General features: G+C 38.5%; 2 protein-coding genes across 5 annotated transcripts; one reads left to right on the top strand and one right to left on the bottom strand.

The window, feature by feature from the left end:
- Positions 1 to 11,403: 11,403 nt before the first annotated feature.
- Positions 11,404 to 21,528, top strand: LOC139735901 (uncharacterized). Of its 2 annotated transcripts, none has more exons than XM_071646658.1 (6): positions 11,404 to 11,512; positions 13,290 to 13,642; positions 15,409 to 15,552; positions 16,674 to 16,784; positions 19,142 to 19,597; positions 21,031 to 21,528. In XM_071646658.1, the coding sequence occupies exons 1-6, from the start codon at positions 11,451 to 11,453 to the stop codon at positions 21,312 to 21,314; spliced, it is 1,410 nt and encodes a 469-aa protein (XP_071502759.1). In that variant the 5' UTR covers positions 11,404 to 11,450; the 3' UTR covers positions 21,315 to 21,528. The 2 variants fall into 2 exon arrangements, with proteins under 2 accessions (XP_071502759.1, XP_071502758.1); XM_071646657.1 differs by having other exon boundaries at positions 11,404 to 11,525.
- Positions 21,529 to 33,474: 11,946 nt separating this feature from the next.
- On the bottom strand, positions 33,475 to 70,706 carry LOC139735881 (uncharacterized). Of its 3 annotated transcripts, none has more exons than XM_071646631.1 (9): positions 70,317 to 70,706; positions 66,022 to 66,106; positions 57,937 to 58,002; positions 56,710 to 56,849; positions 55,428 to 55,798; positions 46,776 to 46,877; positions 38,162 to 39,247; positions 36,310 to 36,340; positions 34,213 to 34,347 (listed from the first exon to the last, which is right to left on the bottom strand). In XM_071646631.1, exons 2-8 carry the CDS (start codon positions 66,097 to 66,099, stop codon positions 36,327 to 36,329), a joined length of 1,857 nt encoding a protein of 618 aa, XP_071502732.1. In that variant the 5' UTR covers positions 66,100 to 66,106; positions 70,317 to 70,706; the 3' UTR covers positions 34,213 to 34,347; positions 36,310 to 36,326. The 3 variants fall into 3 exon arrangements, with proteins under 3 accessions (XP_071502731.1, XP_071502732.1, XP_071502734.1); XM_071646633.1 differs by having other exon boundaries at positions 36,310 to 36,331; XM_071646630.1 differs by lacking the exon at positions 36,310 to 36,340 and having other exon boundaries at positions 33,475 to 34,347.
- Between the last annotated feature and the right edge of the window lie 1,383 nt (positions 70,707 to 72,089).

Raw genomic sequence — 72,089 nt, 5'->3', positions numbered from 1 at the left:
ATTGCTGTTGAAGTACTTTACTGCTGTTGAATAAGGATTTGGATAAACAGGAACACTGGTTGTGGGACAAAATTACTGTGCTATTTTATATTTCCATGGCACATTATATCTTACTGCTGTGATAGGAGGAGGCATTGGTTACACATGTTATTGGGACACATTTAATTGAAAAAAAAAAGAGTATTCTCTTTATAGAATAGTGTAGAAAATTTAATAAAACATTGAATGAAAAAAAAAATGAAGCCATATTGATTACATATAGCCATAATGGAAGCCATTTTGTATGAAGGAGTATTCAAGACGTTAAAAAAAAAAAAAAATATTTTGATAAAATATACACCATTTATTCCACTAAGTACTGTAAAAGTGGATATTGTCACATGAGTAATTTTTCACGCTTAGTCTTGTAAGATGAGTTTTGCATGTTTTAAACAATCAGGACGACATTAACTACTTGAACAGATAGCGAGCAAAAATATTTGTGTGCTTTTATTTTCACGCTACATTCTGGTGGCACCAATTATGTGAAAATTTCAACACTGCAAAAATTTCCTCTTTTACAGTATTGCTACACAAATTGCCAAGGCTTGACTTGTGATCGTAAATGTTGCTATTCACATTTGTGCACATACATGTTACATGTTTATTGAACAAACTTTGACATCAGTACTACTATGCAAAAAATTATTGTTTACATGGAGGCAAGTTAATATCTCACTGCCATAGGACCAGTTAGTTTCCTTGGCAGGTGTACAAGGGCGAACTTGCTCAGAGGTAGCAAATCTGCCTTGCAATCAGGAGGTCTCGGGTTCAGAGCCTGACTGGCGCATAGTCCTGTGTTATTACATATTTTTAATGTCTTCCCTCTGATTAAAAGCTGAAACACTCTCTTGACATTTAAAGATACTGTATGTATGATGGTCCCCTTCATTGTGTGGGAAGTGTCACCAATCAAGTACAGAAAAGATCCCACTTCCCACTTTGCATAGAGAACAATGATTACTTATGGACTGTCCTACAAACTCTGTAGAGATCAGGTGAGGGTAGGCATCTACTGACACCATGTGATTTGCCTAAGCCCAAAGGTGACCAGTAAGAATTGGAGAAAAAAAAATGAATAAAATATTAAGAAACCACAAGGCTATATTTCAAAGTTAACATCAAGGGATTGTGTTAAAAGTGTCACATCACCATGTAAAGTGTGGTATGAAATTAGATAAATACATCAGTGACAAGTGTATTTAATCAAAGAGTTAATGCCAGTATAGTAACACATTATTTTTTTCAACATCGTTAAGAAATTACACATGTATCTTCATCCCTCAATTAAAAGTGCTTATTCACTTCACTTTGACCTGATGTTGAAGTCAGTGTCCAAAGCTATGTGTGTCTAAAATATGTGATGTGTATCATTTATGTTTGCATCCCATTTACAGGAAGGGGATTCCCTAGGAGGTAAAACTTTTTTGCTGATTCATGCACCAGAACCTACTTCTCTATTCTTTATATTTAAATACCACTAGACTGTTGAATCTTGGACTTTTGCATGCTATGTCTGTTGGGCCAAGTGTGGTTGGCTTTTTTGTTTTTTCTTGTGAACATTTTGAGGTGATATCCTCAGCAGCACTGACCACTGTTTATTTTGTTAAAGGGTGTGTACAGTTCTTGTTGAGGTGAGGATTTAGCTTTTAACATTTTGCGAGATATTCAGAAACCACTCTATGAGATGTCAAAGAGCATGCAATTCTAAGGGGTATCAAAAGTTTATTTGATGAAAATCGGTATTGAAGTGGCTGAGATATCCAAAAACAAGGTGAAACAAAGAGATCCATGAAAAGGCGTGGCCTTTTGCCTTTTATTATTATCACTTTTTGGGATATCTCAGCCATTTGAAAACCAATTATCATCAAATAACCAACATTGAATCCTTCTTAAAATTACATGCTCTTTCATATTTCATAAGAGGTTTCTCATAAATCTCAATTAGGAATGTTCAAAACATGAATCCCCACCTCAACCAGTACTGTACAGTCCCTTTAAATCTCATTCCATCTACCAGTATCATTATTTCACTTGCAAACTACTGATAGGCCCTGTACAGCATATTGTTGCAAGATTAATTTTGCACGAATCAAGACTTACCGACAGTGTCACGAGTGGTGAAATTTGTGATTTTGATGAAATTTGTAGAGTGCAGCAATGGACGGATAAATCAAGACATGAGCGCATGTATTCACATATTAGATGCACAGAGACTTACACTTTGTAGGCCAGCTAAACTTAATAGTCATGCATGTTGTTCATGTACCATATACTCCGAGTCCGCACCGGAACATTTACACATAATGCATGTCACATTCATGTCGGGATAAGAGTCAAACATTGAAATGCACATGCAAAAAAAACCAAAAAAAAAAAAAACCAACCCTGCCAAATATATGCTGTATACCCTAAATATTAGGGGTCAAGGTGGTCACAAATTGAGGATAAAAGTGGTCACACATTGAGTATAAAATACTTATTTCATTTATGCGTTTATGGATAATGTAACATTTATTTAATGGGCCTTCACAATCTTTCACCACACTCGATCGTTATCACATACCACTTCATTCTGTTGATATGATTTATTTTCTTAACTTTGGTTTGTTAGACCGTATGCACAGCTGTTTCAAGTTTTTTTTTTTTCCTTCAGTTTGCATGAAAAATATGAAGATTGCCTTAGTGCTACAGCACTTTAGATCCTTGGAATGCGCATTATTTGCTTTAGTTAGCACACTTAATTACAGGATTTGATGTTAGTGTTTTATATGAATTTTGTGAAGTGTGTTTTTCTTTACATTTGTTGTATGTCTGGTACTAGATTGTTTAATATAACATTGATAACTTTTAGATTTGATCACCAAGCATGCAAAATCACTTCTTCCTAGCTCATTAGTGATCAGTGTTGTTGTAGTGTGATGCTCAAGGGTAGATGCCTTTTACTGGAATGTTTTGTCATTGTGAAACTTTTCTTTTTGTGTACGTGTTGTGCCTGTGCTTAAAGAAGGCTTATGAAATATATTATTTTAGGGTTGTCTGACAGGAAGTCTGTCTGTTTGGAGTTCACTACTAAGGAAGTGTAGTATATATACAGTCAACCTCGCGCAAGTCGACGTAATTGGGACTGAGCCAAACACGTTGACTTACGCGAATGTCGACTTACGCGTAAGTCGACATTTTGTCGACTTATAAATGAAAATTAATTTCCCCTGTACAGAGTAAGATTTGGATCACGATGCGGATCACTACCCATATCTTACTCCTTTTGCCGCCAAAACATGCCTACTGACATGAGCAACAATAATGTTTTAGTTCATGCATAAATCTTGCGCGGGTTAGTAACGACAACGCACAATTCCCAAATTCCCAAATCTCGCGTCCCAAAGACGCGAGATATTTTGAGAGAGCGGGATCGGAAACCTAGGCCCGTTTCTAGACACTTAACGTTCTAAACTTGATTTGAAATATCAAAGGCAAATTCCCAAAAATTGCATTAAACTTTGCGATTTAAATTCAAGTGCGTTGCTGGGAAGATATGCGTGTGATTTCGCATGATTCTGTCGAGATTATTTTTCAGTGCCGACTGAGTTGAAATATTTGTGATTTTCCTTCCCTAAGTCGCCATATTTGTTCTGCTTAAATTTGTATTGCCATACTCTGAAAATGAATTGTTCTCGTGCTCCGATTCGCAACATTACCGCTCTGTACGGCGCGGTCCCGTCTGAAATAAAAAGAAGAAGAAAAGTTTGTTCATCCGAAAACGACATTTTTCGGACTACTATAACCTTCGTAAAAACAAACCTCGTACCATTGTCGGACTGATTTAACTTTGGACTGAGATTTAAAACTTCGGCATAGCGAACTTTAACAATAATTCGTTATCATTTTTTTCATTGACATTTTGTGAAGCAGCATGCATTTCAGTAGTTTGAAACATGTAAATGTTGCGATGTCTTTCCCCTGCAAGTGCAGACTAAGTTCGGTCACGACAAAAGTTCCGTTACGAAATAAAAAAATAATGCAAGCCTTTTCAACAATAGCGCACTTCCGTACATTTTTATGCGTTTAAATGCAGTTTCTAGCTTCGGACAAGAACCACAAGTCTTTTCTGCAATGCTCTTGCGTTTTGATACAGCGTTGCTTGTGATTTGACAGACTTGCATTTGATTTTTAGAGTTGCGTTTGAACGCAATTGAGTTTAAATTTCATACAATTTTCTAGTTTTGTGTTATTATCAAACGCAAGTCTTTTCAGCGTTCAGTGTGATTTGATGGACTTGTATTTGATTTTCAGAATTGCGTTTAATTTTTTATTTTGCTTACGATAAGTCTTTTAAACAATAACACACTTCCGTAGATGTTTAGAGATGCGTTTAAACACAGTTTCTTATAGTTTCGTACAAAAACCACAAGTCTTCTCTGCAACGCACTTGCGTTTAAATACAGCGTTACGTGTGATATGATGGATTTGCATTTGATTTTTAGAGTTGCGTTTAAACGCAATTGAGTTAAAAAAAAGTTCCCTATCCCTCAATTTTCTAGTTTCGTATGATTATCAAATGCAAGTCTTTCAGCGTTCCGTGCGATTTGATGGACTTGCATTTGATTTTTAGTGTTGCGTTTATACGCAATTGAGTTTAAATTTCCTACAATTTTCTAGTTTCGTGTGATTATCAAACGCAAGTCTTTCCAGCATTCCATGTGATTTGATGGACTTGCATTTGATTTTCAGAGTTGCGTTTAATTTCTAATTTTGCTTACGAAATGAAAAAAAGTAGTGCAAGTGTTTTCAACAATAACGCACTTCCGTAGATGTATAGAGATGTATTTAAACGCAGTTTCTAGTTTCGTACAAAAACCGCAAGTCTTCTCTGCAACGCTCTTGCGTTTAAATACATCGTTGCATGTGATTTGATGGACTTGCATTTGATTTTTAGAGTTGCGTTTAAACGCAATTGAGTTTCAGGTTCGTACAATTATTTTCTACTTTCATATGATTATTTAACGCAAGTCTTTTCAGCAACGCACTTGCGTTTAAATACAAAAGTTGCGTGTGATTTGATACACCTGCATTTGATTTTTTGAGTTACATTATTAGTTGCATTGTAATAAATCTTTTTAGAAAATGCCCTGGTTTTAATACAGCTTCGGAATAATCAAATTTAGAATATTCGGATTTACAAAAACACCTATTTCATGTTCGGATAATGAATACCTACTGGGACATATAAGTGTACAAAATTTGTGCGTTTTGAGAAAAACGAGAGGGAGAAAATGGGTAAAGTGAACTGTCTTGGGTACTACATGTAATGCTCCATAGTGTAAATGAGTGTATATCCTTTCTATATTCTGGCATATACAAGACAATGGACGCATGGCGCGAACGCTACCGCGCCGTACACTAGCGAATTACCGAGTAGAAACGCAGCGAATCGGAGCGGCCGGAAAACAATTCTTTTTCAGAGAATGGCGATAAGATTTTGAGCAAAAAATTATGTCGACTTAGACGAGGGAATTAACACGTATTTCAGCTCAATTGGCACTGAAAAATCAGGTTGACTTACGCGAGGTGTCGACTTATAAATGTCGACTAAGACGAGGAAATTTTCAAGGAATAACAAAGGCAAAAATCGGGACTTTTTTATTGTGTCAACTTAAGCAAGTTGTCGACTTATGCGATGTCGACTTAGGCGAAGTCTACTGTATATATATATATTTTTTTTTTTAAAGTTTAAGGGTGTGTACAGTTCTGGTCGAGGTGAGGATTTAGCTTTTAACGTTTTGCGAGATATTCAGAAACCACTCTATGAGATGTCAAGGAGCATGCAATTCTAAGAGGTATCAAAAGTTTATTTGATGAAAATCGGTTTGAAATGGCCGAGATATCCAAAAACAGGGTGAAACAAAGAGATCCTAATAAAAGGCATGGCCGGTCGCCTTTTATTATTATCACTTTTTTGGGGGGTATCTCAGCCATTTGAAAACCAATTTTCATCAAATAAAAGTTGATACATGATCTTTCATGTTTCATAAGAGGTTTCTCATTATCTCATTTAGGAATGTTCAAAACATGAATCCCCACCTCAACCAGTACTGTACAGTCCCTTCAAAGGTGACTAAACTTACCATAAGAAAAGAGCCCTTGTTAAGGTCAGGTTGATTGTCAATGTCAAAGTCCCAGATTGCAGCATGTACAGAACAGCACATTTCATTGTTGTTGCAAATAGTTTCTGTTCTTCCTGGTGAAGCTCAGTGCATGGTCAAAGATCTAGATTGAGGCTGCGTTTATCTAACTTGAGAGAGAGAATCACGTTTCTAAACGCGTTTGGAACGGCGTTTGCAAACGTGGTTTGAAACGCGATTCTCCGGGTGCCGCCGTTTATCTAACCATCCTACAATCGCAATTCAAGTGGTGTCACTGCGCAGCTGCTTTGTGCCATTTGACCCGGGAAGCAAAGGTCAACTGCATAGGTACCACCAAACAAGCCTCATCAGTCACACACAAATAATAGGCAGAGAACACAACCAGAAACATCTGGAATTTGACCTTGAGATATAAATGCGTTTCAAAACTGCATTGCGTTTATCTACTCACAGAACGGCGATCGTGGTCTCAAACGTGTTTCAAAACGCCCTTTGAAAGGCGTTTCAAAACGGCGTTTCTAAACGCGTTTCAGAACACGGTTGCGTTTATCTAACCCCTGGAAATGCCTCAAACGCGTTTAGGATCGTGATTCTGCCTCAGAAATCTTTTAGATAAACGCAGCCTAAGATCTAGAATGTTAGAGTTAACAAAGACATTTTTGTCTATTAGTAATTTAGCCTTGTACTTCAAGAATTTTCAAGGGTTTCAAGGATTAAATGTTCTCTGTTTTGTTTTGTCTTGTTTTGTTTTGTTTTTTTTGCAATAATTGGTGATGGTTATTGTTACTCAGATGTTGCATTACATAGTACAAATAATGCATTGTCACTTGTATGTAGATGTGCAGTAGTGGGTATTGTGATGTAACATGCAGGTAGTTTCTTTTTATGTGTATAACTCAAGTGCAAAAGAGTAGGACACTCTTTGCAATCATTACAACGTAAAATTTGTATGCTCAAGATTACTTTCCCATTAGAAGCTTAAACTTATTGAGTCGGGTAGCCCGGCTTTAAATGCTGGCACCAGATATATATTTGCAATGATAGCTACAGCATGTGCTATATGCGTGAAGTACCAGTGCCTGAAGTTGCAGATCTGTCTTGGTGATGAACCTTTGTATCATCATTATTGTTTTGAAAACCGTCATTGTTAATGTGCACGGTGTCATTAACCGGTATACCTTAGGGTATCAGATATGAATCCTAGCAGAGAGTACACATATTGTCTGAATTCAACACAATAGGGATGGGTAATTATAAAGAAACTAGCAGCACCCGTGGAAATCCACGGGTCTGAGGGGTTTTATTTTTTTTTCTCATAATACGATTTTGCACATTTTTATTGAAGAAATAAAAAGAAAAGTCTTCTCATTCTTTCGTTAATTGTGCTGTCTTCTAAATGACCACCCTTCCCAGAAATTTTATAATACATTTTTGTAGTATATGCCAGGCGATCCGGTCCATTGGTAGGGATCATTCCCGCCACTACTTGCTTTTATTATAGAACTTGAGGTTCGAGGGGTTATTTGCACCCGTTGAAGTCCAATAGTTGTCTTGTTGCCCCTCACCCCTCCCCCACCCTCACGCACACACACACTTCCACCTCCGCAGGGCAAAAAACAAAAACATTCAGGGAAAAATTACCAAAAACGCAAATGAGATTCCCCGAAAGTTCTGCCCACAGGTTGTTCCCGTCGAAACGGGAAGATATTAACACTATGACTTTGATTACCCACTGCTCTTGCATCCACGCGGGCACCCGCGGGAATCCACGGCTGGTCTCAAGGCCTCGGTTTGTTTTGTGTTTTTTTTTTTCATGTTTCTTTTCCCCACGTTATGAGAGAAAAATAAGATATTTTCGTCTTCATAATTTTGCTCCCTCCTTTTTGTTTTTAATCACCAAAACTTGGCTTGATATATCATATTAATATAGAACTACATCTGCTTCAGATTGGTACATTATCATAATTAATATTAGGCCTACAATTATTGCTCCTATTATTGTTATTATTATATCATTATTATCATTATCCTTATCATTATTATTATTATTATTATTATTATTATTATTATTATCATCATCATTGTTATTATTTGGGGAGGGGGAGATCATAGTCATCAGGTTTAATAGGCACCCGTGGGAGTAGGTTCTCACGACCTCGTATTTTTTTTCTTTAATATTTTTCCCATGTTATGGAAGAAAGAAGAATATATACATCACTGCATTCGTCCTCATTTGCTCCCTCTTTTTTTTTTGTCACCAAAACTTGGTTTGATAGACCATAGAACCACACATTCTATTTCCACTTGCAATTTTAAAAATAGGCGGTCGGCAAAGCGAGGTTTTCCTCTACGTCCGCTCATCTTATGAATATGTATGACTACAGCAGCTCTGCAGTAAACGAATGGACACAGCTGCGCGTGTAATCTGATATGTAAGGGTACGTCGGCAAATATATTTAGCCGCGTCCTAAACAGTCTGCGTACAATGACACCGGACTTGAGAGCAAACGGCGAGCAAACTAAATGACGTACCTGAGCTGCATAACAGTATTCTGCAGTTGTGCAAAATACAATTACATAACCAACGTTCGTTGTTTTCATTTGGGGACGCCAATAATGGCGAACTGTACGTAAATGCCCTTGTAGTCCATATCACGCACACACAGATTCGTGTAACCATCGTCAATACATTCAGTACACGTAACAGGCGGAGGCAAAGGTACATCACAGAACTATACACACAGTGTAGAGTGTGTATAGAGTTCTGCGAGGTACATTGTGTGTGTGCGTGCGCGTCCGCCGGAAGATGCCAGAGATTTCGCTGCACCATCATCTTTAGTATCCCCCAGTGTCTCTGCAAGCTAAAAGATGGAAGATCGAGAAAGCAGGAGGCCAGCGCAGGTTCGGTGAATATTGAAACGCTCGGCTCTTTCGTCACGCACAAAAATGCATTATGCATGTAGCTAATTAATTTTTCTTTTTCGTCCTCGACGTCGACACGGAGGCGGAGAGGGGACGAAACCCGCGCCATTCGATGTAGGATACTCTCCTGCGGCCGACGGCACCGGTCGCAACTGCCCGGAGCCGACGGCTCGGGAGGAGATAGAGAAACCAGCAACGCCGAAATAAAACAGGAAATACATAAGGCCGCGACAACAACAACAACTTCGAGTATTATAGTATAGGAAGATATTCCTGGTATTTACAAGCTTACATGTATAACCATGATAACAGAGTGTGCAAATACTGACTGTTATGTTTGTGCATCAGAGGTTGCACAAAATGAAAAGCATTTTTACACCAGGGCTGGGGCATGAACCTCAGCTCTGTATTATAGCTGCATGCATGTCCTGGCACAGTCATCTGTACCATCATTGCATGCAGTGTACACAGTTGTACCAACACATCACACAGTGTATCAACCTATGGAAATGTGAACATGAGAAGATGCATTATTTTCTTTTTTCAATCAGATTTCTCCCTGTTACACTCCACTGACATATTAAAGGACAAGTTTACCTTCACAGACATGTGGGTTGAGTGTATGCAGCAATATTAGTAGAACACATCAGTGTGAGTTTGAGGAAAATCGGACAATCCGTTCAAATGTTATGAATTTTTTAAGTTTCTGCTCAGTCACGGCTGGATGAGAAGACTACTATAGCTTGTGATGTCACATGAGTACAACGATATTAAGAAAGTATATAGAAAATTCAACATATTTTCACTTTTCTCGCATAACAAAAGGTCACTCGACTTCTGTCTTTTAGAAGGCAGGGGTAATAATATTACCCTTAATATACGTCAGCAACAAGTTGAAGAAATGTGCACTTTATTCTAAAAGTAAAATTTTGTGAAATTCTCCTTTTATTTTCCTTATATCGTTGTACGCATGTGACATCATACACTGTAGTAGTCTTCTCATCCAGCAGTGATTGTGCAAACGCTTTAAGAATTCATAACTTTTGAACAGATTGTCGGATTTTCCCCAAATTCTCACTGATGTGTTCTACTAATATTGCTGCATTCACTCAACCCACATGTCTATGAAGGTGAACTTGTCCTTTAAGTACTCATTTAACACTTAACCAGGGTGGTCCACGAGGGGTTTCAGTATGCCGCTGCAACATGCTCAGATTCTTATGCAACATCCTCAAAAGCCAGCAACATGCCTTGCAACATCCTCAAGAATTTGCAACAAGCTCAAAATTAAATGTATTCAAACATATGAAAAACATACCTATGTGCAAAAAATAAGAAATGTCAAATTACCTGGTACTTAGATATTTTGTGTATATGAGAGAGAACAATGTATGTAATTAAGCAGTTCAGAAAGAGATAAGCTGTGAAATATCGCATACTGTGAGCTAGTGATGTACGCTCTGTGCATATATACACTTACTGCAATATTCTCAGACTCTACGCTTGCAATGTGCTTAAATTTCAAGTTTTGGACCACCCTGCTTATCATTCCTTTTTCTCAAGTGATTAAATGGAATTGAATTGAATTGAATATTATTTTCCACTCTCAAAATCTCAGGTAACATGTAACACTGAACATGATTTACGTTGACATACAAATAAAGATATAAATACATTAATGTTTGATAAAAAAATGACAATAAGAATGGAAAATGGATGGATCTTCAGAAAGTACTGAAAGAACATATTATAGTCACAAAATACAAATTTTAAAAGAGCATGACAAAGATATTGGTACATTACACATACACACACACACACACATGTACACGTCTATGGTAGAAATCGAGGATATATTTTACCCACAAGAATTTTACCACGTAACCGAGGACCTGTGTGCCAGTAGGAATCTGGTAAACTGAGGACTCATTTGTATATTACAACCGAGGACTTATTACAGTAATGTTAAGCAGGGTGGTACACCTTCCCTGCATAAAGCATTATCATGACAGTGTGCATGAGTCAAGGACGTTAGGCCTACTTTCTTCAATCGTGTATCCGCTTACTTGAATGATGTGGGGCTATCTGCTCATAGTATGTTAGATCAATTAATTTATAGATACATTGCCTTAGATGTATATAATATTCATGATATTAACGGGCTCAGAGTACTCTTTTAGGTACTATAGGACTGTATTTATTTATTTATGCCATGGCCTGTTATTTGTGGCCGCAATTGTTTGTAATCAGTGACTGTGATTATAAAGTGTATTTTATCTTTATCTGTTACAGCATGGCTCTGACTGTGAATTTCCAGACACTTACTCTCATGAAGCATTGTGCATGGAAGGACAGAGGGTTATTTGTGATCCAGACCAACTGGAGAACTGCTCTGCATCTGAAGGGTACATTTTTGGGGTGAAAGAAAAGATTGTAACCATGCATTTGTATTTATTTTAACAAAATACCCAGTATATTTTTCTTGTTATCATAGTTATTGTTATTGTGTCATTGTCATGATTATCATGTGGCAAATCCATCAAAGCACTGTAGGCCTATACAAATGATTGGAATGATAAGTAACTGGTAATTTTTCATACAATCTTGATGTTTGATGCACAAAACAACTAGGTATATATTGCCACTTGTTAATCCTTTTTTTTTTTTTTCCATCCCACATGGACTAATCTTGTGTTGACCAAAATGGATTTTAAAAGCTGTACTGGTGTTTAATGATCTGGAAATTAGTCCAAATGGTATTTGATCAAGTGACTATAAACTAACAACTATGCCAGGGTTGAAAAGACTATTTAATGGTCTGCATGTCTTCCTTCCAAGACCCAGTGTCAGTATGGTGTGTGTTACACACACAATCAAAAAAAGTAACTCCCTTTAATCAAAATAGCATGCCGGTAAATTTTTGATGAATAGGTTTTTAGCAAAACGGTTTAAGAGGCATATTCTTACACTTATTGACTAATATTTGTGCGAAAATGAGAGTGGTCTGTTTAGTAATGCATGCGTGATCACACATTGAAGACAAAATTAAATAGTCATTTTCCAAAAGTCGATCACAGAAGTAATATTTTGGGGTTTGTGAAACATTCTGTATCTGATGTATGTTTGAGTGCTGGTGTTGTTTCATCTTACATTGTTTGACCCCCTTATGCCAAATTTAAAGTGCACTTACATTTTTATAATGTGCTCACCCCACCCATAGACCTACTGTATACTCCACCACAATATGACTCCCTCTTTATGTTCAGTAACATGTGCTGTTACATGTTGGTGACAATATCTGAAGTCATTTTCTTTAATAAATGAAATGGATTTTGCTGTTATAGGTGGGTTGAATGTAAGGCAATTGCCCTAAAATTGTGCTCACCTGACCATTAAAGTGTTGGGATAGGTGTGGTAGTCAAACGATGGATGCTAACATAACAACAGCACTTAAATATACAGATACACCAGAAATGATAAGATACACCAGAAGCAGAATGTTGATCACAGACCCCCCCCCCCCCATCTCCTTCAAAAGTGACTAATTTGTTTTTAATGTGTTCTCCCTCATGCATGACTGAACAGATCATTCTAATCTGTACACCAAAAATAATCAAATAAGTGTAGGAATACCAATACTAAATCATTTTGCTCTAAACATTTTCAGAAGAATCTAAGAACCAAATTCTGACACAGTAATGAATGGAGACATGAGAAAAGATTTGGAAACGACCTTTGGTTATTTTTTCTTTTTTTCCTGCTCCGAATGAATTGATAGTACTCACAGCAATCAACTTAGCAAATGAAACTGCACATTACTAGTATTTATCAGAAATATGAGCCATATATGTGAGCACAAATACTATGGTTTTATGTGTACGTTCACTGTTTGCTGTCAAAATCGCATAGTATTTGTCATTTAAACTTAACCTGCTGAGGAAGGGCTGATTCTGCTACAACATACATTTCCCGTAGACACCTGCCGGAGCTAGTATACTCAGGACTAGTCTCCAACAGGCCATCAGTACTCTTTTTTTTTTTTTCAGTAAACCATCTTCCTACAATAATTGTCATTATATGTCACAATAATAGTGAACCAGACTATTCAAAAATTGCAGGAATATTGACTTGAGATGTATCTAGATTCTCCTGAATCCAGCTGTCATATAATCCGATTCACAGGTGTAGTACCTGTCCACATGGAACATACCAACCATACAGAAACAATTGTAGACAATGCAGACGATGTACAGAGTGCACGGCAACTCAAGAGATTGTGCGAGAATGCGATCCAGAGCAGGACCGGCAATGTGCAGAGCGAGCAGACAGCCCTACGACCAGACAACCGATGTCTGATTCTACAGTCTCTTCCATGCCGTGGAGAGATTCATCCCAATCTACACCCCTTGCTGATTACACAATCAATGACACCATGGAAACTCACACACCCACAAAAGTACAGCAAGAGCCCAGTGATGCAAATGCAACGGACAGAGACAATGACAAGTCTCAGACTTGTAAATCTGATCGTGGAGGTATGTAGGAACAGTGGCCTCTTTAATTTTCTCCAAACCTATTTGGTAAATTCAGTAGATACATACTATAAAACCAAACATTTTAGCATGCGTGAAACTTTTGCAAAATGACCAAGGAGCTGAGATGCGTGAAGATACACTTTATTTGTAAAGGTAAAGTAAGTATATGCAAAAGGTTTTGTCTGCACAATGCATTGAATGCCAGTGGCAATTTGCAACAGAAGGTCAGGAGAAAAATGCCATCAGCCCCAATTTACAACAGTATCGTGCTGCAAATGTTTGCGGTTTTACAGTTTGAAGAAAGCATCTGTGGTGGATAAAAGAGGTACTGTTTGCATCATATATTTCACACCTGTAATGTTTTGTATATGAGGACTTGTAAGACAATTTTGCAAGTTATTGAATTTCATATTTGAGAACCACAATGATGAAATGTGAAATGAATATGACTGTGCAAATCAGCAAACAGTATCCCAATTTGGATACACTGTACAAAATATTTCTTACCGGAAGCAATATATATATATATATATTTTTTTTTTTTGGTGCAATTTGTTAAGTTTTCAGTTATCATATGATATGAGAAACAAAAACCTGACCAATATGCTGTGTATTCAAAATGGCATGTATGCCATATTCAGAATTCCACCTATCTGGAAAATTTTAGACAAGACGTGTAGTTTGCGATAGTAGATCTGTTCGCTTTGATAGATTTTATCTATACTACTTCCACTTTCTGATCATCTCCAACATTGATTGCTTAAAGTGAAAACAAAGTTCTGGTAAGGGCCTGAGAACCCGTCTGGCACCATTTCATATTTGCTTGCAATATATCGAAAGAGTCTACAAAGAAACTTACCTGGCTGACGCAGTTTGCTGGAATGATGAGTCGTTTTGGAGTATTTTGAGAAAAATAATGAAAGTCGGTAGACCGACTTTTATTCCAGAAGGCTCCAGACTAACTCGGTCTCAGGGAAAACTCGACCCTATTTCAGACAATTTACACACAGTTCATCAGTACTCTATACTACGGGTACCAAACGAGGCCTTGATGAGCAGACAGGAAAGTCCGTGCTAATCCTGTACAAAACAAATGGACAGCGCGCGGTCCTCAAGCCTATATAGTATACGCACATCACCTCAGTTGCTGAGACACGCGGTCTTTGAAGTTTTTGTTGTTGTTTATCAAGCGTCTTTGATTGTTTTTAGAGGTGCTTGAGAGGCGCACACTAATTTTGCATGCACGCCAAAGAGGTTTTTGATGCGCGCGTTGTAACAACTCGGACCATTACTGCGAGTAGCCAGAACGCTACAATGTAGTTTATACAGGCCGCTCCCATATGCATAGTACAACGCTGTACAATCCAGAGGGACAACCAATACAACTCATCCCGCCGTCAAGCAAAGCGAGGCCGAGTTATCCCCGAGTCCGAGTCTAGCCTGACCCCGTTCGGGTAAGTTCTGAGACTGAACGTTTTTGGTTAATATTTCCCATTTTCGTCGTTACCCATCGAATATCTTGTTATTACAGCGTTATTCCGCACATTTCCTAGGCATACGTTCACATTTTGGAGCAAAATTTGACAACTTTTGCAGGCGTACCAAAACTTTCTTTGGGCTTTAATCAGTCTCTATTGTCTTCTAAAATTATTGCATTGATTCTTAACCTTGAGATGTGTAGCCCTACATGCCTAAATTAGCATTTACCGAAGAAATTTGTGGTTGCTGATTATTTTTTTTTTTGACTTAATTTTGTTTGCATACAGGCGATAACACAGTAGTAGCTTTGTGTGTGGCAGTAGCTGTATTGCTGGTCATGGTAGCTGTCCTGTTGATTGCATTGGTTTTCACATGCGTAAAGTGTAGATTGCAGAAGAAATTGATTTGTCAGCTACAAGATCCAAATGCAGGTGAGTGTGTTGATACTCGGTACTTCTTTTTATCATGTTTGCCCATCGTTGTCAAACATATTTGGAGGAACATAGAAAACCTTGAACTCACTTTTACTTTAATCTCTTGTTTCAGTGTTTCATTGTAAAATGTGTTATTGATACTCAGTTGTTTGATTTAACAAACTGATCTTCTCATCCAGGGATGATGGCAGCGAAGCTTTAAAGATTCATAACTTTTGAATGGATTGTTCCTCAAACTTTACAGATTTGTTCAACTATACTATTGCCACATTTACCCAATCTATATGTACATATTCAAGGATTCAGTCCTCTTTGATATCAAACTCACTTAATTCAAATGATGAGGTACAATCTCTTGTACACTTTATAGCCTCTTAGTCTGCAATTATGCAGAAAATACTTTGTCACTTGATATTGCATGTGATATGTATACTGATTAAGGCAGATATTATTCAGTGCATAGCAATATTTATTTAATATTGAGTGCTCTTGGTGATAATTTTTGGATAACTCTAAATGATAAAGGTACAATAAATAACTCTTACCTGTGCTTCAGCTCTTACATTTCCCAAAGGGTGTCATTCTGAAAACCTATACATCCCATTGTGCAGCTGGGAATTGGCAGAAAATGTTGTTTTCTATTCCGACCATTTTGGGCACAGTTTGTTATCAATCATGCTTTAATTGTGAGATACAGAAAGAATGACAATGTAGGGTATGGAAATTGGAGACGTTACTACATTGCTGTGAGGATCATGACAAAGGTCTTTGGGGGGCATAGTGGCATAGTGGGTAAGACTCCCGACTCCTGATCGGAAGACCCAAGTTCGAGTCCCGCCCAGTGCTTATATCCTTAGACAAGATGTTTTTACCCACTGTGTCGCTCTCGACCCAGGTGTACAAATGGGTACCTGGCAACGCTAGGGTAATAATAATAGCAGGGCCCTCTGGTAGAGCAGTGGCAACACTGAAGAGGCTACCCTGGTTAAATGAGACCTTATTGTTATTGTATTGTTATTGTTTTTCAATGCTACTGTTGGATCACATCCATAGCAAAGGTGCAGTCACTGCTAAGATTATGTTATCATGAGAAGCACAACTTACAATTCACCTTGCAGAACTGCAGAGAGTGACAGTAATGCAAGATGAAAATGGCAATCCTGGAATCCATGGGCAGGGTGGTCAGGGGACCCAATTGCCTGGCGAGCCTCCTCCACTTGATGTACAGGGTAAGAACTGGATGTGATTACCGCGGTACTGTTGTTGTATCTAGAATTATAATCAGATGGGAATGGAAGTAATTCTTGTACTTCAAAAAATATGATGAAGATTACTTCAGGGAAACTGTACTCTGTTTTCCTGTTGACTTTAGTAAGTAGAATAATTAAGTCAAGCAGGTATATGAAAGTTTCAAAAAGTCAGATAAAAAAGAGAAAATTGTTACGTTATGTTAGTGTAATGTGCATTTACTAAAAGTGTTATTGTTCACGTATGTATGTAAATGGAATGGTTTCATTCCTGTTTGTTTGATTTCAAGAGAAATTTATTGTAGTTTTATGTGTAGGTCAATGGGATTGAAGCCAATAAGGTAATGACATCATGATATCTCAATTGCGTACATGTGCGTGTAACCAAAACCACTGTTTTGTGGAAACATGCACACTTTATGAGATTCCATATGGCTGATAGTTTGATTAAGCTTCTTCCATTCTATTTACTTTTTAAAGTTTAACCCTCTTAAAGGTATTTTGATTTTGGAGTAAATTTTTGCTTAATAATACGAGTTATGCAACAAAGAAAAAACTCTTTATGATGAAATAGTTGTGATGAAAGTAAGTTTTGTAAGCAATATTCTTCTTGTTGTAGGAATGTTTTGGTAATGGTGAAAATGATTTTCCTAATGATGGAACTTGAATGTTAAAAGTAGTCTATGTGATAATTGGAATCAGATTTGTAGAGCAACAAAAAGAAAAAAAAAGACAGAATTTTGTACTTTTGTTTGATTGCTGTGTTTTGTTAGCTCATCTGAGCCAAAGGCTCAAGTGAGCTATTGCGATCACTCTTTGTCCGGCGTACATCGTGCGTCTTGCGTCATGCATAAACTTTTTACATTTTCATCTTCTTCTTGAGAACCCCATGACCGATTTTCACCAAACTTTGCTGGCACCATCCCTAGGGGGATAGGATCTCAATTTGTTCAAATGGGCACCATGCCCAACCTGGGGGGGCCCCCAGAGGGGCCCATACCTTCCAAAATTAAGAATCTTAAAAAATCTTCTTCTCTAGAACCAGAAGTGATAGAGCTAAGTTTATACTATGAGTTGGTACATTGATGACTGTAGTTTCAAGTTTGTTCATGGCGGAATCAGGGGTGCCCCCTTGGAACCCAGGGGAAGGGGGTGGGGAGGGGTCCTAATAGGCTCAAATTGTACATTTTTATCTTTTTCTTGAAAATGCAATGATAAATTTTCACCAAACTTGGCAGGTATCATCCCTAGGGGGATAGAATCTCAATCCGATCATATGGGCACTATGCTCTACCTGGGGGCCCCGGAGGAGCCTAGATTGGGCCAAATTGTAAATTTTTATCTTTTTCTTGAAAATCCCATGATGAATTTTCATTAAACTTGGTAGGTAGCATCCCTAGGGGGAAAGAATCTCAATCTCGTCATATGGACACCATGCTCCACCTGGGGGCCCCAGGGGGCCCAGATTGGGGCCATATTGTAAATTTTCAGCTTTTTCTTGAAAATCCCATGATGAATTTTCACCAAACTTGGCAGGTAGCATCCCCAGGGGGATAAAATCTCAATTCCATCAAATTGGCACCATGCCCCACTTGGGGTCCCCCAGGGGGCCCAACCCACCCCCAGTAGGGAATCTTTGAAGACATTCTCTAGAACCAGAAGTGATTGAGCTGAGTTATTCCAATGAGTCAGTATATTGATGTTTCAAGTTTGTTCACAGCAGAATCAGGAGTGCCCCCCCCCCCCCCCCCCCCCGAACCCAGGGGAGTGGGTTGGATGGGTCCAAATGGGGACTTAAATTGTACATGTTCATATTCTTCTTGAAAACCCCTTGATGAATATTCACCAAACTTGGCAGGTATTGTAGCGTGCCAGGGGATTAAGATCTCAATTTGTTCAACAGGGCACCATGCTCCCCTTGGGGGCCCTTAGGGGGCTCAATATCCCCCCTAACTTTAACAAATATTTACAATTCTTCTTTTCTAGAACCAGAAGTGATAGAGCTTTAAGTCTTTTTTTTTTCAAACTGCATAGTCCAATATTTTATAAAGTACAGTGTACTTGACAGATATTTTTTACCAGTGTGATGGAATATGCAAATGGACACCATGCCCCAAGCTCTCAAAGCAACCCTACATGACAAGTTTCTAATGTTCTCAGGTAAGAGTCTACAAGAATACATGGAAGGTGAACTTGCGATACTCAGGTGAGCGCGAGGCCCCCAGGTCTCTTGTTTTGTTTTGTCTTTTTGTTGGAAAGTTCTGAGGCAATGACTTACTTTTTCAGTCTAAGTTGCGTTGTGGTTGTGATTAATGTTACTCTCTTGTAATCACATAAAGGGAACTCAAATTCAGAAGTCAGACCAACAGCTCATGTCAACCATGTAACAGGCACCGTACAGTATACAGCCCCACCTGTACATGACCTACTACAAGCAAATGCAGGAAGGAGTACTTCAGTCCAACCTTTGAATACCAGGCAGTGTGAGCCAAGTCTATCTGGAGAAAAGCATGGTCCCTTGCCAAAAGAGTCTGGCTCATCACTGGAAGTGTCTGGCCCATCACCGGAAGAGCCTAGTCCATCGCCAAAAGAGTCTGGACCAGATCAGCAAGATTCTGGCCAATCACCTGGCCCTTCCCAAAATGAGTCTGACCCACTGCCAGAATTGCCTTGCCCCTCACTGGGAGAGTCTGACCCATCCCAACAAGAGTTTGGCCCTTCACCCAAAGAATCTGAGCTATCATCACAAGAAAAGTTTGAGGATTCCAGTTGCAGTCAGTCTCTGGTGATTAAAGGTGAGATTAATACAATTCCTGCTTTTGCTCTGTGCTGCTACTGTCACAATCATCTGTAGATCTATATGAACACAAGTGGTTTGTTGCTTTGAAGGGCCCCTGAAATCCAAATGTATGTTGATTTGTTCCCCTCGACTCGGCATAACGTAAGGGGCATGTTCTCTCACCATGTCTTTTGTTAGTCACATTAATATCACAGAAACATGCAAGGTATGCTGAGTCGAGCTTATTACAGCATCCATTCCTAGTGATACAATACACATTTGCCTGTATGGCTACCACTGAAGTGGAACTTTTGCCAGTACAGTGGAAACTCGATATAACGAGATGGTCAGGACCGAGTCGTTTTCCTCGTTATAGCCGATATCTCGTTATATCAGTAGGCATAAAAGAAAGCATAACATAAAGACATTAATTTGCACATGTTGGACTACCCATCATCTTTCAATCAATACTGATAATTTGGTAATGTGTGTGAGGTAATTACTCACCTTTATGGGTAAGAAGATGTTTTTTCGCCAATGAAATCCGATATGTGTTTTTCTTATTAATTGTAGATGTTTGAATTTGTAAATCTATATAGCTTGCGATTGTGTGAAGATCGTCTGTGGAATGGTATGTGGTTATGGTATGGGTGTGTGTTGTGTGGAAAGCTTGAATATGATCTGCACAATGCTGTGTGTGACACATTCTGTATGTACATAATGACTGCGTGTGTGTGAAGATGGGGAATTCCCTACGTAGAAAGCCAATCACAGCATCAGATTGCCTCACACTTGCTAAACGTCATGATGATGTCATGTATACGGCCGTCCCACCACATTTTCTGCATGTATCAGTGTGCGCACACACACACACATGTATACACGTACAACATGCGGTGCTAGCTGTAGAGTGAACTGAAGAAAATATGTGTGTACAAGACAGTTTTTGGCGCATCGAGCTTTACAATCTCGGAACATGATAGCACAGGCGAAGTAAAGCTTTACCCGAAGACATTTTGCTTTACCTCGCTATAACAGGTTTGATTGGCTTTGTTTTTCTTTGTTTGGAAATCACAAAATTTATCTCGTTATAGCAGTTATTTCGTTATTGCCGATCTCGCTATAAGAGTAGCATTTTACATAGACTTGTGTGGAAGGAAATTTGGGACCGGGAAAATTTCCTCGTAATAACCGATATCTCGTTATAGCAGTGTTCGTTATACCGAGTTTCCCCTGTATATTTGAGAATTTGATTTAATTTGCCAGTTTTGAAAAACATAATTTACAAACATCACCACCATCACAAATCAAGTTTCTTTTGATTTCCATAATCATGCTAATAGTATTCTCATCCTCAAAAGCATTGTGTAATCTTAAATAACTTCATAACAATATGGACAATATTTTTTTTGATTATTACTGGTATAAATTTTTTTATGTACTGCACAGGATGTGATAAAGTGAAGGATGGTTTTCTGGATGCAGTTGCAGAGGAGATTTCACATGCAGATGTTGAGAAGGTGTGCAGAGCGCTGGGAATGAAGCAGAGCAAAATCAACAACATCAAAGACAGATATCGGGATCGTAGTGATCTTGGATTTCAGCTATTGTATGCTGTGTCAAAGAAAGAGGGAAAGAAACTGACATACCAAAGACTGATTACTACACTGAGAGAGACTAAGAATACGAATGCAGCTGACGAACTTACAAAAAAATTCAACATTCAATCATGACACACATTGACCGTAAGTCTTGAGTGTGTGTGCTGGGGATGTTTAGTTTTCATTTTTGCACTTGACAATCTCAAGGAAACAGTCTGATTTTGTGCAGATATGATTTCTTACCAATTCCACCAAACCTATGCTATGAAGTGCATTAAGTCAGAGGTGCTCATTAAATGAAGAGAAGATGACAATTTCTGTAGCAATATTCCCCTGGCCTTGATGGATCAAAACTGACCACAGAAGGGTTGTAAGGCTTCCTCTGGGCAAAGAATCATGTTATGATTAAGTCTGATGTCGTAAATGTCTCCTTTTCACAGACTTCATATTTTGGGCTCAGCCTTTCTTTAAATATTGTCCTATGGTGACATGAATGAGTCATGAACTGTTCAACTTTTTATTCTTATGGTAGAGATAGTGGAGGTAGTCTTTAGGCCAAAATAATCCAATTTAGATTACAAATGTATGTCGTGCCTTATTAGCTACAGTTCTCTCCATTGCATGCACTCCTTTTTTTCCCACTTGCCATTATTGGGAGATTATTATACAATGGAAAGGCCAGTGAAGACACACAGCCCTCACTCTGTTTCTTACTAAGCCAAGGCCCTTATAAGTGATCCCCTCTAACTTCTGCTACAGTTGACACCAGTCAATCAAGATGAATGAGTTCTTACCACCTTATCTGGAGCAGGGACTACCCCACCCCAAAAGTTGTTTCATGTAGATGCACTTAAATTTAAGTTTGACTTCAATTGCGCGTAGCCGTCACTGATATTGTAGTGGTGGAGGGGAAGTTTCAGCTCACAATTTTTTGTGAGATATTTAGAAACCACTAAAGGAAATGCTAAAGAGCGTACAATTCTAAGACAAATTCAAAATTCATTTGATGAAAATATGTTTGGAAATGGCTGAGATTTCCAAAAACAAAGTAAAACAATAGATCCTAGAAAAAGATGGGTCCCATCTTTTAATAGGATGGCTTTGTTTTGGATATCTCAGCCAATTTAGAGCCAATTTTCATCAAATAAAATTTGAATTTCTTTTTAAAATTTTTGTTTTTACATATTTCATAAGATGTTTGTTATTATCTCAAAAATCATACTTAAAAAAGAATAACAATCTTAGAACCTGCCACCCCATCTCAACCATAACTGTTCATCCCATTAATTAAAAAAACAAACAAACCTAAAATACATGACACTGTTTGCCACTCACAAGCCAAACAAAGGGACTTAAATGGCCACCCATAAAGCAAGTTAAACTTCAAACTTAGTTATGTGATACCCTCCCCCCCCCCCCCCAAAAAAAAAAAAAAAAATGTTTCATCTAAAAACTTCACAAAGTTCCACATGCTTTATCACAAATGAGCCCGACATAACAGGTTGGACTATGAATGTATCTGTTGGCATTCATTGAAGATACCCATAGGTTTTACACGTATGTCAGGTTAGCCACTTGGGAAATACTGTTTTTATCAACCTGTTAACAGTTAGTCAGAGATATTAGGGTACATCACATTCAACACTTTTAATCGACCTTTGAGTGAAAAGACCATGTGCATACTTCAAGCTTTGTGATTGCAGCATTTCTTCTCTCAGTTGCCAGTGTTAATAAGTTGCAATGTACGTGATGTATCAAAATCAATCTTTGGAAAGTACTGGTAGTAATTTTGCAAAATGCTCTTCAACCTCGGTGCTCTAATAATGAGTGGGAGCCTTGTCTGACAGTGCAGTATGACTTATAAAGCCTTAGAATGATGGATATTCTTTTGTGTCTGGAACATGAAACTATCAGCTAAATTTTCTTTTTCCATGTAATGAGTTCATTTTTACTCCTTTGTCAAGATTTATTTAATGTGAAGTTTCTGTAATGTACAAATACCTGATAAACATTTCCCCCTCCCGTGTTAAGCCGATGTCTCCATCCTAGTTAATATGCAGTATAAATCGTCACCTGCCTGTCAAAATGACCCTGGCATGAAATTTAAACCTTAAACCAAGTGTTGGTTTTTGACATAATGTGAGAGAGTTTTGAGAGCTCTTTCATATGTATGTACATTGTACATTGTAATCATCATTTTTCTGAACGCACAAGCCTTTTTAGGCCCTTCTGCCAGGCAGGTGACAAAATATGCCTTGGAGATGTTGCTGTGATATTATCGTCATCTTATTTAAAAGTGGTGCTCTTCTTTATCTGAGTCCTGGGTTAAACAGTGTCTCCTGCTTTCAGTTTACTTTGTTTTCTTTTCTTGAGAAGGGGATTTTGAGTTGAATACTTGAAACTGAAAAATGTTGAATCATTCAAGTAACCAGGAACATCCACATCTTGAAAACTTCAAGCGTGCATTCTTGTCATTTCTATGAAAATGTGGAAAAGTCACATTGGATTGTTATACAAGGCCCAGATGAGTCTGGCTTGTGGGAACTAAGCAAAATTGTGTATGAAAGCACATCAGAAGAAAGTAAGCAAGCATACTTTCCTGTTTTAGTAAAATCCATTTTTAAAGACTAGCTGTGAAATCTGTACTGAAAGAGCTGTGAAATCTGTACTGCTTTGAAAATCTGTAACCTTTTTTCCTATGCTGTACATGGCTTTAAAACTTGGCACACCAGTTTGTGGGTAGAAATGGTTGTGTATGTTGGGTGAGGCCATATGCCTCACTGTATCCAACATGACAAAATGCAACAACCGTGTAGTAAAATTTGCATGCAGTAAAATTTGCATGTAGCCACACAAGACTTGGTGCTGTATATGAAATGGCATGTACATTTTTTTTTTGCATGAAGGTGTGTGATTTTCAATACTTAGATGTGAATATATATTTCCTAATTCAGTTCTATTATTAATGCAATATGACAGAATTGTATACTTTTTTTTTTTCTTGCTGTACCTCATCTGAGCTAAGGATTCATGTGAGCTATTTTGATCAGGTTTATGTCCATTGTCTTGCCATGGACACCATCCTATGCCCTGATGTGGGGTAACAATAGACATGTTGAGGAAGAAAATTGTTATGATTAACATTTCCACAATTCAAAACTGTGATTAAAGTTTCTATCCTCTGCTGGTATTATTCTCTACAATTAGGGGATACAAAGTTACTGGAGCTGTTCACATATTCCACAGTATACAATCATACAATTCTCTGTCTCTGAAGTTGGGGGCATCAACAATGAACACATAATTTCCAGATCTAGTTCCTTGAAGTGGTATTTAATGTTGTGTTGGTATCTTGGTGCATGTACCTGCGCAGAAAGATGATGAAATACTTCATAGCCAGCACAGGAGTGGTGTTTTCAGGCCCTAAAGGAAAACTTATTAACTTTTCATAATTCTTCAAAATGCAAGATCAGATTTGGCAGGAATTGTTCATGGGGTAGCTTCAGCATGTAGATCATGTTGAGTTGATTATTAAAAGTCAATTTTTCCTCTTGCGTAGAGGCTCTTAAACTCGGACTTTCTTATATGGCCACAACACTTGAAATTTGAAGCCTTGTCTCTCAATGTTGAAGATCAAATGTAATATAGTATGAAGAGGTTGCAACAGTGAATGTAATGTCATGTGATTATGGGACACCATTGTGCTCTAAAGAATTACCAGAGGAGGGTAATATATACATTACAACATTATTGTACATAAGAGAAAGAATAATGTATATGTATAAAGCTATAGAAGATGGGTATATGCAAGGCTCAACATTAGAGGTTGATTCAAGAGACAGTAGAGGTTCATTCCAGCAGTGGCCCATTGGCCCAGGGTCACTAAAAATTAGATGACGGGCCACCAAATTTTCTGGAAAAGGCTGTCTTTTGGTGGCCCAATCATGCACTTCAGATTAAAAATTGATTGTTATGTTTCTATTTATATCCAGGCCAGTACTTTTCTTTGTTGGGCCTCCAAAATTTAAGATTTAAAGATTTTAGTGAACCAAATGGGCCACCAGAGGAAAAATAAAATTATTTTTAGCTATGATCTTGTGTGATGATTATATTCATAAATGAATACATCACACACACACATGCACACACACAATAACATACAGTATGTATACCTATGTAGGTATATAGGCATATAACAAGATAATCTTGTTGATTACTCAAATTTTTCTCTGTAAACTGTGCAGTTGTGCATTGAAAACCCTGTTCCCACAGTGAATTTGTAGATTCTAATGCACTTTTGTCATTTTGTTGTTGTATACTGCCAATCTTGGGAAGACATTTATTCCAGTGAGATTTGATATAATTTGAATTGGTACTTTTGTCATCATTTTTAGTGTATAATAGAAAAAAACAAAACGCAACAGTATCTGGTATGCGTATTGCATACAATACTAGTATCATGCTACATTTATTTCTATGGAGTACCACTTGTTCTTAAGCATGTTGGCATTCAGGTATACAGTTGACCTCAGATACATCAAATAATTGCCATAGTCGAAGGTCTTTTCAAGTCCTCTTTACATTCTATTGATTTCAATCCCTAATAAGTTGAATTTTCTGTAAGTCAAAGCTATTTCCTCAGCCAAATAGATTTGACTTAGGCAAGGTTTACTATATTTGTCAGTTAATAATGTTATTTTGTGGGTTTTGTTTGTCATATCTCTTACACTGGGTGCATGAGAGCTAGCACAATTACAGTTCATCCATGTGTGACTATCTCTTCCACTCACTGATTGTGTGAATCTGTCATATGTTTTCAAAACAGTGGAAGTATTCACTTAGGTATTCATTCAGAGTGAATCACACTGATTTTGAAAGAAGAGTACTGTAACACACTGGAACATTCCCTGCTAGTAGTATTCATCATTCCACATCATAACTGTAAAAGTACCAGGTATTCTTTCTTGGAAAGACAGTACCTTGGTATCAATGAAGTTGACTGTGCCAGCTAGAGTTATCACCTTATACCCAATATTTGTCATATTTTTGAATAAATTATCTGACTTTTCTCAGTATTCTTAGCATTGATCTTCCTGTAAGTTATTTTGATTACATTGTACTGTATTTCTATTTTAGAACTTGGTTGAATGATTGTTGTGCAATATATGTACAGCTGTATTTTTGACCGTGCATCACAAAACCAACAAAAAGTCGCACACACTGATTTTGTCTGAGGACTGGAAATACATGTAGGTCAAATGGGTCAACCAATATTGAGTTTTCCATATTTTCTGAAATAGCAAGTCTTTTATGTTTAGGGACAGATTAGGATCACAAAAAGAATTATAAATTGTGTTTTAGCAGTTTTTCTCGAACATTGTTGTTGCTCCAGTGGTTGACATCCTGTTCTTTGTCCCATCATTTCACAGCTATTAATGTCTTGGTAAAGATTTAGAGCTTGAATATACCCAATACCAATTCAGAGCCTCTTCTCTCACTTTACACTTTTCTTGTGCTTTAATTCTTTCCAGTATTTAGACAGACTAGGAGAGTCCATTTGAATGGAGTAATACATCACTTTAAAGCTTAAAGTCTGCTCCTTCAGAATCTGCTCTTAACTTAAAATCCATGTCTAGTTATCATATTTTTGTTGGTTTTGTGATGCAGGGTCACATTAACTAGTAACTGTACGGCTGCTTGAAACTTGATAGCATGCACAAATCTTGCAGTGTATGATTTTCTCTTTTGAGTGTGAAATAAGCTTCCTGCATGATATGATAGACATAAAAGCTATGAAGTGTTTTACAAAATTGCAGCATATTCTAGTTTGCACTGTTTCAGGATTGTGTGTGTGTGTGTGTGTGTGGGGGGGGGGGGGGAGGGGGGGTGAAAAGCGCCCTTCACCAAGTTTGTGCTGAAAGGAAAGGCATGCAGAAACTGGGGGGGGGGGGGATCTTTTTTACACAGAGAGGCTTCAATTTGAAAATATATATATATATATTTTTTAATTAGCATGTCTCTTCATTACAGTATGGTGTAGATTCAATACCAGTACCCTTAAAGGAGACCTCCAGATGATTTTCAGATTTTTCCATTTGAACAACTATAAATTATTTTTTCTGAGGACAGAGTTTCAGAATTTGTGATAATTGGGATGAAGAATAAAAATATTTTCAAAATTTAGAACAAATTGCAATGAACAAGGATGATGACATGGCAGAGTCACCATAAGAATGTATGAGTTAATTGGGGCTCAAGGAAGCAGAACAAAAGAAGAAGGCATGCATAGATTATACACAGGTGAATTTGCAAGCAAGCGGTATTGTAATGAAATTACACTGCTGCATTTCTGAAATATGTGAACCTTCTATGTCATCATCCTTGTTCAGTGTAATTTGTTTAAGATTTTTCAAAGTATTGTTTCTCTGCTCAAGAACCACAATAAATTCCACAAACCTATACATATAGTTGTCGATTTATGTACTACGTGTACATGATGTGAAATTATGAAAATCGTCTCGAATGTCCCTTTAATGCTGAAAATGTCTGAGCTCACAATCAGCAAATTTTTATCTCCCCCAGACTTTGCCCAGACGCTTTTGAAAGGCTTTATGAGACTTGTCAGTGTGACCTCATGACAGTAGGTACATGTCGTGTTGTGGCAGTCCAGGAAAAGAGGAATGTGTGTGGTTGATATCAAGTTTACTTTGGCTTTGTCAACACAATTCTGTGCCCCCAGTTATCCTGAATATGAATGTGACAGGGCCTCTCACATCTTTATTTTGACAAGGATTGTGTTCTCATTTCAGTTGGTGTTGTGGTTTGGGTAAAACGGTCACTAAAATCACCTATTTTTTCTGAAAGTTGATTCAGCCTCCTTTTGGCCCTGAGTTTACCCATGCATACCAGTGCATCTTCTTGTTGATGTTCAGATCTTGTCATTTCAAAGTTTACACCATTTGCAAAATTGTCTCTCCATCTCACACCGCAATATTTCCATAGCATTTGGTGCACCATCAAATATGTGGGGTCATCTCACCATGTACATATTTTGGGTAAAGCATGCTATAAATGGGTCTAGGACAATTATACCCCCTGGACCCTTCCCCTGGCCCCAATCCTAATCCTAATCCTGAACCTGAACCTAGCCCTAACCCAAACTCCTAACCCTAAACATAATCTTTACTCTAAAATTGTCCTCAGGGGCAATTGCCTGGATACGGTATAAATGTATTATGATGGGAGGAATTAAGCACTCGATGTGAAAACTTTTGGGGCCGGGGACTAGCTTAAGGGTAATGCTTATTGTTGTGTGTTTTTTCTGTATTTTTGATTGTTTTGCTTTTCGGTTAGTTGGTTTGTTTGTAAGAGCCAAAAGTGTGTGTGTGTGTGTGAGAGGAAGAGGGGGGGGGGTGCAGTCCCCTCCTTGGTCAGTGACCCTGTCTCGAGGACGCAGAGGACCTATATCTTCACAGTCTTAATGCTCGACTTGTGTAATACCTTCAAGATAACACTTCGCTTCAGTAGCCAGTACTATATAAGGAACGAGACAGATTCTTAAGCTTGAAGTCTGGGGTCTGTGCAAGTAGATGCCTCTTGCAAACAAAGATGTTATACGTGTATCTGAAGAGGTGATGTAAGACTACCACTCCTCACATCTATCCTGAGTCAGAGATGTTCTGAAGTCAGCAGAACCATGAGGGGCAAGTGTACATATTAATCAGGTTATATTCAAATTTCCATCAAAAAAATTTAAATTATGTTGTAACTTTGAAAGGAAAAAAAATGGGACAAGTATTCTGAACATCGGAACATAATGTGCAACCTCGCAAACTCGCACCCATTGGAATCTTGTCAAATGCAATGAAAAAAGATGACAAAATTCAGACTGCTTGATCACCTTCATTGAGAAAGATTCAGTGCTAACATGTGTATACTGTATATCTGCTACATGGTGCATGTTTGGTTGCCTTTCCAAACTCACAGACACACACACAGCGCAGTGCACTGGTTTTTATCAGTACTACAATGTATTCTCCTTGTAGGCACCACTCTTTTGACACGAAAAAATATCTTTATTTTTTACCAAGAAACAGAGATTTGTGTCGGCTAAATGCTTATACATGTATTTCAAAACAAGATTACACCCCATACTGCATAACTCTGAGAAAGACAACATTCAGGAAAGAAATGGAAATTTCTCCTTTATTTTCTTTCTGGTTGGGTAAAAAACAACAACATAACATGACAGACATCATCAAATACAACTTTGGACACTGTCAACAAAGAAATACACTTTATAAATGTGTGAAGTTGATGTGGAACTTAACCCAAGCATTGTGTGGATTCCCTGAATTCAGTAAAAAAACATGGGAAGACAGCAGCAAAAATTCCAAGAAAATTAGGCCATAAAATTTTGTTTATATTTGCAAAATTTTGATTCACATAATGAATAATTTTCTTTCAGGACATCGCAATGGCACTTGAGCTTGCTCCTTCAGAAAGTTAAAGATGACTATTTCAGCATAGGATATGTATATTTTCATGAAACTATTAAATGGATGGTCCAATTATCCTCTAACCTTCACGGACTTGTTTTACTCCTCTCCCTGCAATCACAGAATCCACATAAATTAGGGGAAACTTTCCACAACCCTAAAAACAAAAGTAGTTCTTGCAGAACACAGCTAGACAATATTGTCATAACACATTTGGCACTAACTGGCAGTTATTTTCAGCTTTCAGCTCATGCTTGTCAAAACTATTTCAATTTAATTGTACTCAAAACTTAACCTTCACCAACTGCATGTTGTTTGCAATGTCATCCTCTGCATCTTCACATAGGTTCACACTAATTGATAATTTTCAGAGATTAAAGACCCAGAAGTATGCAATGGGAAGGCTGGCTAAACTTGTAAAATCACATAATCCCTGTTATAAATTGTGTACATCTTCATCACTGATCTCTATGTGAGTACAGTATTAAGAACCTCCACTGGAGTTTGCCTGTTACTGATATGCTATACGCTTAAATGCACTCTTCACTGATGTGCAATTCGTATTCTAGCAGGCGTGCGCTATTCATGGTTTGCGAATGTACATACCCTTGTGGGCAGTGAATGAAAATCAATTGTATTAGGCCATCCTTCTTTCCACATGCTCCTGAGTCTTTTAACTTCCAGATAAGGATAACACATTCAGCCAGGCAAAGAAACACTCACAATATTACATGCCTACTATTCACACACACATAATCCGAACAAGCACATTTGAGGGCCGCCATGGGCAGTTTAATAATGATTTTCAAGAGGAGCAGCCCTGGTTGTTTCAGGTGCTATAGGGTTAGACTTCCACCTGCACACATATGCATAAAAGTAATAGCAGCCACAGAATATGGCGCTGCACATGAATCATTTCAGACAATGAATACATCACACAAAAGGCCCAAATATGCTGTGAATCCACAGTGAATACAATGTTTATGAATACATATAATGGAAGTGATACAGTGGAAACTCGATATACAGAGATCTGATATAATAACAAGCCAATTTCTCCAGTCCCAATGAATGCATTTCTTTTGTTTTGTATTGTTTATTGAATCTTGATATAACAAAATATCATATACCGTACAAGCTGAAATTTTCGCTGTGGTTTTATTTTCGCGAATTTCGCGAATCGCCTTTGAACCGCGAAAATAACAACGTGTGAATAACTAAGTTCAGTTACAGTTGTAGACCCTCGCAACCGCGAAATTAACAACACGCAAAAATGTCCTCAAAGTAGCAATTCAGGAAAATATCTGTACGCGAAAATTTCAGCTCATACAGTATAAAGAAGAAGTTGCCTTGGTCCCATAGATCTCATTAATATATTGAGTTTTCACCGTAGTTGAATACAGTCTGTAACTAAAGGAAGACATTTCAAGCCTGAATGGAATTTTACAATTAAAAATTTGTGAATGAAACAAAGAAAGAAGGCACTAAATGCATAGTATTATCCTATTTTAACAAAGCCCATTTTCTGGAAGGAATAGCAATTTCTACACACACATACAGGATTTTGGACTAGGCATGCCACTGGTACATCAATATGAAGTGGAATCACACAAATGTCCCAGAACAGAGAAAGACAAAGAAACTGAAGAATACACACTATAATCTTAAATTACATGAATACTTGACAAGATTGAGGGACCATTCAGACTTTCAATCTGCATCTGTGTACACACCATGTTGGGATGGGATTGACTGTAGAATACATAAAGCTAATGAGAATGAATCATTTGGCAGTGAAAAGCATCTAGACAATGCTGCAATGCATGTCAAACTGTGTAGCTAGACTTGGAACATGTCAACTGAGCACCTCTGGTCCTTACGCTTTATCACTTACTCACTTCTGTGAACACTCTGGAAAATGAAGGCTCAACATTGTGATTGGATTTGGCCTGAATACTCGTTTTTTTGTTCTTTGGTGTTTTTTCCCACTTGCTGTACTGGCAGTACCACATAATATTTCACAAACATCTCAACCATTACTTCTCATACATTTACACTGACTTCTAGATTGATGATAAATCAACAGAGGTACGGAAAACAGTACTTACAGTAACTTTCTGTTTAAAAATAAGGCAAAAAATATATTCAATCTGGAATGCAAATTGTCAAGGTGCTTACTGCCAAGTAGTAGTAACTAGAGACAAATGAAAAATAAGTTAATGTCAGTTTATATGTGTGCCATTCTTATTTCATTTCATAGTACTTTTGCTGAGTTTTTCAAGAAGCTAAAGTGAACCTCAACAGAAGGAAACAAACAATCACTGTGCATATCGTTCTGACTAATCTTCAAAGTCCTCACAAACAATGTTTGGTTCTTAATACAAGAAGCTGTATGGCCATAGTCACTGGGCACGCTATAATGATTTTATTGTCATGTCAATTTTGAGGTATAGCATTGAGGGAAAGTGGGAGGGAAAACAGGGCCCTGGAGCTGAAAACAATTTTTGGTTCACAAGAAGCTGTATGCCCATTGTCATGTGAATTTGGATGTGAATTTTGTGGTTTAGCATTGAGGTACTTCCCTCTGTGACAAAATGTGCAAATCAGAAGAACAGTTGAACTGTAAAAAATCACTGCTTTAAGGAGAAAATGTTGAGTACATTTGGTATAAAAAATTAGTACCAGTATTCTTGCAGCCAAGATACATGTAAATATGTCATGCAGTGGTACCAGGATTTTCACATACAGTAGTACTGGTAGTTATTACGATAGAAAACATTACATTAATGAAAATAACCTTCAGAGCATTAACCAATTGAAAAAGAAAAAGACAAGAGTATTCTAGTGGTAACATACTTAATTATGATTCCATGAAAATGAATTGTAATGTAATTGGGGTGATATTTGTAATTCCAAGGGTTATTGCCTCCTCTGAAATGAAATAAAGGTTCATTATTCCAAAACACACAAATTCCATCCCTTTCTCTAGAGGGCCTGTTAATCCAAAGTGAAAGAGGGTTAGTACATGTGAAGATTTGTGGCATTACTGTTCAAAGAGGTCATTTTTGTGTGTGGCTGGGCAAGATGAGTTTTGTGTACTTTAATTCTGTGGAATCACAACATGTATTAGTTGAACATACGATGTGCAAAACGATTCACATTTTCTTTTCACACTGGCTTGTGGTCGCGTGAAATGCATTAAAATTTCAACACTACAAAAATGTCCACATTTATAGTATTCTGATGCTACATTATAAAGAAAATTTTATGAACCATTTTGCATTTTCAGATGAACACATCTTATTTCATTTTCAGATAAATGAACCTTCGGATAAACAGATCTTATTTAAATTTTGGATGAACGAACCTTCAAAATAACGAACCTTCTGAATAACAAATCTTTTTCATTTACGGATTAAAGGAACCTATGTAATAATGAGCTGTACCCATGCAATCGTACTTGTACAGCTTAAACACGTGCTTGCATTAAATCCTCACATTGTGGAAATGAAATGAAATGATGTCTCGCCACAGCTTGCTCATTACAGTTATTCTACAACCTCTTGTCACTGATTGCTGTCATAGTCTTACATATTTCATTGCCATCAATATCTCCCTCTACATAAAACTGAACAGAGCATCATTGCCCCAAATTAAAGACTGAGAATAGAAAAAAACCCTCAAATATAATATAAAAACAATAAACATATGTGTAATATATCTTAATAAAAAATAAAAAAATGAACATAGTCTAGTCAGCTCATCAACTCATCATCAAGAAAGTATAGCACAAGTTCTTCTCTTTAACTGTGATATGATATCCAGGATGGATGGACAGACAGGCAGACAGACAAACAGACAGATGGGCGGCCAATTGGGTGAACATATGACCTGAAAACTAAGGCCCCATTTACAATGAAGGGATGGGCCGAGCCCGAGCTGAGCCCAGGCTGAGTCCGGCCTCAATTGCAGTACTCAGCCCCGCAATTCTGTCTGTTTACGGTGGAGGGCTCGGCCCAGGCTATTAACTCAAACCTTTCAATATTTTGTCGTAGTGGCGCTGTGCTTGTAAAACAAACAATTATTACTGGGAGTGTGCCAGTCGCAATTTGGTACCACATTTGGCCCAATTTGTGTTTACAGTGAGAAAAGGCTGGGCCGAGCCGTGGCCAAGACTACCTCCAGAGCTTGGCCAAATGCGCAGCCGATTTTGGTACCGCATTTGGCCTTTTGCGCCTTTACAGTGAAATGAAGGCTGGGCTCGGCAGTGGCTGAGCCCGGCCCTTTCACTCACTGTAGACAGGGTCATAGTTCCTCCAGCACCCTTTCAGTATTGAAGAGGCATAAAATATGTTCACTAATTGCTCTTCATTAGTCACACCAGTTTCATAAACTATACTTTTTTGCAAGTTTGTGAGCTAAATCTGACTGATCACATTTATGTAGGGCACGTATTAACCTCTCATAAGTGAAGTGCTTGCCTTGTTTCCCACGGATATCCACCAATATTTTGAAGAGTCTTTCGGATCCTCGGAGGGCTCTATGTTCATAGTCCAGGTTTTCAACATCTGTTTCCGTGAGACCAAGACTTCTACACAACCTGCCAGTCTTCTTCAGATTCAGACTATAGGCCACCTCCTCGAGACACTCCTCCGCAATAATATCACCTAGCAGAGCAATTATAATACAAAAAAAGATGCAGGCATACAGAGAGAGAGAGAGAGAGAGAGAGAGAGAGGAGGGAGAAAGAGGCAGATAGAAAAAGAATTAAGTTTAACAGCCTATGTCAACAAAATCTAAACAGGGTATACCTGTAACATCCAGAACAACCATTTTCCCTGGCCTCCACATTTAAACTCCATTAAGTCAGGAAAACTGTCAAAATATAGCTTTTTCTTTAATGTCATTTTTCAATTTGATCTATTTACAATCATTAAGTAAATACAGGATTGTACACTGAAATTACAAACTTATTTAGCCCTATTTACTATAAATCAGTTTACTACACATAATAACCTTGTTTCATGTTTCATGTTGGAAGAGCAGGGACAGAAATATACATCTGCACAGTGTGAAATCTTATGTGGATCATATATTTTTGTTTTGTTGCCCATTTTAATAAAAAGCTCAGAGAAACAGTAAAGATTACGTTAATCTCAAAAGTAGAAACATTGGCCCAAAGAATGGAAAGGAGAGCTTACTTGAGCTTCCCTTTGGGTGCATTGGGCAGTGTTTTGGATTTAGATTTAGGGGGGGGGGGGGTGGGGGTGTTCAAAGCAGGAAAAGTCTGTGAGAAGCCTGCGTAAGGTGGGTTCAGTAATTTCAGCAGTCCTGAAATAGGGGGTGCTTTCAAAGGAAGAGAGCAAGTATACACATACCCTTAATAATACTACATAAGGGGGTCGGGGCTGTACATACACCCTAAAGGGGGCAGACTCCCTATCTTGGTTATGGAGCATGTGACAGCAAAGTTGGCACACATAATGTAAATTTAATGAACAAGACTGCAAAATCAATCATGCAAATTTATGCACAAATTTGTATTTGGGCCTAAATGTTCATGTAGTCCATGGAAATGCTGTTGTTTGTTTGTTTGTCTGTTTTTGGTAAGAAAACTAATTACACTAGGGTCAAACATTGTAAAAACATCAGAAGCAGCTACATGGTGTACATGTATACTCAAGTCATTTTTTGTCGAGCCCACCGGAGGTGAGGGGAGACTAAAGGATCGCCTGCGGCGTCTGGCCATCCGTCGTCCGTCCGTCCGTAACGCTACAAACACTTCAATAACTCTTTACTCTGGGCTTCAATTGCAATCAAACTTCAAGGGAAGAGGGGTCACACAGAGTTTCACATTTTACTATATATGAAGGTCACCTCAAGGTCAAAGCTCACAGGCAGGGGTCAATGAACTTTAGGGCCACATGTTTTTATGGCCCAATGTTAAGTTTTTATGGCACGTTTCTATTATGGGTCCATAATCCATTTTGATCCATAACTTCATTTGTGACTAAACTTGAATGGTAGATGCCCCTTGGGGAGTGGATGATCACCACAAGGTCAAAGGTCACAAGTAGGGGTCAACAAACTTTAAAAGCCCAATGTTAAGTTTTTATGACACATTTCTATTATGGGTCATAACTTTTGATCCATAACTCCATTTGTGACTAAACTTGGATGGTAGATGTCCCTTGGGGAGTGGATGGTCATCACAAGGTCAATGGTCACAAGCATGGGTCAACGAACTTTTAGAACCTAATGTTAAGTTTTTATGGCGAGTTTCTATTATGGGTCATAACTTTTGATCCATAGGTACGTTTGTGACCAAACTTGGATGGTAGATGTCCCTTGGGGAGTGGATGGTCACAAGGTCAAAGGTCACAGGCAGGGGTCAATGAACTTTAAGGGCCCATGTTAAGTCTTTATGGCACGTTTCTTTTTTGCTATAAATTTTTACCCTTTTATATCTCTTTATCTGTTAAATCTCTTTTTTTGTATATGTTATATCCCATTCGCGTACAATTTTTTTAACACGAATGGGCGAGACACATTATGGCACTTGCCTTGTTTTAATTGTCTTGGCAATTTCTATAGTATTTCTCTTTCTTTTTTTCTTTTTTCATACTTACAACTCTGTTATCTTGGCCTAATCTGTCAATCCTCAAGAAACATCCAAATAGTACAATAGTGGAAAATGGATAGTTAAGAAGAATGCAGTGAGAGAGAAGAGAAGAGAAAATGAGATGGGGGGGGGGAGGGGTGAAAAGGAAACATAGAGCATGATCAATTCTAAAAACCATTCCCCACATTTATTACTGTTCATGTCTGCAAATAATACTTGATATGATTAGATAAATTCACAAGTTTTCTTTTGTTTTCTCTGTTTTCACAGATCATGTAAAAGGTTATAATTTCCATGAAATTATGAACAAAGGAAATAAAACTTATCGATAAGAACTTGAAGTACAATGCAGATGCATTACTGAAAAAGAGTGAGAAAAAAAGAACCGTAAAAACTTACTGTGACCTTGACATTTAAAATTCGCACACATATTCCAGGATTGGGAATTCATGATTCACATAATTGAAAAACAGACTTACAAACATTATAAGAGCGATTGTGTGTACCACTGCGTGATGCCCATGGCATGATAATCGTTATTCTATATTTGTAAAATACCTTGGAAAGGTACCAGAAAATGTGAAAGATTAAAGAGTCAAATGTTACAAAAGCTTTGAGGTGGATTTTTTTTCTGTTAAGAAATGATCACAGAAGAAGAAAAAACCACACATGGGGTCGGATGCCCCCTCCCCCTCCCCCCCCCCCCCCTTTATTTCAGGGAAAGAGATGATCCTTACTATCAAAACACTCTACTGGCTTCACAAGATGTACTACTATACAGCACACTGATTGTAATGTAAGAAAGCCATAACAATGTAATAGTATCTCTGACCACAATGTAGAAAATAATAACAAAATGGGACTACTAAAGAATTGTGTAGGGAAGATGTTCTTTATCTAATAGAAAGGTCAGAAAAAGCAAAAGTGAAGAAGTTGCATGAGGATGTTGGCCAGGTTCCAATTTCATTAAAGTCATTTCATGAGACAAAAGCTTCCCATTGGAAATGAGGATGTTTTTTCCCTTCCCTACCACCTATCTCTTCCTTCACAATTTTACACTATCAGACTGACAAATAAACTGAATATTCATCCAAGATAGTTTACAAATACAGGTGTACACACTCAATTTTCAAAATACTCTGTATTTGACAGAAACATAAGCTTCATACACAATGTCTCTGTTATCTGCTTGAAGGTCCTGTTAATTTTTGGGAGCAGTGATTAAAAAATGTTCAAGATATCACACTTGATGCATATGTATAGGTCTGTTGTACCACAAAACATCCTACCTTATAAAATGTTTGTGATAAAGCCTAAAATAACAAGGAAATATCAATTTTTTTTTTTCAATAAACCAAAGTAGATGATTTAGCCTGGAAACATTTTTACTATCACTATTGTTCACATTTTGTAAATTGAAAAATACTTAAGATCCAATTCTACCAATTCAAATTTTACAGTGGTTGTTTCTATCCCTAACTCACATTTAAGAAGTATTTTAAAGCACTAATACTGGGTTTTTGCTACATCTGAAAATGGTAAATTATGCCTTTAATGTATAGCAACAGTCCAAAGTACTGCATTTGTGTACATATGAAGCACCCTATGAGGTCCATTCGAACAAGAAATTATCCAGTCCCAAGTATCTCATCATAACTCGATTGCCAGTATTTCATGTCACAAGGTAACAATTTTGTATAAAAATCAAGGGCAGTTGGGTTTTGTTGTATCGGAAGTTTACATGCATTTACCAATATTACCTAAAAATGCCCTTCCAGGTGGAGGCAGAAAAAACATCTCTATCCGATTTCGGAAGACATTCATAGGGCCTAAGTATCACCTACAGTCATCAAACTCACCTGCCTTCTCTCCAAGTGGTGATGGGGGGTCTTTTGTTGTGTCCATCTTTGTTTTGGTAAACTTCAGCGGTGAGAATTTGAATAACTTCCCTGTCCGTCCAGCATTCTTCTCATTTTTGGTCTTTCCCACAGGAGCAGGTTTGGGATGTCTTGGCCCGTCTCTTTTCACATCTCCAGACATGCCATCTCCCTCTCCCTTGTGCAATGCCGTAGGAGTAGTCACACGTACAGTAGATGGCACTTCAGATGCTGGTGTAGGTGCATTTGAGGTTGACCCAGCATCCCTACTTTCTCTCTCCTGATCAACTTCGTGAAGATTATCAGGCAGATCATCTTCACCTGGGACCTCAGTAAGTTCACTTTGTTTGCCCATTTCCATTTGATCAGCATCGGAAGCATGCTTCGATGCCCGAACTTTTTCAGCAAACCATTTTTCATCGTCTTCCTCCATAGCACCTGGTTCTACTTTGCCCGGAGGACTTCCGGACTGTCGATGCAACTCTACGACTGGAGATTCACCCGGAACTTTTTGAGCAATCCAATCAGGGCCTTCTACAGAGTGTTTTACAGTGTCTGCATTCCCATCCAAGTTATTAGATTCACCTGGAATTTTTTGAGCAATCCACTCATGGTCTTCTATTGAGGAGTTTACTGTCTCTGCATTGCCAGCCAGTTTATCAGCAGCTTGAGATTCTGAATGGACATTGTGCACATCTACATGGACAGTCCTGGCAGCATCACCATCAGTCCCATTTTGAATGGGCTCTGATTTAGGAGTGAGATTCTGCAGCATCACTGTTTCGCTTTTGTCCTCCTCCTCCTCCGCCTCCTCCTCCTTTGGAAGAGCAGTTTTAGGAGTTCTATTTGTCTTTTTCTTCAGCTTGGGTTTATCTTGAACTACAAATCTATCAAGCAGCGACGAGAAGAAGGACTGCTTGTCCCCTTCATCTGAGGGGCTGGACACAACTGGTCCATTGTCATTGATGTCTGATGGTTCCTGGGGTACAGCAACATACACACTGCCTTCAGGATTATTTCTACTGGATGAATATTGCTGGCCACAGTCTGCAGAGATCATTCCATTGTCTGCGAAAGGCAAGTAATAGGCGAAGATACTATTCTTAATAGATAATCAACTCAAAAGTCATTAAGAGATACTCTCTTCTGTGAGAGTGTATCAGGGTCTTTTCATCACAACACTTAACAGTACACAAAATGGTATTCTTCTTTACTCACCTCCACACAATATAATGTACCAGTTCTATTATTAAAAAAGAAGATAATGATTAAACTGTACAGTGTTAGGGCACTACAGTACTGTAAGCAGCTCTGCCCCAAGGTCTCCATGGCAACCACATGTACCTTCTGATAACCTCTGCATTCCCTTCTTTTTATCAGAATCCATTTGAAAGAAAATGGTGAATGAAATACAGTTAAACTCGCATAAGTCGATCTTCTCGGGACTGAGCAAAACACATCGACTTAGGCGATTTTCGACTTGTGCGTAAGTCAAAAAAAAATTGACTTAACAACAGTTACACCACACGTACATTATTTATAAATGTACATGCATGTTGTCTACTCTGGAGCCGAGAGCTGGAGAGGTGTGCCGCAGCACGGGTCGCCCGGCAGGGCCGCGGCTAACTTTGCATGGACAGTGCATTAGTACTGGCACAGGTCCGATTACTTTACACCCTTGTTAAACCTTAGGGAAGTGAATATGAACGATATTCTATCATATATATATATTTTTTTTTTTGATTGATTCCAGTTTACCAAACCGTGGCTTGGAATGCGTGTAGAGGTGTAATTCTGATTTACCTGTGCCCGTAAAACTTTCCCCCTACTTTCCGCTTTGAAAACTCAGCAGCTTCATCCATCCACTGCACAGCGCAGACTGCAAACATACCCAGACTATACACAGCCCAGTCGCTGTACGCACAGGCACAACTATACACAGCCCAGTCGCTGTACGTACGTAGCGCTAGCGCGACAGGGCTGTACCAGCGGACCTCCAAACACGAAGAGAGTTCAACAATCGCATGCGATCGCTTTGAATTTTGATACTTCAGATCATTTTTTTTGCCACCTGTCTGGTCGGGCTAGTTCTTATGTAAACAAAAACTGGCGTCTCGTGATTTTGACAGTGATTTATTGCAAAATAAAATCTTATTCGACTTAGGCACAGTGAATTTAATGGTTTTTCCGTGAAAGTGTTCTTGGAATTTCATCGACTTAGGCGAGTATTCGACTTACAAAATTCGACTTGTGAGTGAATTAATACACGTAAGTCAATGGGGAAAAATCGGGACTTTTTAAAATCATCGACTTGCGCGATTATTCGACATATGCGATGTCGACTTAGGCAAGTGTAACTGTATTGTTTTAACGCACAAGTCCACCTTCATGGACATGTGGATTGAGTGCATGCAGCAATATTAGTAGAACACAGAGTTTGAGAAAAATCAGACAATCTGTTCAAAAGTTACAAATTTTTAAAGCTTCTGCTCAGTCACTGCTGGATGAAAAGACTACTACAGCTTGTGATGTCCCATGTGTAGAACGATATGAAGAAAATATAAAGAAAATCCAACATATTTTCACTTTTCTTGCATAATAAAGTAACACTTGACTTGTCTTTTTCAGAAGGCAAGAGGAATAATATTACCCTTAACATACGTCAGTGACAAGTCAAGGAAATGTGCATTTTTTTCAAAAAATAAAATTTTGTGAAATTCTCTTTATATTTTCCTTATATCATTCTACTCATGTGACATCATACACTGTAGTAGTCTTCTCATCCAGCAGTGACTGTGCAGAAACTTCAAAAATTCATAACTTTTTAACGGATTGTCCAATTTCCCCAAAACTTTCACTTATGTGTTCTAAAAATACTGTTGCATGCACTCAATCCACATGTATATGAAGGTGGACTTGTAACATCTGCACGATCAGCCAAACACAAATTCTACCCACAAGCATACGGCAAAAAAAAAAATTGGTTTGTTTGCCCTTCGTGACCGACCGAAAATCACAGAAATTTCGGGTTGCGGTTTTTGTTTTTTTTTTTTGTTGTTGTTGCTCTTTCAAGTTTATTTTTTTCCACAAATTTCATCTTCTACAAATTTGTGAATGGTTTTTAACCCAAAATTATCAATTAAGCTAAAGAAAGAATGAAAAAAAGTCTAAAAATGTTTTTTTTTTTCCATCTCATCGAACCGTCGTAATTGTGTTCGGGCCGCGCGGGGCCGCAGGCTACGTTTTATAGCATGCATTGCATGCTAGCTACCTTTTTGGCTCACATGCATGCACGCGCACGAAATCCAATCAATGCATGCATATATGCGCTTAGTCTATACAGGGCTGCACACTGGCGCCGGTCCGACGGTCAAAGACCGGTAAAAGTCACTGTCGGACCTGTAACTTTTCAGGAAATCCACAAGTTACCGGTCCGACATGACCAGTAAAAAAAAAAAAAAAAGCGGGGTCAGTAGAAAGAAAAAGAGCAGCCCCGATCAGGGAGAAACAGAATGCAAGATATCGCACTGTTCAAAAAGTTTTACGCAAGTTTTCGTTTATGTTTACCGCTGCAATTTGTACAGTAAACATTAGTTTTGAGCACTAGCAGTCGACCAGTTATTCGCGCTAGCTTGCACATTGGCGCTGCTCACGCACTGCCATGCCATGCAATACATGCAAAGCATGTACAGTGTAACTGCTTTTCGTTTGCTTGCGATCAGCGCTCATGCCAGACAAGAAGCATTGATAGAATTAGAAGCGCACGCATTTCTGGGTCATTTTACTCACGATCCGATCCCGGCTTCGCAGCAGCGTGGCAGTTGACATGTTAGAACTAATTTACTTGTGTCGATTTTTAGAAAAGTAAAAACATATTCGATATTCAGCGATACAGTAAATGGATCTGATTGCGTTCAGATTCATTTTACACAGTCATTTCAAAAATGAATATTTTCATTCGTTCAGAATGATCTCACAATGAAGGAAAAGAGGATCATGAAATCGGCCCTTCCGTGTACTTTTCTAAAATGCATGCACAAAATGTGAAGAGATAATACTAGGGAGAAAAAAAATCATGAAATCATCGCAGTCCCGCTTACATATTTGAGGTAGAAATCGTCCCAAAAAGGATCATGAATTCGGCCGGCCGCGTCGTACACCTTTCAAAAGCTCATGTACGAAATGCAAAGAGATTATAGAGGAGAAAAAAAAAATAAAGGACACATTTGGTGCGTGCATCATAAAAGATTACAGCCGCATAACAATTCATGAAATCAACGCAATCCCGTTGAAATTTAAGGAAATAATAGGCGTAAAAGGGATCTTGAATTCAGTCCTGCATGCCGTGTTGGTTATCAAAACGCACGCACAAATGCGACGAGATTATCGGGAGAAAAATAAAAAACACATTTCTACCCTTCTAGTGCGTGCATTACAAAAGATTACATCCAAAGTAATTCATGAAATCGCCACAATCCCGCTGACATTTGAGGTAGAAATAGGCGCAAAAAGGAACGTGAATTCGGCCGTGTCGTATACCTTTTAAGAACGCATGTACGAAATGGGAAGAGATTAGCGGGAGAAAAATAAAGGACATATTTTCATCCCCTTTTGGCGCTTGCATCATATAGATTACAGCCGAGTAGTACATGAAAATTTTGCAATCCCGTTGAAATTTGAGTAAACAATAATAGGCGCAAAAAGAATCTCGAATGTGGCCCTGCATGCAGTGTATAATTTTGAAAATGCATGCACAAATGCGAAGAAATTATCGCGAGAAAAATAAAGAACGCATGTTCAACCCTTCTGGTGTATGTATCACAAAAAGATTACAGCCGAAATAATTAACGAAATATCGCATTCCCGCTGATATTTGATGTAGAAATAGGCGCTAAAAGGATTGTGTCGTATACGCATGTCCAGAATGCGAAGAGATTACAGGGAGAAAAATACAGGACACATTTTCCACCCCTTTTGGCCCATGCATCATAAAGATTACAGCGAATAATAATTCATAAAATCATCGCAATCCCGTTGAAGTTTGAGGAAACAATAGGCGCAAAAAGAATCATGATTTTTGGCCGTGTCGTATATCTTTTACGAACGCATTTACGAAATGCGAAGAGTTTATCGGGGAAAAAATAAAGAACACATTTTCAACCCTTTTTGGTGCGTGTATCATAAGAGATTACAACCGAAGTAATTCATGAAGTCATCGCAATCCTGCTGATATTTGAGGTAGAAATAGGCACAAAAAGGATCGTGAATTCGGCCGTGTCGATACGCATGTACGAAATGTGAAGAGATTACTGGGGGAAAAAATACAGGACACATTTTCAACCCCTTTTGGCCCGTGTATCATAAAGATTACAGCCGAATAATAATTCATAACATCATCGCAATCCCGTTGAAGTTTGAGGAAACAATAGGCGCGAAAAGAATCATGATTTTTGGCCGTGTCGTATATCTTTTAAGAACGCATTTACAGAATGCAAAGAGATTATGGGGAGAAAAATAAAGAACGCATTTTCAACCATTCTAGCTGGTGCGTGCATCACAAAAGATTACATCCGAAGTACTTTATGAAATCGTCACAATCCCGCTGACATTTGAGGTAGAAATAGGCGCAAAAAAGTATCATGAATTCAGCTGTGTGGTACATCTTTTCAGAACGCACTTACGAAATTCGAAGAGTTTATCGGGAAAAAATAAAAGACACATTTTCAATCCCTTTTGGCGCGTGCATCATAAAATATTACAGCCGAAGTAATTTATGAAACCGTCACAATCCCGCTAATATTTGAGGTGGAAATGGGCGCAAAAAGGATTGCGAATTCGGCCCTGCATGTCGTGTACCTTTCAAGAACGCATGCACAAATGCGAAGAGATTATCGGGAGAAAAATAAAGAACCCCTTGTATCGCGTGCATTAGAAAATATCACAGCTAAAATAATTGATTAAATCATCACAATCCAACTGACCACCAAGAGCAGGTTACGCAGCAAGTTCGTGCGCCGATGTTTAGAAAAAGTCACAAACGCATTTGATACAATCTGATTTTGTTTATTATCATTTTACACTAATTCACAAACAAACATTCTAATTTTTTCCTGTCTTTATTTTTGAATTTCTTGAGCAATAAATAATGCAAGTTTAAAAAATATATTAATCTGTAAAATGTACATGGGGGGGGGGGGTACGTCTATAAAAAAACAAGAAAATAAGTTTGCAAGTCATTTAATGTTTTTTCTGTTGTCATTGTTGACCGGTAAATTTTCTGTTCGGACCTGTAAAAAATGGTAAAACGGGGCATTTACCGGTCCGACAGAGACAGGTCGGACCGGCAGAAAAAATGGGTTAGTGTGCAGCCCTTCACAAGATGGCTACTTTTGCAGCATCCGTTATCAGCTGTCATGGCACCAAAACTGTTTGGAGTTCAGTTGCCAGCACCTCACTGGAAGATACTTTTTTGGAGCTGTTTGCAAAATATACAAAGATGAACGTTTTAAGTGTTTGTCAGTGAGTGTTTCTGCCTCGCGTAACCGGCCCTGGCAAGACGTAAATTTGAATGAATCCCTTGGAGTTTTGAGTGCATTGACATGGAAAAAAGGGTACCCTGTAGTAAAAAACAAACAGAAAAACAAACAAAAACTAGAAATGTCGCTATGGCGACTGGTATGCCTCCGCCATAATGCACGATTCTCCTAATAGGTCTATAGTACATGTGGACAATGAGTGATTACATTTTCACAAAATTGGCAAAATATTAAAATGACATGTTTGTCACAAATGCATCGAATGTTTACCTTCCTTGACCTATGTTTAATTGGATGAATAGGAGAGCATGTACTTTAACTTCGACTTTGACCCTTTCATAAGTTTACGCACTTGAGTAATTTTCAAGGTATGGAGAAAAAGTGCAATTTCTGTATTGAACAGTAAATTGTTATCATTTTCATCTGGCCTTTGATTCATAAGAGAATCACTGTCAGGCAGAACATACATAAATATGTACTAAGTTTAAAGATTACTTGAGCCGCTTCCGAGATATGGAAAAAGTAGTAAGTTCAGCACTTTCACTTGATCTTTGACCTTTTGACCTTTGACCTTCTTGGCAAAAAAAAAAAAAATCCCAGAGAATCTCTAGTGGGTAATATACATGCATACATTAAGTTTTAAAAAAATAATCCTGCTGGCATTGCATAAATATAAGGAAAATAGTAAAATTTCGAAGTATTGCCCTTGACCTTTGACCCCTGACCTTTGACCCCATAAACCCCAAATTCCCTAGCTAACTACTGACAGTCAGTACATGCATGTATACTTTGTTCCATAAAGATACTTTGAACAATTTCCAAGATACAGAGAAAAAAGTGAAATTTTAACATTTTACTTGACCTTTTGACCTTTGACCTTTTGACCTCATGACCCCAAACTTTCATCAAAGAATCTTAATTGGGTAATACATGTATACACTAATTTTCAAGAAAATATCTTCAGGCATTGCATAGAATGGGGGAAATAGTGCAATTTTAAGCATTTGACCTTGACCTTTTGACCTTTGACCTTGAGCATGTGCACCCAAAAGTTGATAGGCACAACTTCACCCCCTAATACACATACATGCCAAGTATCATTAGTCTACCTCAAAAGGTTTTGATAGTTACCCTGTCCACAAAATTCATTACGGACGGACGGAAGGACGGACGGACGGAAGGACGGACGGACGGACGGACGGAAGGACGGACGGACGGACGGACGGACGGACGGACAACCCGAAAACATAATGCCTCCGGCACCACTTCGTGGCGGAGGCATAAAAAAGAACCAAAAAAAAAACCAACCTACCGACCCTCTTGGGTTTTGAAAAATAAGGGCAAACAAATAATTTTTTTTTTTTTTTGGCCTAACCCTAAACCTAAAACCTTAATAGGCTATCACAACCCTAACCCGAAGTCCTTGGAGCAAATAACACCAGAGCAATTGTTGCTGGAGTAAATGTTTTGTCACCATTGTACACAGGGGGTAAATATACACGTAAAGAAAAAAATTACTAGGGTGTTTTCAACTGATAGGTAGCTGGCATCAGGGTCAAATTTATCTTGAATATCACAAGAGCATAAAACCTCTAGGAAGATCTCTAATTTGCTGTTTCACCTACACAGCAAAGTACAGTGTAATAGAACATCAAGGACATGGTTGTCAAATCCCAAATAACATTCACTTTGGAAGCTGATAAGACAGTCACCAGACATACGTTTTGTTTATCAAATGCTTCAAACACACATGCTACTCCTCTAATCCAGCAGGCAATCCAATTAACCCACATGGCATTTCAGGCCAATTACTATTCATTCATTTTACCAGCACAACTGCATTCTAAGATTGTCCTAGACAAGGCAATGAACATGTTAAAGGCATCCTGTGAAGATGTCTAAGATATTTATCTACACCTATAAATACTCTTGTAATTGTCAAAGCACAATCTAGAAAGAGTTCTGATATTTAATTTCACTCAATTGCAACTGTCCTTGCATGTAGCAGTCACAATAATCATAAAAGTTGTGTAAAGGATATTTAAACAAGTGCTCCATACCTTCCTTCTTTCTATAATGCAGGCAGGTAAAGATAAGGATGATAAGAAGGATCAGAGCTACCATCCATCCAGTGATGGCAAGAGCTAGGGGAACATTTTCTCCTGTATAGAAAAGGGAACAAGTCAAACAAAACATTGGTTAGATAAATATTTACTCATTTAAAATGTAAGAAACATCACTACCAAATACCTAAGGCATACACTGTTACATCACAAAAACATTTAATTGATTGACACTTTGGCAAAAAATTTCAAATTAGCTGGGCAAGTAAGACACACACGTACTTGCTCAATGGACTCTCAATGGACTAATGTTTTTTTTTCTTTTGTTTTTGTTTGTTCTGACAACATATAAGGATGACTATGTTGTATCATCTAACGCAGAATGTAATTATCATCGCTATACTATTGCTTTGCAAGTGGTTACATCCACACCTACGGACAAAATTTCATGCTGCAAGTGAATAGCTAAATGAACGTACTGATGGTATTTGATGCAAACATAGTCAGGATAAAGATAGAACACAATAGTGTACCCAACATTCATTTCTTTTAGATCATTTTCATTTCATTTCATTTTATAAAAATTTACAGCATGGATTTAATGCAAATCGAACAAATTGCATGATAACTATGGCAAGTCGCCATATCATACACAGGATGCAACCTCAACCCGTCGAGGACATTCGATTTTGCTACAACATGCATTTCCCATAGACGCTTGCCCAAGTATGCTCATGACTCGTCCTCAACAGGTTAAAACACAAACTTTCATATGATTACCTTTGAAATATATTAACATAATACAGTTGAACCTCTCTTATCCGGCCTCCCTTTATCCGGATCTCTCTATTATACGGACGCAATCTCGCCGTGATTTTTTTTTTTTTTATAATTACCGGAGGAAAGGGGGATTCCCAACTCCTTGAGAACTCCTACACAAACACACATGGATTACATATACTTGATACATTTCTTAATAATTATTTATGTAAATCATCCCAAGAACTTATAAAAGAAAATGATTTCATTCTTGCAAACACGAACCTCTATTTTTGGGTCTGTTACTGAGTATAACAATGAAAAGGTTGCAGTATACACATTACTACATGTGGTACTACAATGGGCTACATCAGTACATGTGTATGTATATGTATAAAGCATTGAGTCTCCCGTATCCGGCCAAATCCCTTATCCGGATGAGCCTCGGTCCCGACTTGTCCGGATACGAGAGGTTCAACTGTATAATTTTGGTGTCAGCTGTCCCTTCTCCGTCTAACTTTGAATTATTTTTCACGATTAGACATGAAAATGCATCAGCTAAAAACCACAAAATCTAAATCAGCAACACTGAGACAACAAAGAGTTGTCTTGACAGGTAGGCTTGTCAAAATGCATGGATATCATATCACAGTGAAAATAATTAAACAAAATAGAAATGGCCCGATGACGAGCATGGGATACTTGAAATAATAATGAGGGCCCAATACTGTATAATGAGGGCCCAATACTGTAAAACATGATATGTTTGCGGCACAAAATTTTCACGAATTGGAGCCAATGGCCTTTTTCATGGCATGAAATTTTCGCGAATTGCCACTGGCATTCAATGCATATAGTGTAAAAAAGAAATTTTGCATGCATTTTAGTTTCGCAAATCTTGGCGCTCGCGAAATTCGCGACAATCAAAATGCACGCGAACGTTCCTCGTCTTACAGTAATCAACTTGCAGTACAGAATAAAAGTTTTAAAAAGTAGTATTAAATCATGAGGTTTACAAAACATATTACATAGATGATGACTGGCGGGGGAGGGAACATACCGAATGTTCCATCTGAAGGGTTTGAAATGCTATTGAGGGAGGTTATGAGTCCCGAGACGAAGTCGAGGGACTTATAGCCTCCCGAAATAGCATTTCAGACCCTGGGGGTGGAATGTTTGGTACATGTTCCCGACAACAAAAGTCATCATCTGTTAACGGGTTAGTCAAATACGTCAACGCGTTAACCACCGCACCAGCACAACGCACTCGATCGCTCGCGTCGCTCGATCGCGCATGCAGAGCCAAATTCACTGTGCGCGCGCGTTCCTAGGCCTTCTGTCATTTGTTACATGAAAATGTTTTCCCATGGGAGAACATTCCCAAGAATGTTCGCCCACGGGCGAACATAACGAATGAACCTCTATCACGTGACTCTGTTTAGCCAATCACTAACCGGTATTTGACTAACCCATTTAATATTTATGAATGTTCACCCATTTTATTGATGTTCACTTATATTTACATGTACATTGTTTTGTAGTCAGGCGGAATAAGGATCAAGTCCACAGCTGTAGCACACAGTATGAGTAATACTCCAATGAAAGAGAGTGTGGGCTCATGGCTTTGTTCTGCATGCCTACCACATGCTCTATGCTATGCACAGTTCTTGTGTGTTTCCTCATATTTTGGATCTAGATAGCAAAATAAGGTGTTTAATAGCCAGTGAACAATGTCCATACTCCCCTCATGGTCACAAGCCCACACACAATGCACAGATATGCACACAAATTCATGCCCACTTGTGCATGACACAGACAAAACATGAGCAGTTCAGCTCAGCTTCAGTGTAGTAGATTGTAGCATTACATGCATTTGTATCAGGGAGGTGTTACACATATAGTGATAACACTTCATTATCCAGACAAATGCATGTTTGGGTTCTGAAGTATCACAATGGGATATAGTAAATAGGTAGAGTGAAATTTGCATTGTGATTGGTTGGATAACATCACCTGATTGTGGAAAAATTCTGGTATAGTGGCACGACCGTGCCAGTATACCAAAAACGCTTAACTAATAAGACAGGAAAATGCGCGCTAATCCTGTACAAAACAAATGGACAGCGCGCGGTCCTCAAGCGTATTACGCACGTCACCTGAGACGCGCTGTCTTTGAAGTTAATGGACAGCACGCAGTCCTCAAACGTATTACGCATATCACCTGAGATGCACTGTCTTTGAAGTTGTTGTTGCTGTTTATCAAGTGTCGTTGATTGTTTTTAAGATTATGTTGTTGCCAAATTTTTACCTCCACGAGATAATCCTTATTACTTTAAAATCTCGTTCTTCAAAATGATCCCCTTAATCAAAACTAGATATATCGCTACGGCTACTGATATGCCTCCGCCATAATGCATGGTTCTCCTAATAGGTCTATAGTACAATGTCTTGACAATGTGTGATGACAGTTTCACACAATTGGCAAAATATTAAAATGACAGGTTTGACACAAATGTGCTGAATGTTCACTTTCCTAGAACTAGGTTCAATTGGATGAATGATTAAAATGTCAGAGTGCAGGTATTTGGGGAACTGATGATTTTTACTTGACTTTTGACCCTTTTATAAGTTTATGCATTGAGTAATTTTCAAGGTATTGAGAAAAGTATAATTTCAGCATCAAATGGGAAAATAGCATTATCTAAACCTGGCCTTTGACCTTTGACCTCACAGTTCCAAAGAGAATCACTGTTAGGTTGAACATGCATAAATATGTAAGTTTCATGATGATACCTTGAGTTACTTTCTAGATATGGAGGAAAAAGTGCAATTTAGCACTTTCACTTGACCTTTGACCTTTTGACCTTTGACCTTTTGGCAAGAAACTTCCCCAAAAATATATATTGGGTAAAACATGCCATACATCAAGTTTAAAAAAAAAAACCTTCAGGCATATTGCATTTTAAGGAAAGTAGTGATATTTTGAGGAGTTGACCTTGACCTTTGACCCCCTGACCTTTGACCCATGACCCCCAACTTCCCTAGATAATCACTGCCCATCGGTACAAGCATATATACTAAGTTCCATGAAGATACCTTGAACCATTTGCGAGATATGGAGAAAAACATGAAATTTCATTTTTTTTTAACAAAATGACCTGTGACCTTTGACCTTTGACCCTGTGACCCTAAAATCCACACAAAGTATTATCCCCTAAGGATATACCCTCATACCAAGTTTGATGTAAAACCACCACACGGTTCTTGAGATATCAACAAAAACAAAACGGGACGGACGGACGTACGTACGGACGTACGGACGGACGGACGGACGGACGGACGACCCGAAAACATAATGCCTCTGGCCACTTCGTTGTGGAGGCATAAAAAAGCTATGACTATAATTTTAAAATCTTGTTAAGATAATAAAAATACCACTATAGACCTTTGGAAATGAATTATGTTTCTGGGTGTACTGAGTTTGTACTTAGCTCTCTTTTGTATCGTCATGTAGGGTAGCCATTTTGTGTCCATTTTTATCGCACGCCTTCCTATCTTGTTATCTCTACTATCTTTGCACTATAACGAACGCTTACAGTGCGTGCCTACGCTGTATGTACGCACAGATTCGCGCAGGGAGGGGCGTAGGACAAGGCCAAGCATTTCAACGTATGTGCGTGTAGAGCACTGGACGCAAAATGTAGGAGTTTATGCGCGAGTCTGCTCTAATGTACAATACGCATACGCGGCAGTACTAACGTCGCGCGCTGTGTATGTAAACTACAGTACAGCTAGTAGGTTGTGGTTTACTCTGCGTGCAAGAAATCAGTGCCGGTACGGTGAGTCTAATGTTAGATCTAACTAGGGCCTAGACCTACAGAAAATACATTTAGATCGAGGGACCTATTTACTATAACAATTAGTGCATGTTCTATTGATGCACCAGTACTGGACTATAGAACTCCAAATACTAAATTATCCCTCGTGCAGCACTCGGGATAATTTAGTATTTGTCGTTCTCTAATCCAGTATAGTGCATCATAGAGCATGCACTATTTGCATAATCTGACATTCCTCTGTGTTTGGGGTCATGTTCAGCACCCCTCTTTCACCAAGATGAAATCTGGAGACAAAAAAAAGTTTTGCCATTTAATAAAGTACAAGCTATGTTTCAACATAATGTACAAATCTAAACTAAATTATAGATGTTGCTTAGAACAGAGATTAGGAAAGAAGTAAAGTTAATACACACATATTTCTGTTCTCATAATGCCCTAATCGACATGAAATAAAAGTTTGGTCCTCTTAAAAACTTTATATTTTCCATCATGCACACATTTGTACATGTTAGTTTCCTATCTTTTAATCTGGCATATAAATATTCTCCCTTTTAGATAAAGTACTCTCCTGTAGCAATGCTCATGCATGTTTTTTTTTCTACTCTTTGCTGTTAAAAGTGTAGTTTTACTGTGCACATTGATTCACTAACCCTACTTCAATTAAAAAGCACACATTCAATGGTGGCAGCATATTGAAAGAGAGAGAGCGAACTGCAGCAGGGGGAAGGCCTTTCTACTGTGTAACTTAAAGACCGATTCGGGTTCGTTGAGGCCAGCAGACAATTTGTGGCACTGGGCGCAACCATAAGCTCATTTTGAGTGTTAATAGCCGACCCCCCTCCTCTCCCCCACCCCACGGGCAACATGTTTATCGCGCACTTGTAACAAAGGTTCGCGCACTAAGCAAGCATTCGCACACTCAGTATGAGACGCCCATTGGCTAAAACAACCATGCATCAGTTTTTCATTCCGTGCACGTGAGAGGGGTGGGGAGAGAGGAGGGGGGGGGGGGTCGGCTGAGACACCGCAGTAATGGCGCTGCCCATGCCAAAAATACACATAGCTCGTCACAGAATCAGTCTATACGCAGTGCTGAGCATGACTTAGAAGGAGAGTAATGGTTCCTTCTCCATCTATAACATCTCCCCGATTTGTATATACAGAGCAGATAACTGCATGCATGAGAGAAGTGGTGCCTTACTAAGGTTAATTTGTGTGTATGTGTGTATGTGTGTGTGTGTGTGTGGAATGTGTGAAATCAGATTCAGCTAGAAATGTCGCTATGGCAACTGGTATGTCTCCACCATATCACATTAGTCTCCTAATATGTCTACAGTACATATCACTCATTTGAGATGACAACGTCACATTATTGGCAAATAATCATATCTGGTGACTAAGCACCAATTTTCATAACAATACTTAAGCTACTTTAAAGATAACAAAAAGTTTTGGTACCTCAAAAGTGTCCTTGAATTTCCTTGTCTTAGTTTGTGTTTCAGGTTAAAGTACCTTTCATATAACTAACACTGTGAGACTTACTCGCCCCAAAGTGCTCTCATGTCTTAGTAATCATGCAATTAACTGCGATCAGCAGCCCCATACGCATAGCGACCAGCAGTCCCATACGCATAGCGTAATCGGGCTTCGCATTGTAGCATTCAGGATCATGACAGATTTAGTATCGCAGGGTAAATGTCAACTTAAAATCCCATAAATTCTTCAATTTGAAGACTTACCAATTAACTTGAAGTATTGAAAACAGGCTTCGGGCAACGTTTGGTTCTGCCTATAGTCCCTTTCTGTTCGAATTGATGACTGAATGTGACTCGGTCGACAGGACCTTCGGAGAGCTACATACAGTACACTGAATACTACAGCCAGTGCATGCGAACACATCACATGCACACAAATTTCAAATCCATGAACGGATAAGATGTTTGTGTGCGCATGCGCTGGCCATGGTATCCAGTGTATGTAGCTCTCCCAAGGTCCTCTCGACCGAGTCACATTCAGTCATCAATTCGAACAGAAAGGGACTATTGGCAGAACCAAACGTTGTTCGAAGCCTGTTTTCAATACTTCAACTTAATTGGTAAGTCTTCAAATCGAAAAATGTTTTGGATTTTAAGTTGACATTTACCGGCGATACTAATTCTGTCATGATCCTGAATGCTACATTGCGAAGCCCCATTACGCTATGCGTATGGGGCTGCTGGTCGCAGTTAGCTATGCGTACAATGGGCTGCACGCTGCTGGTCGCAGTCAGTGGTTTCGTACAATATTTATCGACGCTGGTCAGCGTCGGCTCTGGTACGAAACCATTATTGCATGATTACTAAGACATGAGAGCACTTTGGGGTGAGTAATTCTCACAGACAACGTACTTTAACATGAAACACAAACCAAGACAAGGAAATTCAGGGAAGCTTTTGAGGTACCAAAACTTTTTATTATCTTTAAAAATATGGAAAACATGTGGATTGTGTGTATTTTTACTTGACTTCTGACCCCATGGCCCAAAACTTTCCCAACATAATCACTGTGTGGTAGTGCACATATTAAATTGCATATACCAAGTTTAATTACACTACTAAATGTATACATTCAATCATTTCAAGGGTATGGAGAAAATATTGTAATGTCAGCATCAACTGGTAAAATTCTACCATATTTTCAACCTGACCTTTGACCCATGATCTTTGATCTGTAACACAAATCTTCCCAGATAATGAATGTACATGTATAAAGGCAATAAAATAGTAAGTACTAAGTGTAGTATATTATGTAATCAGGCTAGACTCGGACCAGACAGGGTGTCTGAGCTCTGTCGGCCAGAGGGCTTAATATCACATCACTCGTATAGCGCAGGGATTAAAGAGACAGGTGTCCCCACATCATGGTGGACCACCATACTGGTAGTAGCAATGTACTGATGCATTTATGACCAGGCAGTCTCAGTGTTTTGGGCAGTCTGTCTCAAGCGCTGGCTGAATGCAGCTCTTCCAATAAAGTCAATCTCTCTCTTAACTCCGAGTGTGTCGATCGTTCTCTATTTGATTGTGCTCATAGCAGGTCACTTCACTAAGTTTCATGAAGATACCTGTACCTCAAGACACTGAGATAAAAGTAACATTTCAGCACTTCAATATGACCTTTGACCTTTCATCCCAAAATATTCTCTTGAGAGTCTAAACCTCGTCATGCATACTTATACGTTCACACATGTTTTGTGAGAATACATTTGGGTATTGCAGTGATATGAGGGAAAAAGTAAAATTTCAGCATTTGATCTTGACCTCTGACTTTGAGCATGAATGCCCAAAAACAGACAGGCACAGCTTCGTCCACTCATACACAGGGTCAAGTATTGTTTGGATACCTTTAATGGTTCTCAAGACAAGTTAAGTCAAATCAATTATGGACTGACATACATGTATTAGATGGATGGACAATCCAAAACGATATTGCCATGCCTCCTGCACTACTTTGTGGAGGAGGTATGAATACAGTATATTTTTGAACTCAGGGGAGTGAGATGAATCCCTATGAAGCCACTATCTCCCCCTGCAGCTGTCTTTACTATGTAGTATGGTGTAATACACACAGTCTGCAGAAGAAATGCTGGGATCCTTACAAACACCTGTAACATTATCTTCTTGCAAACAGTCTTTCTCCTGAAGTGCATAAATTCTGTCATCTTTCAATGCAATATTCCTTTTATTTTTGACAGCATTGTAAATGCATTTCAAAGTGCCCCTTGCTTAATGTCTCTATACAATACTTTTCCATGGTCCCGTTTCATTAAAAAAATAATAATAATAATAAGAAATAAATGACAGCAACTGTTGCTGAAGTGGCAAATGACATGGTAACAACAATACATCTCCAGCTTCCTCATTGGCTGCTGCTATGGGAAGTTGTTATACAATTCTAGCAGGATTTGCTATCCTAACATCAGTTATGACGTGAGGCTCAGGTGTTCTGAGCATGGTTAAACGAGTAGCTGAAATAACTACTAAATGGGATAAGTCTCACACCTGTACCATACCTTTGCTTTTCACATGCTTGGGCTCAACTTTGGTTATGTTTTCGGTCGGCTTGTCCGACACTACTGCCCCATCAGTGCTTGGCACAATTGCCACCTTCTCGGTTGTCATGGAAACAGGTGATGTTGCAGTGGGGCTGGGAGATGAGGTCGGTGGATGAGAGGATGGAGGCTGAAAGGAGGTGAGAGTAGTGGAGCTGACATCAGGTGACTTGGTGGTTGGTGTCAGTGGGAGAATGCTTTCACACACTGTGTCCGTCTCATCGGTACAGTCATGTCTGATTCTCTCATTGGCACCACACTCTGAGCATTCGTGACAGACGGTACATCTGTTGAATTTGCTCTGAAAATATTTCTGGGGGCATGGGTCACATCTGGAGATGCATTAGAGAAAGCAACAACAATAATGACTAAAAACAATAAATATTATCTCTTCGTTAATACAGAGAGCACTATACAAAACATCAGTCATTCTAACAGTCCTTTATAACTACATCATCAATCAAGACATGCAGCTAGTTTGATACAACTTTCATAGATGGAATAAATATAAAAACACATATCTGGGATCTGTGCCCATAAAAACTTACCTGATGCAAGTGAATATGTGTAGTAATTGAAAGATATTTACTTTAATCTCTGTGATTACTAATCATCAAGGCTGGCTGAAGTACACCTGGCCAGCAATGCTACAGTTTCTTCTAACAAAATGTCAGAATTTGCAGATCACAATGACATGATGCATAGTTTTGTAACTGAATTGAATCGTCCAGAAATATGTTGGTGTTTGCTTCTGGTATTATTCCTTTCTGGTTCTTTCCTAATTTTATGACATTCATCATCACTCAAAGTTTTTACAACCATCAAAGTAACGGCAAAAAAATGACTGGTTCACGATTGGCAGTGGACACTATCACTGAATTATTATGCATAGATGGGAAAATAATATGATGATAATAATATGAAATATTTATTTAGCGCTTACTAAAAATATGACCTGTGTCAAAGTGCTTTACAATTATCAAAACAAACAAACAAACATATAAATCAGCTTAGAATACAAATAATCTACTACAATGTGTACATTATCATCAGTTCTGCTCTAAAAATAAATGGGTTTTAAGTTTCTTTTTGAAGATGTCAACGGAGGTGGAGGACTGAATATGAGTAGGGAGGTTGTTCCAAAGAAGGGGGGGGGGGGGGCACAAACGGAGAAAGCGCGGTCACCATAACAGTTGTGGGTGCGAGGGCCAAGTTTGAGCTGAGCTTAAAAGACAATACTTACATTTGCGATGTGTCCCCGTCTGCACCAATGCATTCTGCTATCTTAAGCTGCCCAGGGCTGCATGGGAAGAGGTTGGTGGCACCATTGTCACATTCCTCATCATAAGCCTGCACATCATCCTCAAATTCACATTCCCAAGCCTGAGGGAATACAAATTATGAGCAGAGAATCAAAAACATGCACAAACACAGACACAAAAAATAAAAAATACAATCTAGACTCAGTATTGACTATAAAGAGTGCTCTGTTATTCCATTTTGTCCACTCTCCCATGTCTCAATGTTCTTTTTAATAGTCTACAAGTAATTGAGTGTGGAAGATGGCAGCAAAATTCCACACCATATTAAAGTTACCTAAAAATAAGTGATATCAGACAAATAAAACTGTTTAAGTTAAGACTTCAAATAGCTAAGCATGGGATATTATTGCTTCATATGCATTTACAAAAACAGTAATAGTGATAGTAACCAAGTGCAGACAAATTAACTGAAGCATTTTCTAATTTTGAATCCTTCTTTCATGAATACAATACAATTCCACCTGTGTATGACAGCCACTAAAAAAAAGAAGAAGAAAACACACCCTTTATAGACAGATGGTCATTTATTTTCAGAATGTAGCTATGTATTATCAGAGTGAGATATACACCATACACACAGTGTATATTTTACTCTGTACACATCACAGTAAACAAAGGACATATTTTAGAATATGATTGCATGATGAACAGTTATCACTTAGTTTCTTCAACTCTTAATAAATGACTTGGCTGAAAACAACAACAACGACAACAAAAACACACACACAAAGGCTGTGGCTGCTTTATGTACATGGAGGAAAATGAGGTGATTGCCTGATTTCAAAGGCAGTCATTACAATAATTGTATGTACAATGTTTTTAACACAAAAATTAGTTACGTTCAGACGGTGATCCTTAACCTTGAGGATAGCTAATCTCGAGGACAAGTTCTAGCTACGGACGCCAACTGTTGCATCTATGGTTGATTTCCTTAATGCAATGATTATTTTTTGACGAAAAGACTGATTTCAAGAGGAAATGGCCATTTCGTAAAGAAATAGTCTATGCCACACCTGGGGCCTTCAAAAACTTATCCTCGAGATTAAGGATCACCGTTTGAATGTAACTAGTGTTTCTGGGACAGAGTTTAGAAGTGGCCACTATAGCCAGATGGTCATTAAGACAGGTTTGACTACACAGACACTTACTTCCACTGCTCTCCTTGGCCGAAGTAGGATTTCTAGGGAGGCACTTGACTGACTACTGGCTGTATCCTGCAGAAATATCAATACACATTCCATGGAAAATTAGAACAAAAACAATATAAATCTATAATGCTGACATGCCTCTAAAGAGGGTTATGAAATGCTTTCACATTCAAAATATAATTTAAGGTCACTTTATTTTCTAGAGGAACTGAAACACCATTGTCCTAACTTGTTTTTCATAGCAACTATGTACTGATCACTGAACATTCATTGGATTCCAAACATGTTTCAAATAAACATTCACAAACTGTAGAAATCAGGTACAAAAGTGGATATTTTTGTGCAACTAATTCTTTGCGCTCAGCCCGGTAAGAAGAGTTTTACATGCTTTTAATTGAGGGTATCGCCAATACGTAGGTGCCGTGTGCAGAGCAGCATTTTAGATGCGTCATGGGATAGCTCATGGGACAAACTTGCCACGGTTTTGGCTGCACATGCACTTACAACACGCTCTGTCTTTTATAAAGAAGTATTTTTTGTTGAAGATTTCTTCGCTTTCCATCATCTGACCAGCACAAAACTGAAGCCTTGCAGTAGTGAACCATGACTCCAGTGACCGCAAATCAGTAAAGCTTAGACACTTTCAACTTGTTTAAGCTGAATTATAGCCAAGAAAAAAAGGGCTAACAATGGAAAAGCAGACAAAGAACTCCACTGAATCGTATGGGAACTGTGACTCGCGTGAGACAACCGGAAGCGAACAAGGGACCGAGGAATCCCACAGTGCACCTGTGACAGAGCTCTTTAGCGTGCGCAGGAGTTTTTTATGTCATTGGCGATAGCGAGAATTATGAAGGAAGACATTAAGAACAGGAACATAAGGCATGCAAAAATATTTGCTTACTTATATTTTTGTGCTAATTTCTGGTTGCACGAAGTGTGTGAAAATTTCCACTTTTACAGTAAGAGCTTTAAATTGCTGTTGTTTTTGGAAATACGAAAGGGTTGAGTGTTTTAACATCTTAATGCAGTAATGAGTATTACATGATGAAATCATGGAAAACATGACAAACATTACACTACCTTATATGAGTAGGTGCCTGTACTTTTTTTTTCAGATTTCCAAACCTACAACATATGGATTTTCACAGCTTGTTCTTATTCTTGGGGCTGAAGAAATATTTGCAGTCATTTTAATGGAAATCATATCTGCATCAGAAAAGGCAACAGACCAGCATGATGTATTATAATGCATGTCCACACACGTACCATACACACATCAAGCAAACATGATATACATTGTACCGGTACATACTCTTAGCAGTTGAGTGGTGTAACATACCATTTACACAGTCTATGCTTATCTGAATACAACTACATGTATGTACACTGCATCTCCTAGGCACATGTGTACAAAGGTTATCATGACTGTTGTTGACATTTCTTTCTCGTGAATGCACTGAGCCAACTATATTCACATTCATGCTATTGACTTGCCTTTTGTGCACATACACTCTGCTGCACTCATACAATTTCTGCAGAATGCAAGTTTCACTATTCATGTTGACACATTTATAGTATGCAGGGCCTACTGCATTTAGCCCCTGTTACAACATTGTACAAGGGTAGCACACACAATGTATAATAGGATCCATGTCTCCCTTCCATTCAACTGGCCCTCAGATGATAACGATCTTTCTCTTTCAATAATAACCTATCCTAGAGGAATGTATAGCCAAGTGTTGTTATAGTCATATGAAATCAATGAAAGACTGTACACTGATCAGAGAAGGAGGATTTATCTCACAGTTCTTGATTTATTTATGGTGATCATTATTTCTGCCAAGACCAAGTTAAACCACCCCCTCCCCAACTCAGGTAAACAATCATACACACATGTACTTGCTCCAGATTCTTAGAGATATCCCCCGTTAGGATGGAAGTGGGTTAGGATTTTGACCCCCTATCACAGGATTTGGAAGGGAAGCCATCAAATTTCCCTCCTATCACAAGCTTTTTAACCGGTTAATCCTGCTATCATACATACAAGCAGCACGACATACGAGCAGCACATGTAGCAAAATGTCCTGTGAAAAGAAGGCCAGCCCAGCATGCCTTGCAGCAAAACATGCCCAGTAAACAGTCGGGAGACTCGGGGAAAAACACCAAGAAGCTGCACTACCCCTATTTGAGACTTTTTCAGGAGGGGGGGGGGGGGGGGTGTGAAAGAAACCCTATTGAAGACCCTTTTTCAGGACTGCTCAGGAATGATTTGAAAACTACGGTATATCCCTAGTTAAGAATATTTTAACAGGCAACAATATTCTATAAAGACTCCCTATTTCAATGATTTCTCAGGATTTGTTTTTCCTGAATTGAGACCCTCAGATATACCCCTCTTCTTAAAAATCAGGGTCAGCTAAAAACCTGGATCTTAAAGTTTCCCTGTACACATATTTATCTGTATTGTTACAGTGCCATATAATGTTTGGATTTTTGGTAATGATAACTTAGGTACCAGGTTGAAGTTGGCTGTTTATTTGCAATTAAGCCTGTTGAACCGAAACACATTGTCCAATTTTTCAGAGAAGAAAAGGGTCACTCACACGTAGATAGGCATTCAGTCCATGTTTTTAGTCTGTTTCTTTCTCAAAAGTGTAAAGGTTTCCCCTTTACACTTTTTCTAAATTGTGTATGTGAGCACTCACAAGTACTCTAAATTACAGACATGAATTCCACCTTACTGTAAACTCATTTATTAGACTTATCTGTTTTTAACCACCTGTAAACACCGTGTAAGCTAGCAATATGTCAAGATTACACAACTGCTAACAGAGACATTATAGATACACAGTTTACAACATTGATTCAAAGCACATCAATAATTAGGAAGCTATCCCAGTGACAGCCTTAATAACAGAAGTACACGTCTGAACTTACGTAGCTGCAATAACAACTATTCATGAAAGCACAGAAATTAATTGCGATATTTTTTACTCCATGTATACTTAATCAATTAAAATAAAAAAAGAGAGTGTGCAAAAAAAGATGCTGTTGCTGTGGGTGCTTGACACGGAGATGCAAAAATGAAGCAGTGGACTATAAACTAGAGCTGACTTGAGGCAATTTATTGGTTGACAGTCATTAAATGGTATACCGGTAGCTGACCAACGGAGCCCAAGATCTGCTTTCTCTTCGGTTCTTTGTTGGGCTCTGGTAGGGACAAGACATTTGCACTCTCTTTCAGTTCTTATTTTTCACCAGGCATTCGATTTCTAACCCTCTTGGAGTCTGCGCCTTTGAATGTTTCTATGTACAGCAGATATTTGGTGCTATACAAATGCTGTGGATCATCATCATCATCATTTTGGAAAACCTATAGGAAGACCTAAGAAGATGATCATGGATGGAAACAAACGTGCAAAAGGAAGGTCGCTTTTCCAGATAGCAGAATGAAGTCAGAAGTAGAAAGTGAGAAGCGGATGGCAGATGAGGTGGAATTGGGAGAAGAGAGCAAATCAAAGATGAAAACATTGGAGGCAGCTTGTATGATACATGACTTCTCTGTGGAAAGAAGTTGTGTTTTAGAAGTGACCAGAAGACTGTCAGTGTTAACTGTGGTGCAGCGATGAACTTGTGCCTGGAATTGTTAATGTAGCTGCACAAAAGACAGTATGATATTGTAAATTTCTATGGGGCGGGTCAGCCATCAGAATGAGGATGGGAAGATTTAAAAAGGAGACATTGAGATGATACACGAGACTGATATCATACCTCAACATCATTGCAGTTTTGTTTGGTGGAATTATGTACAATCAATAATTTCATGTTGAAAGTACACACAAAACCTTCAAGGACACCTTGAGAAATATCATGCCAAAAGAAGACAAAATATGTAAATCAAATCAAGAGATTAAAAATCTGTGCATTACCTGGTGCAAATTCTCTCAGAATAGCTGATTTACATGCATAGTCATTCTACACATCTAGTAAGACGTACTAGTTATCTTCTCAATGGGCATAGTGCAACCAAACTAAAAAGCCACATTAAACCAGGTAAGCAGACGGAATACTATCATGTATGTCGTGTCATGCATTCTGAGATGATGCGATAGAAGATTAAATTACAAGGAAAATAGAACAAAACGAAAACAAAATTATGACGAGTGCTGACTGAGCTGAAGAGAAATAAGTACAGTTAAACTCGCATAAGTCGATCTTCTCCGGACTGAGCAAAACACATCGACTTAGGCGAGTTTCGACTTGTGCGTAAGTCGAAAAAAATCGACTTACAGTTACACCACGCGTACACATGTATAATGTACAGTATGTATGTTGTCTACTCTGGAGCCGAGAGCTGGAGCGGTGTGCCCGATATTTGCCCTTCAGCAAGACACTTTATCCACATTGAATACAAGGAAAAGTAGAAATTACGCGGTGCGTAATATATGTCCCCGCCGGAAGTAGCATTTTGTAGCAAAATGTGCAATATAGGTAAAAAATCAAGGTCAAAGGTCAAAGAAGTCAAAGGTCAAAATTCTGTGTAAAAGTTTTGAAGCCCTCACCTAGTGCCATCACATAAAGCAAACGGAATCGAAATCGGGTTAGAAATGGCGAAGGAGTAGCATTTTATAGCCAATGTACAATACAGGTCAAAAATCAAGGTCAAAGGTCAAAGAAGGCAAAGGTCAAAATTCTGTCTTAAGTTTTGAAGCCCTCACCTAGTGCCATCACATAAAGCAAACGGAATCGAAATCGGGTTAGAAATGGCGAAGGAGTAGCATTTTGTAGCCAATGTACAATACAGGTCAAAAATCAAGGTCAACGGTCAAAGAAGGCAAAGGTCAAAATTCTGTGTAGAAGTTTTGAAGCCCTCACCTAGTGCCATCACATAAAGCAAACGGAATCGAAATCGGGTTAGAAATGGCGAAGGAGTAGCATTTTCTAGCAAAATGTACAATATAGGTCAAAAATCAAGGTCAAAGGTCAAAGAAGGCAATGGTCAAAATTCTGTGTAGAAGTTTTGAAGCCCTCACCTAGTGCTATCACATAAAGCAAATGGAATCGAAATCGGGTTAGAAATGGCGAAGGAGTAGCATTTTCTAGCAAAATGTACAATATAGGTCAAAAATCAAGGTCAAAGGTCAAAGAAGGCAAAGGTCAAAATTCTGTGTAGAAGTTTTGAAGCCCTCACCTAGTGCCATCACATAAAGCAAATGGAATCGAAATCGGGTTAGAAATGGCGAAGGAGTAGCATTTTGTAGCAAAATGTACAATATAGGTCAAAAATCAAGGTCAAAGGTCAAAGAAGTCAAAGGTCAAAATTCTGTGTAGAAGTTTTGAAGCCCTCACCTAGTGCCATCATATAAAGCAAACGGAATCGAAATCGGGTTAGAAATGGCGAAGGAGTAGCATTTTGTAGCAAAATGTACAATATAGGTCAAAGGTCAAGGTCAAAGGTCACGACTGAAATTCTGTGTAGAAGTTTCAAAGCTCCCATGTAGTGCTATCATATAAAGCAAACAGAATCAAAATTGGCTCATAAATGACAGAGAAGTAGCAAATTGAAGATTTTGATCACACACGGACGCACACACGGACACACGGACGGACACACGGACGGACGGACACACACACGTACGGAGCCCGTTTCATAGTCCCCTGCTCGAACTCGTTCGGCGGGGACAATTACCGTTATTCATTTCCAAAATTAAGAGCAAACATCTGACATTTATTCTAGCATCTTATGGAGCCGATTGTTACCGCTGTTCATTTCCAAAAACTGAAGGCAAACATCCGGCTTTTTTTTTTTGGTGGCCCGGCGTGCGTTTTTGGTGACCCAGTCGCATATTAACCATTCGCGAAATCGTGATTCGATTCGCGAAAAGACTCCACTAAGTATAAGGCATAGATCGCTACACTCGGCAGGGTCTACGTCGTCCTTTCACCAGGTCTGAGTAACGGAAACCAAAATCTCGCGTGAGTTCTTGCGTTACCTATCGTTAATGTCAACGAAACATCATTAATTTGCGCTTGGGATCGTTACTCATCGTTACTACAAACGTTAATTTTCCCGATCGTTAGTTTGCGTTAATAACGATTCAGGTGAAACCGCTTACGTTAATGAAACGTTAATGTTTATTAACGCAAAGTTTCTTTTGGTATATACTGTATGTAAAAAAAAACTGGCGTCTCGTGATTTTGACAGTGATTTATTACACAATAAAATCTTATTCGACTTAGGCACAGTGAATTCAATGGTTTTTCCGTGAAAGTGTTCTTGGAATTTCATCGACTTAGGCGAGTATTCGACTTAAAAAATTTGACTTGTGAGTGAATTAATACACGTAAGTCAATGGGGAAAAATCGGGACTTTTTAAAATCTTCGACTTGCGCGATTATTCGACATATGCGACGTCGACTTTTAGGCGAGTTTAACTGTAAATATAAAAGGGAGCAGCATGAATTGTTGTTTGTACCAAAACACCAAAAATAAATGTACAGTTCATGCATGTACTTGGTATACACATGCGCACATAACTTTACACTTACACAAAAGGTATCATGCATACATCACAATGCAACGCTACCACATACTTCTTTTGGAGGGGATATTGGTACACCATATATGCCAACCAACCAATCAAAACAAAGAAAGACAAATTTCTGGAATATAGCGATTACACAAACTTTCGAATCTTTGAAAGGTACCCAGAATTTATTTTTGCATGTCATGTAACTCTTTGTCCATCTGAAAAAGAAAGAAATGATAAATCATATGTGCATGCTAATCATGTGCAGGCATGATTAAAAAGGGGAAAAAATCATGCACAAACTGTAATCATACCACATCCTGTCCATATTTGACGGCTGCAGAGTGGTAAAGAATCATAAAAGAGAGAGAAAAAAAAAGTTCTTGAGAAGTCCCATTGTATACTGTACATGCTGGTGAACATGCACAGGGACAGACCCATATTATGAACAGCTCTGATTTCACTAGTCTCGTTCTAATGACAACGAAACTATGGAGCATGATACCAATTAAATTTGCCTGCTGTGTGCACCAAGAAAAATTAGGTCACAGAAAGGGTTACCTCTCATTAACCAGTCATTCCTAATTTCATGCCCCCTCTTGAGAATAAAGTGGTGTCATATCAAAAAAAAAAAAAAATTCTTTTCTCATTGCAGAAGACAGTCAACATCATATTATGATTTACAATTGTAGCTCCATGGTCTGCCATGGTTGAATTACCTGAGCTAACTACGAAGTACAGTGAATAAACAGCCAACCAGCAATGTAACTGTTTCATGTTTGATCTGAATTAATGCACTGTGCATATTACTTTATGTGCATCTAAAAGAGACATGCATCCACATAATATCAATAGTTCATCCATAGATCTGTTGCAATATCAAGTCCCTTATATGTGCAATAGTTTTTTATATGTGCAATTGTCTTTGTCCCTCTGATACCATCTCAATGCTGGTTGAATGTGAAGAAACAAAGTGGGAATGCAAAAGAAACTTTCACAATTTTGAGCGAATAAGAACAAATTGTTTGCCATGTTTGATTTACATTGTCAATTGTTGCCCCTAAATGCATGGGAGTTCAGTGTAGATGTATTGCTATCACTTCAGATCCATTTAGAATGGTACATTTCAAGCTCATTGACCTCTCAGTTCTCCAGTTTTCATGTTAAATTGGAAAATGCACCAAGTCAACCCATTAATGTGACCAAGATAAGGAGAGAGAATGTCCATGTAGCTGATCATCATGTTTCAACCTACAGTATATGACTACATGAGACTCGTGGCTGAACTTGTCTTTCTGTCTAATAAAAGGTCCAAATATCCTAAAACTGAATGCATGCCCAGAACAACTAGAAGGTACACTAAATGTATGGAAGTTGACAAATTTTCTCTGGTCTTATGTCTGTTGATTTACATTCATGAATGATGTTTACTGTATAAATATATATACAAGCAACATTTTGACAGAAAAGGGATTAGGAGGGGCCTGTGAGAAATGTGTATATCATGGCAAGATTAATAAAATGATGTTGCTGTTATTGCTTTTATACTTACATTCAGAGGGAGTCCTTCGCTATTGCCCAAGAGGACAATCAACGCAGTCCACAGGTACAGTAGAACCTCTGCATCCATGATAAGTCTAGTGGCATGAAAAAAACAAAACAAAACACATGAAAGTGCATTAACCCACTGAGGATGGGCTGATTTTGCTGCAACACACATAGTCCATGGGCCAAGACCCGAAAAATGGGTTGTTGGTACCATCTGAGGTGGCACAACCTTTTTGGTGTCATTTTGTTTGTCGGGCATAGATATGCTTATCAAGCTATGATAGCATTTCCAAATGAGTAGCTTAGTCATAATAAATGAATTTTTAACCAATTTGGTCTCGTATTTATATCCCTATACTTCTGAATCGAACCTAAACCGCTATACAAAGAAGAGCACTGCCTTCTGTATGTCCACAGGTGTTCTGTTGTAAACGCGGTGCGCTTAGTCTTTATTCAAGGCAGCGAAGGGAATATCCAAAGGGTTATGATGTCCACAGTTGTCACGCGGTGCGCTTAGTTCTTTATCTAGACCAATGTACCGTTATCATATCTAAAGTTCCTCATAAAAGGGATTATCTATACTGTTTTTATACTACCCTATCAACAAATACATCAGTTTTAAACAAAAATCACTCTGTTCATTAACAATATCATTCATTATAATGTATCGTAGTGTACCAGTACATTGTTTTTGCATTATCTTATATTGTTGGAGGGAAATAAAGCGACATTGGCGTGGTATCAGCGTTTTCACCGTAGCGTTTTCACCGGAAAATGATAAATGATTGAAAAATACGGTAAAATTCACTAGGAATTGCTTTTGTTGTTGTTGTTGTTTTTAGATAAAAGGATATACAGTAATATACACTGTATCATACGCTTTGGATATTCCCTTCGCCGTCTAGAATAAAGACTAAGCGCTGTGGACATCATAACCTTTGGATATTCCCTTCGCTGCCTTGAATAAAGACTAAGCGCACCGCGTTTACAACAGAACACCTGTGAACATACCATAGAGCTGCATTTTACAGCTCTATGGAACATACAGAAGACAGTGCTCTTCTTTGTATGGCGGTTTGTTTTGATTCAGAAGTATAGGGATAAACAACGAGACCAAATTGGTTAAAAATTCATTTACTATGACTAAGCTACTCATTTGGAAATGCTATCATAGCTTGATAAGCATATCTATGCCCGACAAAACAAAATGACACCAAAAATGTTTTGCTACCTCAGATGGTACCAATATCTGGCCTGGCCCATGGACTAACATTTCCCATAGACACCTGCCCGAGTGTACTCAAGACTCTTCTTCAACAGGTTAAGATGATAATATAATTGAGATCTTCAGCACTGCACAAACATAACAGTGCTTTTCTGTGGTTCCTGAATCTCACTGAATACATGTCTACAATAGGGTCATCAGTGGGATTATATATCTTTTCCAGGTTATTTTCTCCACATATGCAGCAAACCTCCAAAGTTCCAGTTTGATGATAGCACGATAATACTTCCTGCACCAAAATTCCTTCATGATTTAATGTGTAACAAACCCACTGACAATGAGCTGATTTTGTTGCTTCACACATTTCCCTTGGAGAGCTTTCCGGGTATAATACTCAGGACAAGGTTTCAACAGGTCAAGACTCCCATGATTGTGAAAAAAAAAATAGAGGGTTAGTTCCTCCAAGGTCAAAGTGTCTGTCATTCATCAAAATTCAAGGAAATTTTTAAATGGTCATTACATTACTGTATAAGTTGTTATTTTTGTGACGGTTTAATTACCTGTACCTCCACCAAGGGAGGAGGTTATGTTTTCATTACCACTGATTTGTTTGTTTGTCCGTGTGCAAAATAACTCCAAAAATAGTGAACAGATTTTGATGAAACTTGCAGAAAAGGTTGAGAATTAAACACAAGGAACAGATGATTTAATTTTGGTAGCAATCTGGAAATTTTTACAGATTTTATGAAGGATTTTCAATATTTTGGCAGGCAGGGTCAATGGAAGTTCAAGCTGCACATTAGGCTTTTATACGCGTACTAAAGTGTGTGCTCTAGTTTCTGCCAGGGCGAGGTCCTCCGCGCATCTGGAAGTTGATAACGCCAAGAAAGGCTTCTATATTGAGAAATCTGGTGATTTTCAGCATGGTGGAAATTAGCTGCTTCGTGGAGGTCTGCACTCTCAGAGTGCATCTCTAGCTTTCACTAATTTTACATGCACTAGGGTATCAATGCACTTGATAACCTTGGTGACAATTTGCAAAAACAACATCATGCAAAAATGTCTGTGAGAGTGTATTGAGGAAATACTGTAGTGACTATGACCTTTGACCTTGAGCATGTGCACCAAAAAGAAAGCTGGTGGGCACAACTTTGCCTACTCATACAGACATACCAAGTTGTGTTTTTAGTTACGCTGTCCACAAACTTAAACAAAACAAACATAAACTTAAATGCCCCTGGTGACACTTCTTGGCAGAGGCATACAAAAATAATAAATTACCATATTGCATATATAAAACTCCTCCAGACAGACAAGAGTTTTAAGCCTACACTTTGTAACATGTCGGTTACAGCAGAGTAATTATGAATATGATAATGCAACGAGAGGTGACATGATTGAAGCTTTTAAATTATTTCATAAATATGACCAGGAAGTAGTGCCTGATTTGGGTTTGATAAAAAAAATGCACAAGAGGACATAGTAAAAAGTTATATATTTTTCGATCACATAGACATACCACTAGCACTACAGGAAGAAACTCATTTTACATGCGTATCAGGAAACCATGGAATAGCTCTAGTTTACTAAAAAATTGAATAGATGATGCACCCATCCCAGTGTCTTCACATGCAGGGGGGCATTTCATGAAGCATTTTGGTCAGATATTTTTCTGACAAACTGTTATAAGCTACAGAAATCCTTGCATCTGATTGGCCGAGAGTAAATTTGTCTGACAACTTTGTTGGACAAAATGCTTCATGAAATGCCCCCAGACACTGTAATTTATAGTACAGCGACTGGGTTGTAAGTTACCATTAATACCAATACTGAGATTAATACCAATACTGGCGTACCGTAACTACTCAATCGTGAGTGATACACGCCATTAAAACCAGAACAACAACAAACTGAGACGCGCGCTATGACGTCAATCACACCATCCACAGCCACAGGTCCTGGGGATCATCTACTCTAGATTCTTGTCTTGTCTTGTCAGTACTGCACCAACCGCCGCTGCTGGGCTATAAATGTGCAGTCCCTCATGCATACAGTTGCAGCACTTTAAAATCTCATTTTGGACAAACGAGATTTAAAGATATCAATATTGGTTGCAGATTTTATTTCAGCTGGCAGTGTGTTCCAAATTGGGATTGTCCTTGGATAAAGTGAATGGTGGTAACAATCTTTGTTGGTCTGAATAGTATTGTAATTCAAGGGTTGATTTAACCTGGTTGCTGGTCCACTTCTGACACTCCTTTTAAGATGATTTATGTTTGACGGGATTAAACGATGAGTTTCTTTATAGATCAGTGAAAGCCTGGCAATTGTGCGTCGTCTTTGAAGAGAGTCCCACTTTAGATCTTGGAGCATGTCTGTAACACTACTGGTTTTCCTGAAGTCGTTGGTGACAAACCTAGCAGATCTTCTTTGGACTTTCTCTAAGTTGGTGATGTGGGTGACTTGATGAGGGTCCCAGATAGCACAACAATACTCTAGTTTAGGGCGTACAAGGGTTTTATATGCTATTTCTTTGGTAGATTTAGTGCAGCTCCAGAGGTTGCGGCGCAGGAGACCTAAGATCTTGTTTGCGCCAGAGATTGTCTGATTGATGTGTCTTGACCAGGTAAGGTTATCTGTCAGATTAGCCCCGGAGACCGCGCCGCCAGGCGCGGTCCTGGCGGCTTCCCCCCAGTTTCGCTAATGTGAGAGCTCCCCTATTCTGTGTGCTTGTGCGAGTGATTGTGAATTCTGTGAACATCGGTGAGCTGCTTATAAGACATCATTTTGTGCATCACAAGCAATGAAATGCCTCAAACAGTCGCCGATGATAGTCATTTAGGTTTCATCGACCCATGTAAGTATTCCTAGTAGTTTCTGTTGAAAATTTAAGGAAATATAGCGCCGCAAAGGCACCCGTTTGTTCACTTCAACATGAAGATCTGAAATGGGAGCACGGCACGTCGCAGTTACTGTCAGATCAATGCCCAGGTAAGGATTCAAAGTTGCTGTAGAATTATAACTCTCCAACAGCAATAGTTAGAGAACAATTACTTAAGTTGCCGATTGGTTACCTCACGAAAGCTCTCTGCAATCACTGATCAGGGCAGCTGCTACACAGGAAGGCGGAGGTGAGACGAAACCGAGTTGAAACTGAACGTTTGCTGCAGTTGAGGTTGAACACTTGGGTTGCCTGTCGTAGACCACTCACTACACAAAGTACCGTAGCGTATCCAACTTAGGTGAATTTTACAAATGTCGAATAGTCTATGTTATGCATGATCCCTAGGCTAGCCGCATGGGGGATACTCGAGAGTCAGATGAGGATAAATTCCGTAGGACCTCATCCGAAGGCTTTTGATTTCCACTGCCCCGCATGACATTGGTGAATACACTATGAGTAGGTCTAGTGGTACTAATACTACTGGTGTAGAAGAGAGTTTGGAACACACCTGCATTCTCTTGTGAAGTGACGACACTACCAATGACCGTCGAGCGAGAATTTAGAACCAGTACGGTCTTCTGCCCTGGCGCGCGGGCGGGCACACAAGCGCGCGACACATCTCGCGTACCAAGTATGTGGGCTGGTATTGCAACACGGCGGGGATTCCCCGCAGCTGGATTACGTATGTACTAGTATTGCAAATAATGACTGCTTTGAGGGGCACAGTTAAAATTATGGGCCCAAGGTGATGTGAAAACCGTAACAATGCCCGAAGCGAAGCAAGCTGAGGGCATAGTTTATAATTTTCACATGACCGAGGGCCTACATAATTTTAACTGTGCCCCTCAAAGCAGTCATTATTTGTTTTATATACCGAAAACATAGATTCCGAAATATTTATATATTTCGGAATACCGAAAATATAGATTCTAGTATCGTTTACAGCACTCGTAAATCAACGCTGATCGACAGCGCGGCGGTCGTATCATTGGTGCATACCAGTGCGCTCTATACTCTTTGGTGCATACATTATTATGAGTGATCTACTACAGTAGTATGCGTACGGGGTTGTGACTGTCGACAGTCCAAACCTATTTACAGGGGACAGTTGATTCTATGCCCCGGGCACAGTAAATCATGACGTCATTTTGATCAAAAATGGGGCACAGCTATTTTCATGACTCCACTTTTAACTAATCAGATGAGAGGAATCTAAATATATGAGGTATATGATATCGGATGAAGCCCTCATGAGTAAAGGGAATTGAAGATTCATAGGAGCATACAACATATTTTACTTTGGATCTATATGTGACAGAAAATTTGAATTATAGAGAAATTGCTAAAATATGGTAGAAGCAATGTGATTTGACATTAGTTGGAGAAATTTTGTTAATGAATACTTTCATTTACTCTATTAAAGTTTCTCTGCCAAAATGGGTTCACAATGAATTGAAAATTGTTGTTTGGGGATTTATTTGGCAAGGAAAGCCGAAGAACAAGCTGTTTTGGTGCAATGTATTAGACTATAAACAGGGGAAGTAAAATTGATGGATTATATATCATTGACAAATGCTCAAAGATTAATGTGGGTTAAAGTGTTATTTCATAATAAACAAGAAATAAAATGGAAACTATATTTTGAGTTTTTACGAGGTAATTCTATATACTTTTGTAATTATTGAATGTATTTTTGAATATGTTTTTCCAAGAGTTTTATAGAAACTTATTGGAAACATGGGTGAAAACAAGGAAATTTAGGGGTAGGCTTATTTGTCATCAAGTATATAAGGAAGGAAGTTGTTTGAGTGTTGAAATGGCTATCCAGAGGGGGGTAATAACTTTAAGTTTAAGTTTGTAAATGATAATTCATATTCTTTTTGTCATAAAGAGGAAGAGATGT

The sequence above is a fragment of the Diadema antillarum genome, unplaced genomic scaffold, assembly GCF_040938485.1.
Source record: "Diadema antillarum isolate AM-2024a unplaced genomic scaffold, OU_Dant_1.0 seq00000604_RagTag, whole genome shotgun sequence".
NCBI classification, from domain to species: domain Eukaryota; kingdom Metazoa; phylum Echinodermata; class Echinoidea; order Diadematoida; family Diadematidae; genus Diadema; species Diadema antillarum.
Note: the sequence above shows the minus strand (reverse complement) of the source record. Positions and strands in the feature narration are given on the sequence as shown.

What these genes read in the sequence shown, in the direction of transcription:
- LOC139735901 (XM_071646657.1), top strand. Translation starts at nt 11,437, where the DNA reads ATGAAGCATTGTGCATGGAAGGACAGAGGGTTATTTGTGATCCAGACC. An exon ending in CTGAAGGGTACATTTTTGGG is followed by an intron (nt 11,526 to 13,289) that starts GTGAAAGAAAAG and finishes TCCGATTCACAG; the next exon opens with GTGTAGTACCTGTCCACATG. An exon ending in TTGTAAATCTGATCGTGGAG is followed by an intron (nt 13,643 to 15,408) that starts GTATGTAGGAAC and finishes GTTTGCATACAG; the next exon opens with GCGATAACACAGTAGTAGCT.
- LOC139735881 (XM_071646630.1), bottom strand. Translation starts at nt 66,099, where the DNA reads ATGGATGCAGAGGTTCTACTGTACCTGTGGACTGCGTTGATTGTCCTC. An exon ending in GCATTATAGAAAGAAGGAAG is followed by an intron (nt 39,248 to 46,775) that starts GTATGGAGCACT and finishes TGCCTTTCGCAG; the next exon opens with ACAATGGAATGATCTCTGCA. An exon ending in ACCACTTGGAGAGAAGGCAG is followed by an intron (nt 34,348 to 38,161) that starts GTGAGTTTGATG and finishes TTGCTCTGCTAG; the next exon opens with GTGATATTATTGCGGAGGAG.